Source organism: Mustela nigripes, chromosome 4, assembly GCF_022355385.1.
Source record: "Mustela nigripes isolate SB6536 chromosome 4, MUSNIG.SB6536, whole genome shotgun sequence".
In the NCBI taxonomy this organism is placed as follows: domain Eukaryota; kingdom Metazoa; phylum Chordata; class Mammalia; order Carnivora; family Mustelidae; genus Mustela; species Mustela nigripes.
Genome location: NC_081560.1, coordinates 100,383,557 through 100,455,645, shown reverse-complemented (window position 1 = coordinate 100,455,645; position 72,089 = coordinate 100,383,557). Strand labels below are relative to the sequence as shown.

General features: G+C 37.5%; 1 protein-coding gene across 2 annotated transcripts; it reads right to left on the bottom strand.

Annotated features, from left to right (window-relative positions):
- Positions 1-36,147: 36,147 nt before the first annotated feature.
- Positions 36,148-62,660, bottom strand: VSTM2A (V-set and transmembrane domain containing 2A). Of its 2 annotated transcripts, none has more exons than XM_059395783.1 (5): positions 62,104-62,660; positions 60,120-60,286; positions 58,884-58,934; positions 55,487-55,823; positions 36,148-36,663 (listed from the first exon to the last, which is right to left on the bottom strand). In XM_059395783.1, the coding sequence occupies exons 1-5, from the start codon at positions 62,180-62,182 to the stop codon at positions 36,575-36,577; spliced, it is 723 nt and encodes a 240-aa protein (XP_059251766.1). In that variant the 5' UTR covers positions 62,183-62,660; the 3' UTR covers positions 36,148-36,574. The 2 variants fall into 2 exon arrangements, with proteins under 2 accessions (XP_059251766.1, XP_059251767.1); XM_059395784.1 differs by having other exon boundaries at positions 36,570-36,785.
- Between the last annotated feature and the right edge of the window lie 9,429 nt (positions 62,661-72,089).

The window sequence follows — 72,089 nt, the reverse complement described above, 5'->3', positions numbered from 1 at the left end:
ATAAATAGTGGCATTGGCAGAAGTGGGGGCAGGGGAAACTAATTTCTACCAAGAAACTGTTCCTGTTCCTGTGAAGACAAGTCACTCTTCCCTCCATGTTGAAAGGGGTCCAAGATAACAACTTGCTACCAGGGAGCAGGCTGGTCACCATGGAGAGTAAGGTTGTCCTGGGGGCTCAGTACCCACTTTTAATGAAGGGACGTCCATGGCCCATCTCCTTCTGTACCAACCAAACAGGGAAGGTGAAAGGGTATATAATCTGTGACCCAAGCATCTTTCAAGTATTCAGTGGAGGCGTTTGTTTCTTAAATTCCCTAGAGAAGTGGTGTCTGATTTTGGTTCACTCTCAGGGACATTCGTGGAAAAAGGAACATTTCCCGGGGATTCCTTCTGGACTTTTCTACTAGAATAGTGGCTTTTTTTGGCCAGGAAATAAGGAAATTTTCAGTGATTAAATATATTTATCCTTACTGTATTTTCTGGGACCAGAAAAGTATCACAGGATGAATCCATAGTCCCACTAGCCCCACGGTGGGAAAAACTCAGGCCATCTGTGACCTGGCCAAACTGGCCAGTGGGCCATAAGACCAGAGCCAATGTCCAAATACCTTGGAATACCTTCATTCTTACTGCATGATAATACTGAATCAAGTCAATAGATTCTTCGGAAAAGGTTGAGGAAGACCAATGATATCCTCCTGGAGCCACATTGTAGGCTCCTTTCTCAAACGGTCCCAGCTTTCTCCTCTGGACCTTCAGATGTATTCATCTGCTGTCAAACTTGCCTGCATATTAGAATCACCTGGAAAGCTTTAAGTAACACTGATGCCTGAATCCCACCCCCAGAGATTTCGATTTCCTTTGTCTGGGGTGTGACCTAGACTTTGTGAATTTTGAAAACTCCCCACATGCTTCTGACGTGACTGTGGATTGAGAACCAGTGGTCCAGAGTAGTGGAGTTGTACTAGACTGGGTTTTTATATTTTTACCAAGTCTCCGCAGGGGATTCTGATAGAACAAGAAAATCCGTACTAGATCACGCCAGAGAGGTTTCAGCATTTGTACTGCACAGACTGTAAACCACTGTTAAGTCCTGTTTCAGTTAGCCAACCCAGGGCAAGATTTACACCACCCCCAGGTCCTTGAGGCAACCCATTAAACTCCAATCTTGCAGTGAGTACAGACATTTTATTGAATATGGCCAGTTCAGACTCGATGTTTAATCCTTCTTGGTCTGACACACTTAGAATCTACCCTTTCACACACTCCCCAGGGTCCTGCCAGTACGCCTGGGCTTAATCATATATATTATGATATATATTTGCTTGGAGAGCAGATCTGGAACTTGTTTGTCTTGTGCTGGAGTCTAATTAGGAGCTCGTAGAGTTGGATAGAGAATGTGTTATGCCGAGACAAGCATCAGCTGGGGGCCCTTGGCTTAGGTTGTTCATAAGCTTTTAAACAAGGAGATGCTGGTTCCCTCTTCTGGGGAAGTCAAGTGGCTCCCCTCATTTGTAAGAGTTTCAGAAAGATTTGAAGTTCCATGTTTCCTGCCTATCTCTTTTAGCACAAATATTCCTGTTCTGTGTCTCACGGCCCCCGGTCTTTTCAATAGGACACCTATCTTGATTTGTATGAGACTGGGTAGGGTGAATATTTCTCCACAGTCTTTTTTTTTTTTTTTTTTTTTAAGATTTGCTTATTTGAGAGAGAAAGAGAGCACTCACGAGCAAGCAGGGGGAGGGGCAGAGAGATGGGTTGAGAATCCGAAGAAGACTTCAAGCCCAGCACAGAGCCTGACACGGGGCTTGATCTCACCACCCTGATATCATGACCTGAGATGAAATCCAGAATTTGAGGCTTAACAGACTAAGCCAGCCAAGCACCCCCTTCCAAGTCTTGGTCCTCAGCTCTACCTGCCCTAAAAGTCCAGGAGATGAGGATATCTTATTAACTGTTTCTAAGACTGTCCACTTTCTACTTGTATTCTCAATTCTATATTCACTGCTTTCCATTTCTCTCTAGGGCAGGGTTTCTCAGCCTCATCGCTGTTAACATCTGGGGCCAGATGTTTACTGTCGTCCCTGGCTTCTACCCTCTAGAAACCAATATTAACCCTTACCTCCAAGCTGTGACAAGCAAAATGGTCTCCAAACATTGCCAGAGGTTCCCCGGGGGGCATAATTGCCACTAACTGAGAACCTGTGCTCTAGAGCTATCAGGAATAAAGCTACCCAATGCCACACTTTTAAAATTTATATTATCACTGTGGAGACTAATTACTGGGTTGAATGGATTTTCCAACTCGCCCTCCACTTGCCCTTCATTGTATTCTTTTTTAATTTAAATAATCATGATTCCCCAGATGCACTTAGTTGGGACTCACGTCCCTTTCCCTGATGGCAAGGAGAGTAACCCAATCCCAGATTCCCATGTTGAAGGTCTATTTCCCAGAGCTACTTCCAGTACCAATTTCTTTATCAGTTAACATCCCAGCAGGAAACAGATGTTACACTCAATTTGAGCAATTTGACAACAGTTTAATCAAGACACTATTTACATAGATCTGGGCAGAACATAGGGAAATCGAAAAGAAGAGTATGGGACCCTGAGCTGGAAATGGGTAATAGAATCTCCATTCCCACCTTTAGGTCTGAAGATGCAAAGGAGTTCCCAGAATTTCAGAACCAACCTGGAGAGAGGGGAGCTGGGGAAGGGGGGAGAGGGAGAAACAGAGACAGAGAGAGCAAGAGCAAGAGAAAATGGTGGAGTGTCTGGGATCTCCTAGTAGCTCTCTTCAGTGAGGGAGAGAGCCTGGAATATTGAACCATCCCTCAACCCCGATCCTCACTGCTCTTTCTCCCTTTCACTGTTGGTCTCTGTTGGCAGATCCTACCTCTGGGAAAAGTAAGACAGAGCACAGGAAGCCCTGGGATGAAGCCCCTTTATGAAGGTGCTACTGATCATATCATATTGATTGATATATACTTCTAAAACCCATAACTAGGTAGAGAAAGATGAAGATGATGATGTAGAGGGGCAAAAGGAAGATATAAAGTATAGGAGATATGTTTGTAACACTGGAAAAAAAAACTATTTTGGGTAAAGAAAGAAAATTTCAGAGCATTGTCTGAAAATATTGTCAGAGTTACCACAGATTGCCAGAAAGAATGAGAAGGACACACCTGAAAAATTGGGCAAAAATCCTTAAAATAAAGGATTATTTTAAATTATCAGATCAGTAAATAAATAAATGAGAGAGAGAGTGTGTGTGTATACACATACATGTGTGTTTCTCTTCCCTTCCTCATAGTCTCTAAATCATTAGGGAAAAATTTCCATTTTGTTTGACCAAGTAAAAACTTTAGTGCTACACGTTCACTTAGCACTGAAGTCTAATTACTCACCCTTGTTCCCATTCCCTTTATTCTCTACAACCACTGGCTTTGTTCAACCTAGGATTCTTTCTCCTAGATGATTTCCAAAGCCTGGTACTTCATGTCTAGGCTTTCTCCTTCCAAACTATCCTTTTCTCTATCATCAGTTATTATTCTAACACAAAATCTGGTAACACAAATAAATCAATTAGATAATTTTCAATGTTCTCTATTCCTATAAACAAAGTTTATAACACTTAGAATAGTTTAAGAGCCTACCCTCAATTTTTTCAGTCTTTCTTGTATCTTAAAATTTTACACACATTTTTTTAGAGTTATATTAAATCTATCCCCATTTCTGGAATCCTCATCATTTAACACCTCTGTACTTGAATGGACCTAGAATGGACCTCCCCCACTCCAAGCTAACCACCTACGTGCTTCCCCTGAAAAAAATGATAGTTTACTTTCAGAAGTCAACTCAATTATCAGTCTTCACTGAAAATGTAACCAAATGGGCAGATTTAGTGTTAAGGAATAGAATTATTCCTAAAAATACCTACACCATTGGGGTGCCTGGGTGGCTCAGTCATTTGGCTTCTCCCTTGGCTCAGATCATGATGCCAGCTTCCTGAGATCAGGCTCCCTGCTCAGTGGGAATCCTGCTTCTCCCTCTCCCACTCCTCCTGCTGTGTTCCCTCTCTCACTCTATCTGTCAAATAAATAAATAAATAAAATCTTTAAACCATTAACCAAAAAAATAAAATTAAAACAATGTGGTGTCTCTTGCCTAATAAATGATCATGGTAGATGTACCAATGTCGGAAGGGATGTGATAGAATGGTCAGTCTCTTAAATTAATGGTTATATATTAAATCAGTAAAACTTTTTTTTTTTTTGGAAGGGAAAACAAAAGACCTAACTAATCCAGTGTTTACTCCAAATGTTTGGTTTTAGGAATTTATATGACCCTATAAAAAAAAACCCACATGATTGTTACGCCTGCTAGTATTACTGTTGGTACTGTTACAAATTCATTTTCTTTTAGTATCAATGTTTTTTTCTAATATATAGAGCATTTTTTTACATTTTTCTTCAGTTTCTAATACTCATCCATGTCATTATGTTTAGTTATAGTTTATTCCTTTTTACTATTGCCTTATATTTTCTTATGCAAAAATACCACAATGTATCTGTTCTCCAGCTGATGAACATTTGGATTGTTCCTAGGTTTTGTGTTCTTATAAAGAATGCTGCAGTGGCACCTGAGTGGCCCAGTCAGTTAAGAGTCCTCCTTTGGCTCAGGTCATGATCTCTGGGACTGAGTCCTGAGCTGGGCTCTCTGCTCAGCAGGGAGTCTGCTTCTCTCTTTCCCTCTCTCTCAAATAAATAAAGTCTTTAAAAAAAAAAGAATACTGCTATGAATATCCTTGCATACGTCTCATTGTGAACATGTGGAAGAATTTGGAGCTATACCTAGAAGTGGAATTGTTGGCTTCTAGACCATGCACATGTTCAGTTTTGCAAGTAGTGCCACATCGCTTTCCAAAGTGGCTGTAACAATCTACTCTTTCTACCAGCAGTGATTAAGAGTTAGCATTAACATTAGTTTTAGATGGGAACTATAGTAAGTGCTTAACACATATTATCCTCCTCAATCTTCACCATGAAGAGTATTAGTATCCCCATTTATAGATGGGAGACAGAAACCCTAAGAGATAAATTAAACATGCAGAAGGTCACACCACCAGCAAATGGCACACCTAGGAGTAACATCACCATCTCTGACTGCAGGTAACTGTGCTTGTAACCAGACACAAAACTATAAAAGAGAACTAGGATGAAATTCATTACAACATTATTATATTTTTCAAAGAATTAGAGAAGACTCTCATTGATAGAAACACATTTTTTAAGAAAAGCTTCCCACCCCTCCCTCCCCTAGTAGAAACACATTTTTTAAACATCATATTACCACCATATTATGAAATATATAGCTAGTAAAATGAAGTTGTAGAAGATATTTCAATGACATAGGAAATATTCAATATATAATATTAAATAAAAATAATATATAAAATGCACATACTGTATAATCCAAATATACATATATATGTGTATGTATATAACATAATGTAAATTTACTACTTTTTTCTGAGTCATGGAATTATAGATAACTTTTCTTTCTCAATTATCCTTTTCTATCTTTTCCAAGATGTCAACACAGACCATGTGTTATTTTCAAAATAAGCATAAAACATCAAAAAATAAAGATTCATGTTTGATGCCTATAGCAGAACTTAGGGAAATTCTTATGACCTGAAAGTTGAGTTTTAGGGCACACTGGGTCAAGGGTTCTCACACTTGGGTTGCTCCAGAAGCACTTACAGGGTTTGATAAAATATGGGTTGTCAAGAACCCTGTCTCAGAGATTTTGGTCCAGTAGGTCTGGGAAGAACTCTGAGAACTTACCTTTTTAGCAAAGTCTCAAGTGGACTGGGGCTACTCTGAGAACCATTGATTTAGGTAAAATGGTTATGAGGCTCTTTCTTGGCAGCAAAATGTATGGCAAATCTGATAACTCTCTCTCTGAGATTTTCCTTCCTCTCTCCCCACAAATCCCATGTCTTCTTCTTTGTTGTCTGTTTTCCACTCTTCACCAGTGAAGTGTATTTTCTACTAACGTTCTGAGAAGGTTGTGGGTAAGAGATCTCCAACCTCCTCCTCCTCCTCCCCTTCTTTTTCTTCTTCTTTTACTTCTTTTTTGAGATTTTTAATCTTTGAACTCAATGCTATATTACTTTCTAGCTTCTGGCACACTCCTGGAAAGTCAAACACCCTACTGATTGCCAGTCTTTTGTCAAGTGACCTGTTTTCCTTTCTGGGGGCTTTTAAGATTTGTTCATCATCCTTGATGCTCTGAATTTACACAATCATGATCCTTCATGTGGATCTGTTTTCATTCATTTCCAATATGCCCAAGTTCTCTGAAAAACTCTGTTAAGATTTTTCATGCTAATTGCATTGAATTTAAAGATTAATTGGGATGCACCGACATCTTTACAATATTTAGTTTTACATCTATGAACACAGAACCAATTTCTCTTCATTTTTAAGATCTTGTCTTATGTTTTGCAATAAAATGTTTGATAATTTCCTGTTAAATAACTTTCAGTTCTTTTGGGTATTTTAGTATCCCTTTATACTTCTTTTTTTCCTACTGGGACTGAACTGTAATAAGAGGATATCTTATAATTGATTATTGCTGATTCATAGAAATGCTATTGAATTTTGTATATTGGTTACTAGTAAGTTCTAATAATTTTTCTTTGGAGTACCTTTTATTTTCTTTGTAATTAATCAAATTATTGTTAATAATGTGCAAATCGTGATATTGTTTCTTCCTTTATAATTATAAACCTCTTACTCATTTTCATACCATGTTGTTAATGTTTAAGCAGTGTTAGCAGAAACCCTTGAATTGTTCCTGACTTTAAAGAGAATGCTTCAATTACTCTAATATTACGCTAGCTAATTGCTTGGGGTCTTTGGTAGACACACTATCAAGTTCAAATTTCACTTCGATTCCTAGTTTGCTAAGTGTATTCTTTTTGTCATAAATTAGTGTCATATTATCCAGTGCTTTTCCAGCATGTGTTAATGTGAAAGTATAATTTTCCCTCATAGTATCTCTTAATAAGGTAGATTATATTGTTTTTCTAATGCAAGGCATTTTGGCTATATTGGGATCAATTTTTCTAGGTCATGGTGTGCCTTGAATACTCTTGGTTCCTGGCATCCCTCTGCCAGACTTAAAACCGCCCTTGCATGGATTGGATCAGCCACCAGGGCTTCAAGTGCCCCTAACAAGAACAACACCTCTCCCTTCCTGAGGATTAATCCCATTCTGCCCTACACCTCTGTTTACCTCCATTACCGAAACAAGCCAAAATCTTCAGGAGTTTATCACTCAGACTCTTAACTCTTTATGGCTTTGACTAGACATATCCTGACGTGGTTCAGATTCTCACCTTGCTCAACTTCACAAATTCTTCCACAGTGTAGAGTTGGCAAAATGCTCCACATATCCCACAACTACCTCTTTTACTCCTTTGTTAATTTCTTACTGTAACTACATTTGCTGTTTTCCTGGAAGCCCTCTTAAATGGTACTTGCGTTCTTTCTACATGTCTGCAGTTGATCCTAGAGTTCAGTTATGCGGCTGTGGCAGATTACATTTCCCAAAGACGGCCATATCGTTATATATCCCACCCCATGTGCTCTTTGTACAATAAGGACATTGACACCCTTTCACTGGGGGGGGTGTGGGGGAGGGGTCTATGTTCTCTTTTCTTGAACTTGTACCTTTGCAGTTACTTTAGTCTCTAGAATGTAGCAGAAGTGTTGCTTTAACTTTAAGGCTAAGCAGTAAAAGACCATGTAGCTTCTGCCTAGCTTTCTCTCCCTTTGGGAGCACTTGTCCTTATAACCCAACCAGTGTGCTAGGCCACCTGGAGAGCCATGTGTGGGTCCTACAGCTCACATTTTTCCATTTCACATTCTCTCATTCTCTTTTATATTATTTATTTTATTTTTTAAAATTTATTTACAGTGTTCCAGAATTCATTGTATATGCACCACACCCAGTACTCCATGCAACACGTGCCTTCCATAATACCCACCACCAGGCTTGCCCAAATCCCACCTCCTCCCCTCCCAAACCCTCAGTTTGTTTCTCAAAGTCATGGTTCAGCTAGGCTCATGACTTTTATGGCTAGGAAGTGAATGAAACTTCACGTGATTCCAACCCCAGGCTTTATGTTTTCTGAATGGGGCTCCAGACTTACTGGAGTAGAGATTAATTGTTTCTGTTGTGGCTTATCTAAATTCATAGAAACTATGAGGGATAATAAATGATTATTGTTACTTTAAGTTTTGAGTTCATTTGTTATGCAACAACAAATAACTAATAGAAGCCTGTAATGTTTTTTTTATTACCGTTTCCAGACCATTATCCCAGCTTCCTCCTCATAAAACCCAAGACTTTTTGAAGCTAGCTCATGCTTTTTCAGTGTATCCTGTATTACTCTTATTTCTTGTCATCCCTCTTCCCTGGGATATTTTAGCTGCTAATTTGTCACCTCCTTTTCTAATTCATGATTCATACTTTTTGTTATGTCAGTACATTCATAGAAAATATTTCCAATCCCCTGCAGACTTGAGATTTCCTTTTCAAATGAACCTGTCCACTATTACTGTCAACCCAACCATGTTTTTACCCCGATTGTTTCAGCATCAGTAATTGTAACTCCTTCATAAGCTCAGTTTTAAGTGTCCCACTTTCTAACTACAACCTTAATTTATTTTAACACACTACCTCTACATTCTAATTTCAACAACGTTCATCTCAATGAGCCCTCCAAAAATTGACCCATGACCTTGTCACTGTCCTTCAAATTCCACTCTTGCCTTACTTCCTTTCTTTTCTAGCTTAGAGTTACTGGTCAAACATTGTAGTCACTTCCATAAATATCACACTAGCTCATTCCAATTCTCAATGAACTTTACACTTGCAACCAAGGAACTGAAAGTAACCAGAGAAAAACATACAATGATAATAATGCATTTACATTAAACATGCATGACCAGTATGCTTAAAAGAGATTTTGGTGCTTCCTGCCAATCAGGTCCCATTTCCTGTATCTTTTCATTCTTCCACTCACTCAGAAGTCTCCCCAAATTTCTAAAACCCTTTTCCTCTATTCATTTTCAAGTGATGACTTTCTTTCTTATTTCTGTTTCTATGAGGAAATACAAACTTTAAATGAGAATTTTCACATTCCCCACCCTAATCTACCTGCATTTGTATGTAAATGTTCTGTCTTACCTTTTATTACACTGCATGAACTCTCTGTGCTCCTAAAACCAGCTCCTCCATTTCCATAGTTAATTTGGTTCCCTCTTTCCAATTCAAGGATGCACTTGAATCATCTTTGATATAAATATTATTAAATTTCCCTTCTACTGAACCATTTCCATCATCATACATGTATGCCTAAGAAACTCGTAAAAGAAATAGCTCCCTTGAACCCAGCAATGTCCCACTTATCTGTCATTAATTTAAAAGAAATTTTTGAAAACATCTCTTGTACTTCCTTTTTCCATTTCACATTCTCTCATTCTCTTTTATATTATTTATTTTATTTTTTAAAATTTATTTACAGTGTTCCAGAATTCTTTGTATATGCACCACACCCAGTACTCCATGCAACACGTGCCTTCCATAATACCCACCACCAGGCTCGCCCAAACCCCACCTCCTCCCCTCCCAAACCCTCAGTTTGTTTCTCAGAGTCCACAGTTTGTCTCCCCCTCCAATTTCCCCCAAGTCATTCTCTTTTAAACCCATACTGATAAGCTTTGATTATTCTACCAAAGAATTTGGTAGATTATTTGATTATTCTTTGATATACCACCAAAACCTCACTTGACAAGGTCATCCTCGATCCAAGTTGCCTGTTCCAATGACACTCTCACTGTTCCCCTTTCTACATAACAGCAATACGTAACACAATTTGCTGTTCTTTGCTGGTTTAAATGGCACAAACTTCCAGTTATAAAAAGACCAGTTATAAAAAGAACAAGGTCCAGGGATCTAATATACAACATGGTGATTATAGTTAATAATACTGTATTTTGTACTTGAAAGTGGTTTAGAGAGTAGACCTTAGATGTTCACACACACACACACACACACACACACACACACGGTAACTAAGTAAAGTGATGAATGTGTTAACTTACCTTGTTATGGTAATCACTTTGAAACATATGTGTATATCAAATCATCACATTGTATGCCTTAAAATTAACACAATTTTACATGCCAGTTATATCTCATTAAAGCTCAGGGAGAAAAAGTTTCTTCACTTGGCATTCTAGGAACGATTTAAATTTATACCCCATCTGAAAAAGTGTTTCTGTTAATGCAAAATCTCTTGAAGAAAATTCCCTAGTAGTCATGTACCTCTAGGGCATTATTAAAGAGAGGACATTTTTCATAAATAGAAATTATTTTATTCATTTAAATGGAGAAGGTAAATATACATCAGTCATTTTTCTCTCTTTATACCTCTTTGTCTTCCATTTGCCCATTTTTAGCTCAGGAATAAAGCATTTTGTGGCCAGCAAAGTTTTCTCTTGTTTGATCAATACAATGTCTTTTTCTTGTTTTAATAATAGTTTAAAGCACTCAATATAATGTAGATGGTGGTTGCTAATTAGATTGTTGAGAAGGAACTATCATAAGGTATAAATAGCTTCAGGTGGCCAGAGTGGTCTCCCTGAGGGCAGTCATTCGTCCCTAATATTCAGACACATGCTGCATCTTTTTCCATAAAAGATTTATGGCACCTTCAAAGAAAACAAAAGCCTAGAAAATAATAAATGTTAAAAGTGGAGGTGACAAACAGAAAACAAACTAAAATGGGAATATAAAGTGGTGCCAAGAGTTAGGAAAATTGAATGAACTGGATCAACCATAGCATGTTTTGTTTTGTTTTTTTTTAAGATTTTATTTATTTATTTGACAGACAGATCACAAGTAGGCAGAGAGGCAGGCAGGGAGATGGGGGGAAGCAGGCTCCCTGCTGAGCAGAAAGCCTGATGAGGGGCTCAATCCCAGGATCCAGAGACCATAATCTGAGCCAAAAGCAGAGACCCAACATACTGAGCCACCCAGGCACCCCTGCCATAGCATGTTTTCAACATGTCATGCTTTCAGCAGACAAATCAAAAGGAAAATGCATTAATCATACGATGCAGTTTCCTGAAGGTAAACTCAATTTTCAGAAGATGTACAACTAGTCTGCTATAAATACCAACCAGGACATTCTTTGTACATAAAATCATCCTGACAGCCATCATTTACATAAGCTCTATTAATGTCTTTATAGCTTCTTTATTTTTATACTAATGCTCATTAGATATATATACTTTTGTGTTACAGTGAACTAAAATAACAACAAGAATTCTCATGGACAGTGTGGTCCAAGCAACCAGCTCTCAGATTTCCTTTGACTTAGAGATGAAGGGCAAATACCTTCAGAGGAAGATGGCAATCCTTCCTCTGAAGTGTGGATTATCATAGTGAAGCTTTTGATAAATACTGGGCAGTAACAACCTCAAGGTTGTGTGCCCCCAACAGAAAGCGTGGGTTACATAATTGATGTTTCCTCATGAGGACCAATCCTCATGACTTCACAGACAATAACTTGTGGACAGGGTTGATTTTCTCTTTTGAAAGTTTGAGCTTAACAAGGCATCTGCCTAAATAGATATAGGCTTTCATCCATTTCAATGAGATTGTCTCTTAGCAGTGAAGAAAGTAATCAAGGAAAACAGAATCACACCAAAGAGGCTGGCTCATTGAGTAAGAGCATAAAATCACAGTTGTGTTAGGACACAGGACATCAGCCAAGGAGTTCAACACCTGCTCATGTCAACACAGAACAATCAACCCTTAGGCAAATTAAATATTTGCTAGAAAAGGTCAAGATTTTTACATTACTTTGGAAATGGAAGATGTTTTAGGGAGTTCTAGATGGCTCCAGATTAAAATCGGGTGCCTTTTTTGCTCATGAGTTTAAAAGTGCCTCCTTGTTTCCGTTATCTCAGGTTCCATTTCTGTTTTCAGATACGTGTTCAGCAGTTGTTGCTGATGTGTATTTGTAATACTGGAGTCTTCTAGATTGTGTTCAATTAAACAAATCACCAGTGCATAACAAACAGCCTCCAATCACATAAAATCACTCCTGCCTTGTTAAAATCTCATTTGTTATAGGAACTCTTAAAAACATAAGGTGCCTCCAAGGAAAAATTATTACTACTCATATTGCAACAGGAAATAATGCTCCCTATAAATCAATACCAGCAGGAATGTTCTTATTAAAAAGGGATCCACAGGTCAATTGCTAATTTCCAGTTGACAGCATAATTCAGTAAGGCATACTGTGCCCTTATGGTGGCCAGTGATCATTTTCAGAAAGAGCAGGGTTTATTTTACTCAGGTTCTGATAGAAGCAATTTGCAAGAGAAATAAAATAGAATCAAAGTTTCATATATCATCTTGTTCTGGATATTCCCTTTTTAAAAAAAGACAGCGTTAGTGAGGTATAATTGATATACAAAGAACACCACATATGTAATATTTTTAATTTGTTGTTTGGACGTAGGCAAACAGCCATGATACCATCATTACAATCAAGGTAATAAACATATCCAACACTTTCCATAGTTTTCTTGTGTCCCTTTGTGTTTTTGTTTGTTTGTTTTTTGGATGTGCTAAGAATACTTAACATGAGATCTACCTTGTTAACAAACTTTGAAGTTAATAATACTGTGTTAGCTATGGGCATTGTGTTGGACAGGAGATCTCCAGAACTTATTCATCTTGTATAACCATAACTTTATACCCATTAAACAACAACTCCTAGTTTCCCCCAGTTCTGAACCTCTGGAAACCACCACTGTATCCTCTGCTTCTATGAATTTGATGATTTTAGATTCTCACATTAGTGGAATCATGTAGGTCCTTCCATACCTGGCTTATTTCACTTAGCATAATGTCCTCTACCGTCATCCATGTTGTTGCAAATGGCAGGAATTCCTTCCATTTTAAGGCAAAATAATATTCCATTGTGTGTGTGTGTGTGTGTGTGTGTGTGTCTGTGTGTGTGTGTGTGTGTGTGAGAGAGAGAGAGAGAGAGAGAGAGAGAGATTTTCTTTATCCAGTCATCTATTGATGGCAATTCAAGCTATTGTGAATAATGCTACAATGAACATGGGAGCACAGATGTCTCCTTAAGATCCTGATTTCAAATTCTTTTTGGATATATATATATGAAAAAGTGGGATTGCTGAATTATGTGGTAGTTCTATTTTCAATTTTTTGAGGAATCTCCATACTGTTTTCTCATACCTGCTAACACCATTTCACATTTCCACTAACAGTGAGTTCCAATTTTTCCACAACTTGTATATATGTATGTATGTATGTATCTATCTATCTATCTATCTAATAGCCATTCTAATAGCTGTGAGGTAATATTTCACTGTAGTTTTGATTTATATTTTCCAGGTGATTAGTTTGTTATGTTGAGCATCTTTTCATGTTTGAAAAGATGGCCATTTGTATGTCTTCCTTTGAGAAATGTCTATTCAAGTCCTTTGTCCATTATTTAATTGGGTGATTTATTTACTACTGAAACATTTAAGTTTCATATACATTTTAGATATTAAACTCTTATCAGATAATGGTTTGCAAATATTTTCTCCCATTTTGTAGGATGTTATTTCATTCTGTTGATTTTTGTTGTTGTTGTTTTATTTTGTTTTGGTTTTGGTTTTATGCAGAAGCTTTTTAGTTTGATGTACCACTTGCCTATCTTTGCTTTTATTGTCTGTGCTTTTGATGTCATCTCCAAGAAACCATTGCCAAGACCAATGTCAAAAAGATTTTTCCATACGTTTCCTTGTAGGAGTTTTACAGTTTTAGGTCTTACATCCATTTTAAGTGAACAGTGTGTATAGATTAATGTGGGAGTCTAATTTAATTTCTTTTGCATGTGGATTTTAGTTTTCCAACACCATTTGCTGAAAACACTGTTTTTCTCCGTGATGCGTTCTTGGCATTTTTGTCCAAGATCAGTTGACCATATGTGTACGGGTTTATTTCTGGGCTTTCTCTTCTGTTACATTGGTCTACATGTTTGTCTGGCAGATATTTTGTTTAGCATTTGAATTGAAATTTAACAGTGAAAGAAGTTGTGAGAGGTGATTGTCTTAGGCAGGCATGTATTATCAAAGGAAGCTGGGATTCCTATAGTCAGAGGTCTAGGGGAGAACACATGGAAGGAGGAGAGGCATGTGATCCGATTCTCTGATCTCAGGTATTTAGGACAAGGTACATGAAAAGAAAGCCACCTCTTCTGTAAACAGCATTACTAACATGCATTCAAATCTCCTGAGAGGTCTTGTTAAAATGCAGATTTTGATTCAGATGTTGGGGGGGAGAAGAGAACTTAGTGAAATTCTGCATTTCTAACAGATTCCTAAGTGATGAAGATGTTGCTTATCTAAATAATACAGTTTGAGTAGCAAAGTTCTAGTCTTTTCATTTTCATCTGTGACACCCTTATCCTCCCCACAAAAGTCAGTGTTTTGTAAGAGAATATTGTTAAGAAAATATGATGCTGCCTATTTTTATTGTCTGTTAATTTATTTTCTAAATAAGAAAAATAGCTAACAGATTTTGAACACTTACTGAACACAAGTGCTTTCTAATTATGAACTTTACATGAACATCACATTTATTAAGTCTCAACAGGTCTATGAGGTAAGTGTTATCATTATTACCAGTTTGTGTGTGAGGAAATTGAGACACTGGGGTTTAAGAAACATCACTAAGCCAAGTGACTTTGGACTGACATCAATACATGGATGCTTGAACCTATGCTCTTAAAATTCATTCTTTGTTAAAACTACCTAAGAGAGAAAACCCAGAAATGAACCCACAACTCTACGGTCAATTAATCTTCAATAAAGCAGGAAAGAATATCTGATGGAAAAAAGTCTCTCCAACAAATGGTTTTGGGAAAACTGGATAGCAACATACAGAAGAATTAAACTGGACCACTTTCTTACACCAAACATAAAAATAAATTCAAAATGGATGAAAGACTTAAATATGAGACAGGAAACCATCAAAATCCTAGAGGAGAACACAGGCAGTAACTTCTTTGACACTGGCCATAACAACTTCTTACTAGATGTCTCCTGAGGTAAAGGAAACAAAAAGCAAAAAATAAACTATTGATGTTTCATCAAAATAAAAAGTTTATTCATAGTGAAGAAAGCAACCAACAAAACTAAAAGACAAACTATGGAATGGGAGAAGATATTTACAAATGACATATATTTAGTATCCTAAATCTATAAAGAACTTAGAAAATTCAACTCCCCCCAAATGAATAATCAATTACAAAATGGGCAGAAGACACGAATACATATTTTTCCAAAGAAGACATCCAGATGGCCAACAAACATGTGCAAAGATGCTCAACATCACTCCTCATCAAAGAAATACAAACCAAAACTACAATGACATAGCATGTCACACCAATCAAAATGTCTGAAATGACAAGAAGTGACAGATATTGGCAAGGATGCAGAGAAAGAGGAAACCTTCCTACACCATTCGTGGGAATGCAAGCTGGACCAGCCACTCTGGAAAACAGTATGGAGGTTCCCAAAGTGTTAAAAAAAGAACTACCTTCTGATTCAGCAATTGTACCAACAGGCATTTAAGTAAAGGACACAGAAATACCAATTCAATGGGGTACATGCAACCTGACATTTATAGCAACATTATCACCAACAGGCAAATTATGGAAACAGCCCAAGTGACCATTGACTGATAAATAGATAAAGAAGATGTGGTATATACCTGGACAATGATATATTACTCAGGCATCAAAGAATGAAATCTTTCCATTTGCAATGATGTGGCCAGAGCTAGAGACTATTAAGCTAAGCAAAGTAAGTCTGTCAGAGAAAGACAAAAACCATATGATTCTCATAAGTGGAATTTAAGAAACAAAATAAACAAACATGGAGCAAGAGGAAAGAGATACAAACCAACTTTGTTTTTCTTTTTCAACATTCTCTTGGCGATTCAGGGTCTTTTCTGGTTCCATAGAAATTATAGAATTGTTTGTTCCAACTCCTTGAAAAATGCCAATGGTATTTTAGTAGGGATGGCATTGGGTGTTATATGCAACTAACGAATCATTGAATACTACATCAAAAACTAATGATGTACTATACAATGGCTAACTGAACATAATTTTAGAAAAAGAGAGAGAGACAAACCAAGAAACAACTCTTAACTGTAGAGAACAAACTGAGGGTTAGCAGCGGGGAGGTGGGTGTGGGGGATGGGTGAAATAGGTGAGAGGAATTAAGGAAGGCATTTGTTGTGATGAGCACACGGTGTTGCCTGTAAGTATTGAATCACTAAATTGTACACCTGAAACTAATTTTACACTGTATGTTAGCTGGAACTTAAATAAATATTTTAAATAAATACCTAAGAGGTGAGAAGTTCAAATTCACATTAATTGTATATTCATGAGTAAATCTTGCATCATTTACTTCTAGGGTTCACTGGTCTCATTTCTTCTGAATATTATTACCTTTTCACCCTATCTGGTTTAAAAGCATTGTCTACTATTATTTCCTTGATATTTAAGGAATATATAAATACATATTGATTTTAGATCATTTTAAAAATACAAGTAAAAGAATAAAGAAACACTAAGTATAAAGAACAGGAAGGTGAATTCCTTAAATTGAGTCAACTTGGTGACAGCTCAGTGCTGAACCAACACAGTCCCTCAACATACAAAAAATCCATTTTGATTTGACTACACAAGTGTACAGATAGTGTCTTTCATATTGTATATGTTAATTCTTCCACCCACGTGGGTGTGGGTGTATGGTAACAATTTTATTTTTTTAACAAAGTGACTTCACTTTTACATTTTAGAAGTAGTAGGTTATTTCTTTTTATAATTAAAAATTACTAAGTTGAAAAGAAGGTCTATTAATATCCTTGATTATTATACTTCACAATATTTTGCTTTATGTCATGTCAGCATTAATTATGCCATATATGTATATTCATATATATGTTATGGCTGTTAATATAGCATAGTCATTATAAGAATTTGAAACCAGAATAATTTGCTTTAAATCCTGATTCTGCCATATCATCTTTCTATGACACTAATTTATAAGTTATTTAACCTTTTTGAAGCTAAGTTTCCTCATTCAAGAAAGGGGAAAGAAACAGTGCCTGCACCATATGTTTATGAGAATGAAAGAAGTTGGTAATATGTAAATATCTTAAAATGTGCCTACCACATTGTGAATACCTAATAATAGTAGCCATTAACATCATCACATTTTTCATAAAATTTCATGTTTTTATATTTTTCAATAATTTTCCATGATGTTTCAAACTCTTAAGTCTTTTACATTAAAATTATAGTTCAATTATAAAGCAATTGAACTGATACACAGATTATTTTTCACACGTTTGAGGTCACTTGCTCAAGAGCACTTTTAGAATTGGTTCCCAATAGTTGGGCTTTATGTTACAACTTTTATTTTTAAAATACTGGTAATGTATTTAATTGATTTTTATAATCAACATGAACCTTCTTCTTTTTTTTTTTTTTAGAATTTATTTATTTATTTGAGAAAGAGAGAGAGAGATTGAGCATGAGAGGGGAGAGGTCAGAGGGAGAAGCAGACTCCCCGCTGAGCAGGGAGCCTGATGTGGGACTCGATCCTGGGACTCCAGAATCATGACCTGAGCCAAAGGCAGTTGCTTAACCAACTGAGCCACCCAAGTTCCCCATAAGATGAACCCCCTTTAATAAATTCCACTATTGTTGGTTCATTTGTTTTTTTTTTTTAATTTATTTATACTTGAGTTTTCTATTTGCAAAATTTGAACTAATAAAGCTCTGTCAAGGGCTGCTGTTTGCTCTCAGGGTACTTGGATTAGTCTCAGCCCTTCTGACTCTGACCCTGGTCCTTTATGAATTCTCATCTCCATTCTGCAGCTGCTGGACAAGCAAAGCCCCTACCTAAACGTCCAGGCATTGATGTAGTGTGGTTCTGCTGGTTTGAAATGAGATCATCCTTTACTGATACCTGGCTTATTGATTGACACTGAAAAGAAAGTGACAAAGTTTGAAAACCCACAGTTTCCAGGTTGCTGGGACATCAGGACTCTGCCCATCTTCTCCTTGGTCAAGTCCTCCCGTGTGGAGAGTGGAGTTCTCCACCTACCCAACAAGCAGCTGGCTCTTAGCAGAGGACCCACTGCTCTTTTCCTTACAACCCTTGTTCTATCTGTGAGCTGTGGCAGGGAGCATGGAGGGCTGGAGGGTGCTTTGTGAGTGTGGCAGACTCTGAGGGCCAATACGTTGTTTTTACAGTTAAAGGAAATGGTTGCAAATCCTGGCAATATAGTGTCAATCTTGGTATTTAGAAATAGAACTTGTTTTCATCACTGTTCATAGATGTTGTTTTGGAACTTTCTAACAAGACTTCAGTTTAATCTAGGCACAACTGGTTTTCTGACTCAAATTGTAAGCTATTGGAGTCTTAGGAGAAATGTTTCTAAGAATTCCTAAACACTCTTAATCTTTTGCAAATTTGATACTTCTTTTGATAACTTAAAGACCATTTTCTTTTTTATTTTATTTTTTGTACCTTAAAGGTCATTTTAATTGGGAATTGGGAAATCACAGATCTGACATCCAACATCCGTTGAATCCAAACCTAGATTCAGTTTCTGGTAAGGAACTATATAGAAAGAGATTAAATCTGGTGGTTTTAATCCCAGTGCTCTTCAGCTGTCTTCCATGTCAAGATAATAAAGTGACACTTTTAATTTTTTATTAGCACTTCAGAAACTCCCTCACGTGCATTATCTCTTTTGTTCCTTGCAGCTGCCACGTAAGATGTGCAGGGCAGGACACATAATTCCCACTGACAGATGAGGAAATTGGAGATCAGGGAGGTTAAGTGTCTCATCACCAGCATGTTACTTCTCTGGGGGAAGGCATCATTTTTATAGAAGAGAGCACAGTAAGGGGGAAAAGACACCAGCTTAGGAAACAGGTGTCTCAGCGTCCTGTCTTTCCCCATCTTCTGTACTGTCTTGGCCATGTCGTTTAAATTCCCTGAAGCCTGTGTCTTGAAATGAGGCACCTAAAACGAAACACACCCAATAACAATAACGCCTTACATGCAAACCCAGAGGAAAAATTTGAAGTTTAAGATAATGCATATGATGAGCAGAGAGCTGGGAAGACAGGCCAGGGTTGTAGCAGGCCAACACACAGGGAAAAGTGACAAGATAAGGGAGAAAGAAGCTGAAGATTGAGTGGATAGGCAACTTGTAGTATTATTATTTGTATTTATTTCAGTAGTGAGGACGTTCAGTAGTGCAGACGTTGTTGTCCTGGACGTTAGAGTATAACTCTAGAGCACCTGCTGCTTCTTCAAAATAACAGGATTGACAGGTGTTATTTGGAGAGAAGATATGCTTCAGAAATAGCCCGAGGTGTGTAGCCCCAGGCTGGAGAGATGTGTTTGTGGATTGTAATGTGTGAGGGTGTGATGAATAAGGCTTTGGCTGGACCACAGGGTATCAAGGAAGAATCATTGTGGGATAAAGAGTGAGGCAGGAGGGTGAATGCAGACCTCAGAGAGTTCTGACTGCCACTTCATGTAATTTATGCTCTACTGGCAAATCAGAGACATTGACAAGTTTTAAGGAAAGTCATGCTGTCCATTAATTGGATGCATTTACTGGTGTCTAACTGGACTTAAGAAATTAAATGACTTTTTGAAACTCTAAATTGTTTACAATAGATGGTTCATATATAATAATTGTGTAAACATTCCTTATTTTATTAGATATTTACAATAAACATGTAGGCATTATAAAATGTATAGATATATTAATGCCTTATAGCTATAGTTCATGAAGGTATTCAATCTTTACATCCTCTACTGTGTATTATGGAGAAAACAGCAATGGACCTGGAATGAGTAGTAGTGCATCAGTATGTATTTCAAATTCTAATTTTGCTGGTAATTTAGTTCTGGGATCAGTCATGTTATCTCTTCCACTTTCCTACTATCAGTACAATTAGTAATTAGTTTGCAGAGATTTCTGATTGAATTTCTTCCTATAATGCTTTAAGATAGGTCGCCCAGGGCTATCTTTATTGTTGTCCAATGCGAAGAGCAACTTGCAAACTTATTTCCCAATGCCCAAACACACATTCTTTTCAAATTTATGAGTTCCTTTTTTCCATCCCTTACTCCCTGAAAGAGTAAGAAAAAGAAGGATGATCAAATTAATATATAACAGAAAGATGTGTCACTTTTGGCTGAGAACATATTTAATGTCTTCACAGTTAGCTGTAATTTTAGAAGCTTATGTAAATCACTTTCATTCACTACTCTCAAATCACAGATGATAAAATGCAAGGAAGCGTTACAACAAACATTTAAATGATGCGCCAATGCTGACCATTCCAACCATGCTAGAAATAGGTATACATCTGTGCTGAGGAATATGAGAAAATACATTGTGACTGCCAATTTAAAAATGAAACAAGGCTGTCATGAAAAAACAAAAACAAAAGCAAAAACAAGGCATTCCTGTCTTAGTATACAAACTATTTTAAACACCTCTGCCTCATCCATAACAGTACTTTTACAAAATAGATGCTTTAAGAAAAATCTTCATAAGGTAGAGGTGGAAATGAGCTCAATTTCAAGGCAATGAATGATGCATCTAACACTTTCTATCTATTCTCAAAAATCTGAAATAGAGGTCAAACCCAGAGGAGTTTGACTGTCTTTTTGATTCCCTAAAGTTTGGGGCTGTGAAAAGGCTGGTTAAAAGTTAGAATACTCAGAGCTCCATCAGGTTTAGACAATGAACTCAGACATTTGCTTAAAGAACCTAATCAATGCATCTTCATCCTTTTGTTTTTTGGTTATCTTTCCTCCTTATTTACTTGCAAGCATTGCATTTCTATTCCAGGCAAGGGTCTAAACTACATTAGGAATACAGAGATACAATTCATGGGGGCTTATGAAATGTACCACTAGCATCTACCCAAAGATCTATGATAAGGAATGCCTAGAAGGCTCAGTCAGTTAAGCGTCTGCCTTCAGCTCAGGTCAGGATCCTGATATCCCAAGAAGGAGTCCCTCATCAGGCTCCCTGCTCAGCCTTGGAGCCTGCCTCTCCCTTTGCCCCGCCCCCTGCTCATCTCTCTCTCTCTTGCACTCTCTCTCAAATAAATAAAAAAAATCTTTAAAAAAGTCATTAGAGATCTATGATTCACATTTTCAAACCTTTGAGATGCAGACAGAATGAAATGTTACTGCAAAAGAATTTCTAACTATGCATGGTGTAGGCATGCATATAATGTTATGCTCTGAGGGCTCACTGTTTTTAGTAGTTTAAAATTTTAATGTATATTTTGCATCTTGGTCTGTGAAGATTTGTTTTTTGACTTGAGTTTTAATTGGAGATACTGACCTCATGACTTAATTAGTAACAGTGGCCTGTGATTTTTAAAGACCTACAAATAATGGAAGAGTGATTGTTACAAAACCCTTGACCTTAACCGAGCCAAGTCAGTTTGTAGTTAAGTATCTTGATTTTTTTGAAAGACAATAAACTATGTTGACAGATTTTAAAACACTTCAGTCATTCTTATTTTTTAGATTAATAGATTTTATTTTTAGAAAAATTCTAGGTTTTCAGGAAATTGTGCGCACAGTACAGAGAGCTAACGTGTAGTTTCTCTTGCCCCCACTCAGTTTTCCCTATTATTTAAATCTTTCATTAGTGTAATATTTGTAACAATTGGTGAATTCATGTTGATACATTATTATTAACTAAAGTCCATAAATTACATTAGCAACCATTCTTCGTGTTGTACAATTTTATAGGTTTTGACAAATGGACAATGTCATTTTACCACCATTACAGTATTATACACAATAGTTTCCCTGCACTGAAATTCCCCTGCACTCCACCCTTCCATCTTTCCATCCTCCCCATATTTAATTTCTCCATTGTTCTGCTAGAATGTCCTATAGTCGGAATCGTATAGCATGTAGCTTTTTCTTTCCCTTAGCAATACATACATTTAAAGGTCCTCTATGCCTTTCATGGTTTGATTGCTAATTTCTTTTCATCATTGAATTATATTCCATTGCACAGATGTACCACAGTTATTTACCCTGTACTTTTTGAAGAACATCTCAGGCACCTCCAGTTTTTGTTGATTATGCATAAAACTGCTGTGAACATTCATGTGCAGGTTTTGGTGTGGACAGTTTTCAACTCATTTGGCTAATACTTAGTTTAATGGCTGAATCATAGGGTAACAGTATATGTAGCTATGTTAGAAGCTGTCAAACTGTTTTCCAAAATGGCCGTAAGTTTTGAATTCCCACCAGCTGTGAATGAGAGAATGTGTTGCTCCATATCTTACTAGTATTCAGCGGTGTCTGTGTTTTGAATTTTAGGTGTTCTAATGGGTGTGTAGCAGTATTTCATTATCTCAGAATTCCCCAAAGACTTTTGATTTTGCACATCTTCTCATATACTTAGTTGCCATTAGGATATATATATATCTTTATCTATATCTATACTTATAGATAAAGATATATAACACCTCACTATATATATATAGTGAGGTGTTCACTCAGATCCTTTGCACATATTTAAATTTTTTCTATTAAATTTCAATAATTATTTTCATATTTTGCATATAAGATCTTTGTCAGATATGCATTTTACAAATATTTTCTTCTGTTCTGTGGCTATTTATATTTTTTTGTAACTACCTTTCACAAAACAGAATTTTTAATTTTAGCAAACTTTATCAATTTTTTCTTTCAGTATATAGCTCGTGTTGTATCTAAAACTCATCACCAAATCTATGGTCTTCTAGATTTTCTTTTATTTTTTTCTTCTAGGAGTTTTATAGTTTTGAGTTTTACATTTAGGCTTTATATTTAGATGCATTTTGAGTTAATTTGGAGGGAAGATATAAGATCAGCACCTATATCCCTTGTTTTTTAGGTGGATACACAGTTGTTCCAATACCATTTATTTGAGAAAAATCTCTCTTCTTCGTTGATAGCCTTCACTCCCCTGTGAAAAATCACTGACTTCAATTGTGTGGGTCTATTCCTGGGCTCTCAGTTCGGCTCCGTTGATCTATTTATCTATTTTGCCAATACCACAGTGTTTTGATTATTGTAGCTTTGTAATAAGTGTTGAAGTTAGACAGTGTCAGTCCTACAACTTTGTTCTTCTTCAGTATTGTGTTGACTTGAGTCATCCTTCTTACCACTGTGTTGTGCTTCCCTATTTGTCAATTAACGACTGTATCAGAAAATGAGCCTCATGTTGAGGACACAGAGTTGGAGATCTGGGCTAGTCTATAGTGCCCTTGTCATCGAAAGTAACAATAGAAGGAAATATTTACTTTTCACTTGCTATGTGCCAGGACCTGGACAGCTAGCTTTAGAGCTCTGTGTAAGAACAGGTGGAAGGGGACTGTCTAAATTGTTCATTGTCAGGTGCTTAATAGTCTGGCAGTGTGGATGTGTATAGGTTCTTGCACACTTCGGGATCTGTCATGAGCTCAGACTTTAAGCTAAAAGCAGTTATTCTGAACAAATGGATTCAAAATTTCTATTATATATTCCAACAACAAAAATGACAGAGAGTAGCAATATTTAAACTAAGGTTGAACAGATAATTTGGGTGAGAAAAATAATTATCTTCACAGCAAATTTAACAGTAAGACTTTTACAAAAAAAAAGTCTTAAAAATTTCTGGGGAAAAAGCAGCTGACCAACCCAGAAATAAAATTCAGTCTGGCTTTAGACACTTCTCTATAATACTAAATGCCATGGATCACCCAGGAAATATATGTCTACAGGTTTTGAGTTAACAGCAACAGTATCTAGTATCTATATTCCTTCCATGTTTCTATTTCTAAATATATTATCATAGTAGTTTTATAAAAAATGTTCTATTATAATCAGTTTCCTCTATATTCTTTTGTCCAAGTCTAATAACTGATTATGTCTGTAGCCAACTTTCTAACTGAAGAGTTAATGTCTTTTTTTCGTGTTTGTGATGTTCTTAATATTAAGGATACTGACTGTTTCTTCTTTGCCTGTCCAAGATATTACCTTTCAAAAATTGTCTTTCTTACAGAAATTTTACAAATTTTTTCATTTGTCTTTTTTTTCCATTTATTTGTCAAATCCACCTAGAATACTCATGAATTCATGGTGAATAGTGACTATGCAATCCCCTCTTCATTAAATCATAATTACTGATTCAATAATCCACTTTTCCAGTTGTTTGTTCATATCACCTTTATTATGTATTATTTTTATATACACTTGAATATTTCATTGTATTCCATTTATCTTCCTGTCAATATTTGAGCTCAAATCACATTATTTCAATTATTATACTTTCATTATGTGGGAGGGTCACTTTGCATTCTTTACTTTAAAAAATTTTTCCCTGGGTATTTTCCCTCAGTTCTTTTTTAAGAACAAATTTTAAGTAATTTGGCAAAATTCCAAAAAAAAAAAACAAACCCAAAAATCCTAGCTAGAATGCTTGGAAATGTGTGGCTTTGGGAAGGAGTGCCCTCTTTATAAATACTTTTTCTGGAATACGATATGTTTTCCAGTTTTCTTTTGTGTCCTCAGTATTTTTTGTTTGTTTTCTTCATTTAGGTCTGATATCTGTCTTCATATCCTTATTTAATCTCTGTGTGTATTGTCAGTGTGAATGCATTTATTTTTTCATTATGCTTTCCTAACTGACATGAGGAAAATGTTTTTATGTATTAGTATTTATCTTTTGTCATATTATAGTCAATTACTAACCTTAATATATGCCGTTCACCCTTTTGTGCTTTTCAGTAGATAATTATTTAACCTCAAATTATGATGGTTATTTCTTTTCAGTTTTTGTTTGTTATTTTTGCATTTTACAATGGCTCAGCTAGATTATCAAATCACTGTTATCAAACAACAAATATCAAACAACAATAACAGGCATCCTAGTTATGTTTCTTAGCTGGATGAAAGTGTTTACAGTGTTTAAATTCTGATAGTTTGTTTATTGTTGGTTTAAGATAAATTTTATTCATTTTATTGAGAAAATTTCAAAATTCAAATTCAAGTTTACAAAGAGTTGTTTTTTTTTAAGATTTTTATTTATTTATTTGAAAGAGAGAGCAAGTGAGAGAGAGAGAGAGAAGAGCAGGGGATCAGGGCAGAGGGAGAGACAGACTCCCCAATGAGCAGGGAGCCCGATATGGGGCTCGATTCCAGGATCCTGGGATCATGACCTGGCTGAAGGCATATGCTTAACCAACTGAGCTACCCAGGCACCCCTACAAAGAGTTTTTTAAAAGAATTTTGAACTTCATCAAGTATCATTTATCATCTATAGAGGTAATCATTACTTTCTTAGCCATATCACAATATTATATTATCCTATGTCATCTTACTTAATACATTTGCCTGGGCTCCGGGACTGGGGCTTCCTCACACAAAGGCTGCTTGGTGCTGCCACACTGATGAATATCCGTCTTGCTTGAAAACCAGTGCTGAGCCCCTGACAAGGCATCACTCCCAGGAAGACCTGGTAGGTAGTAGGTTGATTATACTGGATTCTCTCCATCCCGAAAGGGATGACCATTTGTTATGTCAGGAACATACAAGAATTCTGTATATGAATTTCCTTCCCTTAGGTAATACTTTTGCCTGCGCTATCATCCCAGTATCATGTCTCTGACCAACGAATCATTCCACAGCAGAAGTGTGCCAAAGGATGCATATCCATAGAATCCAATGGTGTTACCACATACCCCATAACCCAGAAGCTTTTATATGATAAAACAAAGACATGGGCCACTGAGACTCAGTTATGCCCTAGCTGGTATCAACACGCAGAAAGATAATACATGATTTGAATCAGTATCCGAGATGTGGTGCTGGTTTTTCCAAAGTCAGCATACAAGGGTCCAGAAAACAAGAATGGAAAGGGGAGTGGTTCCTCATATTATTATACATAATTACCCACTCACATAAGTTTTTATTTATGTCCCTTTCAGATCTTGGTCTTTTAGAGATTTTCATTCTCAAGGGAGGTGTGCCTCCGTCAGCACTGCTGTAGTTCCATTGATGTGGATGCTGCCATTCTGGGATTTTCATGCCACTGAACTTATTATAGATTATCACACATGTATTTTATATTCTGTTGTGTGTTTTTTAAAAAGATTTTGTTTAATTTTTGTGAGAGAGGGAGGGAGAGAAGGAGCAAGTGGGAGGTGCAGAAGAAAACTCCCCCCTGAGCAGGGAGCCCAATGAGGGGCTCCATACTAGAACTTTGAGATCATGACTTGAGCCAAAGGCAGAATGCTTCGCCAACTAAGCCACCCAGGCAAACTTTTTTTTTTTTTTTAAACTCTTAGTGTCCTGTCTTTTGTTTTGTCTTAATATCTTTACTTTCTTCCACTGTTTTCTGAGTCCATCATTCAGAATTTTTCACCTATTTTGTCATTTGTTTAACTTTCCCTAACATCTGCTTTTTAAGGTTTTTCTTTTATATCACTCATTATTTTTATGTTTGTCTTTATTATTTCTGCTTATCCTGTGGTTTATTTATTTTTTAAAGATTTTATCATTTATTTGACAGTGTGGGAGGGACAGCAGTAGAGAGAAAAGCAAGGCTCCTTGCTGAGCAAGGAGCCCTATGTTGGGCTCCATACAGGACCCTGAGGTCATGACCTGAGCCAAAGGCAGACACTTAACCACTTAAATGACTGAGCCACCCAGGAGCCCTCCTGTGGTTCATTTAAATGATAATGTTTACCTTCTTGGGCTGAGAATACAATTTGTACAGTTTTCTCTTATTTTATAATAAAACATTTAAGAACATCCACTTTACTCAAATTCAGATTTATGCTTACAAAACATTGATCTTATTGTTATTGCTTTATTTTATTTTAGTAAGATTGAGTATTTTCATATATATTAGCTATTTATATTTCTTTTCTTAAAAAATGTTGCCTATTTGTTTCCTATTTTGAAAAACTGAGATGCTTTCCTCTCACCTACTGATTTAAGTTTTTAAAAATATGGAAGGATATTGATTCAGGTTTGTCATATGTGTTGAAGTCTTTTTCCCTTAGTTCTTTTGATTTGAATTTTTGCCTAAAGTTTAAGTTTTATATAATCATTTAATTTACTTTTTCCTAATCTATTTTGCTTTATTTTTTCCCCAAATAGTTAATCAATTATTCCACAACTGCTGATAGTATCATTCTTTTACCAGTGATTTGGAATGCTGTCTTTATCACTTCTAATACACATATCAAATATGTACCAGCATGTGTATGTACTATTTTGATTGTCAAAGATCTGCTGTTAAATATTTTATGTCAAGTTTTGTATGGCCTCTAGATATCTCTTGAAAAGGGAATTTCTGGTTGCAAAATCATCCATAAGTTGAATTTAAACTTTTTCCTTTATGGAGAACTAATTCTTCATGACACTATAATGTGGGTTGATTAAGGATTGATGTTTATGGCAGGGATATGGAACTGAGAGTGTGACATTTTTGTACCTTTTAGGAGGTTCTCTGACAAGTTCTTATGGCTACATAATGGTGGACTGTTGTGGAATGCTGGACTTTATAGGTAACACTAACTTCTGACAGGTGGCATAATAGCCTAATATCCCATCTTTATTTAATCTGTACCAGGGGACAATGGTAAATGGTTTCTTAAAAGTCAATGGAGAAATTGTCACAGTAGGCATGGCTTTCCTACAAAAATCAAACAATGTTCATAGTGATTCTCCTAGCAATATTTTTATCAGATCCTATATATATTAACAGAATACCTGGAACACAACTGAACCTGTAGAGCTATAAGTGTGAATGGGCAGAGCTATTTTCATCATGACTTGGACCAGGTGAAAAACCTTCTTTTCCTCTATGGGCACTCAAATCTGGCAAACTTTCAGGTGACTCAATAAATCAGAGCAGCACAATGGACTGTAGTGTGTGTGTGTGTGTGTGTGTGTGTGTTTCCAAAATCCAAACAGGACCATGAAACATTGGACTTTTTTAGTATTAGGAAGGAAAAGGTGTGACATATTTCTCCATTTTAGAAGAAATTTTCTGGAATGCTTCAGACACTGATTCAATTTTACTTCTTCTTGAATTTTGTATAAACAGAATCTTACATAAATATCCCTTGTCTTTAATTGATCAATGATAGCTTTAAAATTCATCCATAATGTTATAAATAGCCCTAGTTGGATTATTTTCTTTGCTACCCAGTATATTATTTCATGAACATAGTATATCTTTATATATTTTCCTATTAATGACTACTGGTGTTCTTTCCAATTCTGGATCATTGGAATACTTCTAAGAACATACTTATATAATACATAAATGTGGGATAATGGGCTTCATTGTCTTTCTCCTCATTTCTGAATATAAAGGAAAAATATTCAGTGTGTCATAATTGAGTATGGTATTTGCTACAACAGTTTAAAAAAAATAGACATTAGGGGAGCAAAGACTTTTCAAGTTTTCGAGAGTTCTTAATCATGAATGGATGTTGAGTTTCATCGAATGCCATTCTTTCATCTACTGAGATCTATGCATACTTTCTTCCTCTGTTAATGTTGTAGCAGGCTCTGTTATGATCCACATCCGTTGTGTCTCAGCACTTCCAAATGCTCAAGAAAATTTCCCGTTGCAGACAGCTGCAGTTGTTTTCCTAAAGATTGTCTTTGAAGCTGCAAAAAGTCTGTTCTTTTTGCACAAGGCAAGCTTGAAATGCCTGGAAACAAATCCTCTTACCTTCCTCCCCACAGGGCTGCCATTTTCAGTCAATGACTGGCATGAATTGATATTTAAATACTTCAGCTTCTCCTTGGGATGGAGAGAACTCAGGTGTGTGTTTTATACTAGGTGCTTAGTTTCCTCATGGGACTGAACTCCAGTTACCTGCAATGGTAGTTGACTTGACAACACATTCATCTTCTGTCTCCTTTCCTTCTCTTTGATTCATGGTTCTCGAACCTCACAAATAAATAAGTTATACTCAGATCCTGTCTCAGTGTCTGCTTCTGGAAACTATATGACCATTGAGAATCTCATCTTCGTTTTTTTCCAACTTTGCATTCTGAAAATAAACCATGTTTATTCTATGTGGTGTATTCTATGTTGATGGATTTGTTTGGCAATTTTGTGTCTGATTTTTGCATTTATATTCATGATTTAGATTAATCTGTAACTGCCCTTTCTCCCACTGTTACTAGGAAGCTTTCTAGTAAGGCAATGCTAATCCCGTAGAAGGAGGTGGAGAACATGCTATATTTTTCTATTCACTAGAACATTTTGTGAAAAACTGGAATTATGTTTCCCTGAATGTTTAAAGGTATACTTGAAGCCACTGTAGTCCTATATTTTTTAGAATTTATCTTTCATCCTATATAGTGCACACATATTAGTAAGGGCACCATAGCCCTATTTTTTTCAGATCTACAGATCTTATTAATATGATGCCATCAATGTGAAAGATCAATAGGATGTCTGAGGGGCTGGTGAAGAAAACAAAATCGTGGCTCAGGCCTGGAGAGTCAATGTAATTTTGAGGCAAGAAGGTATAAGGGTACTTTTATCTCGGCTAGGTAAAACAAAACTATCCTTTTATTTATTTAGATACTTTTTTTTCTAAAACAAAACAGAGAATCACCAAATTACTAGCTATAAGACATGTGCTACGAGGTCTGCTAATTTGCTCCAGAAAGTACCCATATTTGAATCAGCAGCTACAATTGCACTCAGCACCTCATTAAGCCTGTGCTAAACCTAGACTCAGGACTCAGCTGTCTTTTGTATTACCAAAGAAAGAGGTACATGTTTTATCCGTGACTTTAATAGTGACTCTTATTTCTGCCACTGAAGTTTCTTATGGACTATTTTAGTAAAGAAGAGAAATTCCAGGGTCCTTCAGAAACATGGCCATTAGCTAATTGGACAGAAAAACAATGCAGAGTCTTTCTTCTGCCGCTCAAATTGGACACTTCAACTGTGTGTTTAGGAACTGGGGAAATAACTCCTGATGGGTAGAGTGGTCTCTATGGCCAACAAGAGATTAGGGGAAATATTGCTGCCCTTTACATCTTTCACTAGATACGCCCGGGTCCCCAGCATATAGTATTAATTCTGAGTCACTGCCCAGTAACACACCAGGTCTGAATGTATCTCTTTCTTCCATGCACACTTACTCTTTAAATGCCTCAGTTCCTTTGGGAGATGCTGACAGTAATATTCCCAGGATTCATGTGAAGTATTATTGTTGGGGCCAGTGATCCATTAATAGAAATCTGACTCTGATGATGGGTTTGGGTAAGGAGTGCAACTTTAGTACGGTGGTTTAAAACTGTTTCAAAGAAAAGGTGGATCCCACAAATCAAGTGTGTCTTCAAGAAGGTTGCTCTTCTCTTTCCTCTGATTCCACAATCAACTATTCAAAACTTAGGTCAGACATTCTGATTACCTTTCCGAGATTGTGTTGCCTCTTTCTTTTCTTTTCATTTTTTTTTTCTTTTCCTTCCTTCCTTCCTTCCTCTTTCTTTCTTTCTTTCTTTCTTTCTTTCTTTCTTTCTTTCTTTCTTTCTTTCCTTCTTTCTTTCTTCCCTCCTTCCCTTCTTCCCTCCCTCTTTCTTCCTTTCATTTTGTTTCTTTCTGAGAAAAAGCGGGAGATGGGCAGAGAGAGAGAACCTTAAGCAGGCTCCATGCCCAGTGCAGACCCTGGGCAGGGCTCAATCTCATGACCCTAAGATCATGACCTGAGTCAAAATCAAGAGTTGGACACTTAACTTACTGAGCTACTCAGGCATTCCCTGGGGTTGCTTCTTATTACTATCACCATACATGACTTTCCTCTAGTAATGAAATACTACTACCCTAATGTCTTCTACCACTTCTCTGGTGTCTGGGGACAGCCATGGAAGTAGACTTCAAATATGCTGGCATGCTATCTCTCCAATGTAGTTCTTAAAGGACTGAAGAAGGAAATGTTTTCCAAAGGACCTCATCAGTTTAACTGGGGGTTAAAGATATGTCAAAAACAGGAAGAGGTTCAGATGATAATAAGCCAGAAAAAGAAAATGATACAAACTTAAAATAGAACACAAAGACCACAGACATGTACAATAAACCTATTACTCCCTAACCCCCAATATGTGTCATGTCACCTTAATGCAGGAGAAAGCAGGCATCTTTGTCCCCCTGGAAAATATAGGTCATCTCTGACTTCCTAGATTTTAAAAATAGAATAAGAGTTCAGAACTCAATTAAATCACCATTTTATATTATATACTGCCATTTAGATGTGCTTGCCATTTGTTCTAAATTTTGGAATAAAATGTACCTGTGATTTATTTTTTTCCAGATTTTGGGTTATAAAATCAATTTAATGTTCTGTGACGAGTGTTAAAAAATAGAAACAGAACAAAATAGAACATATTAGAGTGCATTTCATTGTATGCACACAATAAGCATAAATGCTATTTTGGAAACTTGTTTCTTTTCATATACATGCAATAAAATATAATAAAATATTCAATGACTCTTTGGATTTCAGAGCTCATATGTTAGTCTATATCATGCCTATTTATTATTTATTTATTTATTTTAAAGATTTTATTTATTTGACAGAGACAGAGATCACAAGTAGGCAGAGGGTCAGGCAGAGAGAGAGAGAGGCGGAAGCAGGTACCCCACTGAGCAGAGAGCCTGATGCATGGCTCCATCCCAGGATCATGAGATCATGACCTGAGCAGAAGGCAGAGGCTTAACCCACTGAGCCACCCAGGCACCCCCATGCCTATTTATTTTTAAAATTATATTTGATTGGAACATATAGTTGGTAAGCATAGCCTCAAGAGTAGACATGTACAATTTTTCTATGAACCTTGCCTATATCAGAATGATTTTGTTTATTTCCCTAACACTGAAAATATAACTTAACTAAGTATAAAATTATTTTGTCACAGTATTTTTCCCACTGTACTCTTTAATCCATTGTCTTCTGGGACTTATATTGTGGAGGATTCTATGATCCTATTCTTTTCATCACTTTTTTTCCCTCTGTACATGTAGAGATCTTCCCCTCCCTTTATCTTTTTAATGACAACGTTCTACCAAGTGTCTAGGAGTCTCTTTTATTTCAACCTGTCTGCACTTCCATTTCATATACATGTTTTTATTTCAAATTACATTTGTAATTATAACTATTTCAGTTCTATACTAAAAGCAGTCCCGATTACCTCTCTATTTTTTCTTTTCCTCCTCAAAACTATCAACTGTAAATTAGCATTAAAATGCTGTTAAATTCCTTCATACCTAATAGATCCCTGAGCTCCAACACAAAAGCATTACTGACTATTTGAGAGATTCAATTTTGTTTCCGAAAGACTCTTGCTTACAAGCAAAACTATACACAATAAGAAGTCAGGTCTGGAGATAGCCTGTGTCTGGATCTCAGAAAAATAGCTCACCTTGGAGTTTTCACAAACTGGTTCCTCTGCCCTTGCTTCATTTCTCTGGCTCTCCGTTACCTGATCTCATCTCCTGCCATACTCCCCTCACTATACCCTTGTCTCCTTCTAATGCATGAGCCAGCTTAGATGGACTTCCCTTTGGAGTTTTATGCAAGTTGTTGTTTCTTCTCCCTGGAAGCTTTTCCCAGATCCTCTCCGCTACAAGCTTCTTGTTCTTCAAGATTAAATGTTGCCTCCTCTGAGCAGCCTTCCCTGGTCACTTCCAGTCATGGTCCTTTCTATTGTCCTAACAGGTTTTTCCCTTAGAATTTATCAATATCTTATATTCCCTTGGTTTTGGATGTTCCTGTCTGTCTTTCCCCCAGTACAGGAAAGGACTTTATCTAGGCCATCACTGGGGCAAAGAAATTTAAAGCACTTTCTGAATGACAGACTGCTTCCCTTATTAATGAGCAGTTCTCCAATTAAAATTATTTCGGGATACCTAGCTGGCTCAGTCAGAAGACCCTGTGACTCAAGGTCATTAGTTCTACAAGGGGTGTAGAGATTACTTAAATAAATAAATAAATAAATAAACTTTAAAATTAAAATTATTTGGGCTTCATATTTGAAATTATGTGCATTGTATTTTGTAGCTTGTAGTTTTAACTCTAAGACACCATTACAGTTTATGTATTATCTCAAATTCCATTTACTTCTTAAATTATATTTACTATTTCCCTAAACATGTCTTGTTTCTAAGAACTTTAAGGTAAATTAGTTAAAATAATAATCAGATCCTTTTAGGTGCTCAAAAACATCTAAGCATTCTTCTTTTCAGTCAACAAATCATAATCAAATCAGTTTCAGCATTAATGAATGGAAGGTACCATCTCCATGGAACAAATACACATGTACCACCTCACACCTGTCAGAATGGCTAAAACCAACAACACAAGAAACACCAGGTGTTGGCCAGCATGTGGAGAAAAAGGAGCCCTCTTGCACTGCTGGTGGGAGTGCAAATTGGTACAACTACTCTGGAGAACCGCATGGAGGTTCCTCAAAAAGTTTAAAACAGAAATACCCACTGACTCAATTGCACTAGCAGGTATTTATTCAAAGAATACAAAAACACTAATTCAAAGGGATCCATACATCCCTATGTTTATAGCAGCATTATCTACAATAGCCAAATTATGGAAACAGCCCAATGTTCATCAATTGATGAATGGATAAAGAAGATGCATATAATTTTTGTGGGTTCATAGACTTCCCTAAACTTGTTTACAACTCAGATTAAGAGCTCCTGCTTTAGATGATTTTTATTATTTTATTTTATCCTCAAGGGTTTTCATTTGCATTGTTTCATTTGTAAGCAAATATGTAAGTCTTTAAGAAAGAACTAAAGAATTTGTTTGAATTCAGGTAAGTAATTTCAACTTTTTATGACTTCCTCTTCCGAAAAACATTTCATAACCTAGAAATCAAGGTTGAGAAAATCATATAATTTATTTTTCAATCTTTGCTCCTAGTCATGGTTACCTATGAGTAGTAGTCCCAGAGGTACACGATACAAGATGAAAAACGCTAGACAGGTTCTTTAATTTTTTTAAAGCTTTGATCCAATATTTAAGTTTACACATTAACTTTTCAAGTTTGGAGATAGAAAGAGTGTGCCATGTTCTTTCTCACAGTGGTCAGTGAGCCAGACTCTCGGAATCCCACTGACAAAGGACACTTCATTATTTTGGACACTGACACAATGAATCTAGCGAGAATTCTTCCCAAGCCAGCATATATCCTTTATTACGAGCGAGCATGGTAAACATCATTGATACAGATACACGTCTGTCTTGCTTTAGAGTTGACCAATCTCATGACCTGAACTTTGGGTAAAAGTAAATTCCATGGTGGATTTTCCCAGCCTGACTGAATTTGAATCAGTAAGCTAATTTACGCTTGAATATATGTGATCTTTGGAGGCCAGATAGACTTAATAAATATTTATCTAACATTAATTTATGCATTTTAAGTATTAAATTTTGAAAGAAAATAAATTTCTAGGTTAATAAAATAGCGTAATTAAATCCTTTATTTATTTTTCTCGTTAGACTGAAATAATAAACCAAATGGACAAAAAGAAGTCAATAAAGGTTTTAGCCTGAAACATTATTTCTCAAAGATAATGTTAAGATATTATGAAAATATGCACACTGCTTGTAATTGAACAGCAGAAAATCAATGCATTTACCTTTGAAAAGCAGAGGTATTCATTGCCTTCAAGCTTCAGTTTAGGACCTTTGCCTATAAGCTGCTGGTCCTACAAAGATCATCTTCTGGTTTTGTTATGAAAGAAAATGGAAGAGTCTCTCTGTAAGGAAAACTTAAGTCATTTCTGTCTCAATCTGTATCTATTCTAGTGTATCTGGAACACATTAATTTCTGCCTATCATTCTTTGCCAGAGTAGAAAACAGTTTCCAAATAAAATAATCTGAATTATCATTAAGCCAAAAATAAGAATGCAGTATTTGAAATTATAATCCACTTAACCAGTGAAAACTTGAACACATTGTCTTCTTTAGTTGGGGATTTGCAGTCATCTTTTGCATATTATATTTAGCCAACAACCAAATTTTAATATTTAATTAGGAGACATTAAAATATAATTAGCAGCAAATAACAAGTGTGACAAGGCTACAAAAATCCATAAAGGTCAAAGAAAGCAGCATTTTAAGCCACAGCAAGAAGTGTTCTTCCATGACTTTGGGTAATCATGGTGACCACTTCACCTTCTCCACATTCACCTCCAAGGCAAATTTTCTAGAAGCAACCTTGCTTTTTGAAAATAATAATGATGATAATAATAGAGGGATAGCTGTCAAAACCAGAGAGTGTACATTCTTCAGAGTCAAGAGACTCTCAAACCTTAATAAACACCGTATATAAAGGAACATAGCAAATTTCAACACAGCATACACACAACAAAATTAATTCATTTATCAGAGACCAATACAATTTTGAATATGCATTTTCCAGAAGGAAGCAGAGGGCAACAGAGACCATCTGCAGCTGTCAAACCTGTGGAAGTGAAACATTACAAAATTCACACAATATATGAATTATAAATGAAAAACAAATGCTTTATCTAAAAAAAGTTGGTTGGTGGCCCAACATATAGATCTCTATATGTATATATTTATATATTTAATGATAAAAATCAGCTTGCATGAGGGTCATAGTCTATCTACTTTGAAGTTATATCACACGTACTATAAGCAATTTACAGAACTTGTCAAGTTTGCATATACAGGAATTGCAAAATGAATTAAAATACATCGAAATATAGAACACTCAAAATGTATTTATAGAAACCTCCCAGGATTGACAGGGATTGGCCGTAATCAGCACTTGCCACCATTGAAAAAGAACTGTAATCAAGAAAAAGGAAAAAAAAAATCCAAGAAAAAAGAAAAAATTTTAAAAAAAAAAACCTCTTTTATTACGTCTTATTTAAAATAACGTTCTCCTTGTTGACTCGCAGTGTTGACGATTTTGTTGTTGCCCCAAACTGGGGATTTTGTTTGATGATAGTTTGTGTTCTGTAGCTTTTTGATTTCTGTTTGTTTCCTGAAGATAATGTGTCTTTTAGTAGGAAATCCATAGTAAATATTTGCTATACCGATGATGTTCAGGCCAACCCCTGAGCAGTCATTGAGATGATGCTTTAAGTAGCCGAAGGAAAAGGAAAAAAAAATAGATCTTGCTATTAGAAAAAGTCCTATCACGTCACACTAATTTTCTTGAAATAAAAGATCAGTGATTTGCCCAAGAAAATGTTATGAACAAAGCGTGTGATAGCCTCTTCGTTTATGCTTCCGGAAGCAGGCGCTCCTTGGGTAGGTAATTAGAGAACAGTGGGTGCAGAGTGGTGCTTGGAGTTTAGGGTCAACTTTGCTGTCCGCTCCGTAGATTTTACAGGCGATTTGCTCTTTGCTTTAAGAAGAGAAAGTGATATTGGAAAAAAGTCAGCACTTTAGATTAAAGCAAAGCACCCTTCACAAAGCCACAAACAAGAAGCAGGACAGAAAGTCCATGGCTTGTAGCTATCCTCGCACCTGCGGAAGAAGTTATAAGATATTCGCTCATCTTGAAGATTTCCAATGCTCCTTATTAGGTTGTTTTAAACACATACATATATATATTTAATTAGCTGCCAGCTTGGCTCTGGTGCTCACATGAATGTCTTGGCATGCACTGCAAATAACAACACATACAAAGAATTTCAGTCCCAGAAGTTGGTCTTGTTTTGTTTTGTCTGTTTTCAAACAATGCCATCCCAGGGTTGGGAACACTGAGAGGAAGAAATCCAAATGCTCTTCCTTTAAGTAATTCTTTAAGGATCATTCACTATAGTCATTTGGCTATTCCTCTATTGGTACAGAGAAAACGCATCCCCTGTTTGACTACTGCATAAGCATAAAACCAAGGAGTATAACCAAAACTGAGAGCAGCAGGCTTCTCAAGGGCAGGGAGAATGTGTTCTGGGATGGGTGCATTAGGGCATTTTGTTTTAGAGAAAGATATTTCTCAATTGTTTACTCTTATTTATTTATTTTAAAAAATTTTATTTATTTATTTGACAGAGATCACGAGCAGACAGGGAGGGGGGGAAGCAGGCTCGCTACTGAGCAGAGAGCCCGATGTGGGGCTCAATCACAGGACCCAGAGATCATGACCTGAGCCGAAGTCAGAGGTTCAACCCACTGAGCCACCCAGGCATCCCTCAAGTGTTTATCTTAAAATCTAAGGAAAACTGAGTGCTATCAAGAGTTGGAAATTTTTGAGAGAGCTTGAGGACACTGTAAGGGAGAGAACTAAATTGTGTTCTTGCATTTTCTTCATCATACATTTTATTCAGTAAGCTTCTAGCTATTACTTATATATTAAATACCTTTATTTGTAAGAAAACAAAAATGTGATGAAGCTCAAAGAATTTCTTTTTTGGGAGGGGTCTTTTTTTTTCCTTTCTTCTTTTCCTCTTCTTCTTCTTCTTTTTTTTTTAAATTGGAGATAGATTGAAACAAGTTGAAGGGGTTAAAGGTATGGAAATTCAATCTTCTGAATATTTCCCCTAAGTCATATTCAGGTCCACATTGCCAAATGATAAAAATAGAGGCAAAAACACAAGCTCTCAAAACATCACTGCAGAATAAACATTTGGGGGTTCTAAGATGGCCATTTAATAGACTAGCATTAACTTTGTTGTTGTTATTGGTTGTTGGGTGTTTTTTGTTTTTGTTTTTGGTTAGGTTACTCTGATTGTCAGAGTTTGGTAGTGAACAAACTGATTGTCTTTGTTTGGTAGGGAACCATATATTTAACACAATATCTCCTCACAGATACCTAATGGCTGAAGACCCTGCAGTTAATGACCAGTCTCTACAGGGCACCTTCATTCACGTCGGGTAAGAATGTTCAACAATACAAAGGTGATAGTAGTGGTCATGTGCAGCTCTCAGCACAAAGTTCATGCCAGGGAAATATACACAATCTATGTAGAACCACTACCATCAGAACTTTCCAAAATTAAATATATAATCTCATTATCTTTTGAAGAGAAATTCTTTGACAGAATTCATTTAATCAAAAACAAAGGAAAGGAAAAGAGAAAGGAAGGAAGGAAGGAAGGAAGAAAAGAAAAGGAAAGAAAAAAGAAAAAAGAAAGAAAAGGGAGGCAGGGAGGAAGGAAAAGAGAAGAAAATGATTGCATGGCTCTTAGAACAGCCAACCGCACTTGACACAAAATATGTCTGATATTGAGTAAAGGTTTAAAAAATGCTGAGAGCAATCAAAGCAAGCAAAATGATTCACTCTTCAAAAAAGATACTTTGTGAAATAATCGTTTCCTTTTCAGTGTGGGCATTGGGGATTAGCTCGCACTTGCCCCCGTCATAGACCACCTGCCCCTTCCTCATATAATCAACCCTTCATAGGAATTGCCTGAACCCCTCATTCCCAAGAGATATGAAGGGAACAGCTACTTCATTTGGACCCAACATTTCCAGCCATACTATGTCCAGCATGTGCAAGTTAAAACAAAGTTGACATAAGCAGTATAATCGGAAAGAAACCCAATTCTATACGGTGGAGAATATTTTAAGGCTCCTAAAATTTTGAGCTGCCATCAGATACACAATACGCCATTGTGATATAGCACTTTTTTTTTTTTTTTTCTGGTAATCATTCATCCACTCTAGGTCCATGCATTTCCTGGCATATTCTATTAAATGAAATGTATTTCTGTCAGGACCATTATAAAGCTTCCCCCCACCCCAATACATTAGATTCTAAGGCAATTTTATCATCAAATCACTGATTGTTTTTCTCTACTTTCTGTTTTAGGTCTTGAATGAAGAAACAGGGACTCCTGTATCTTTGCAAACCCAAAGGCTTAGTTAAATCTAAGACTCTGAAATGCTGTCATTTGCCCTGTGTTCTTTTAACAAATATTCATCATAGGCCTTTCCATTCAGATATACACCATTCTGAATATTACATTATTATCAAACATGTTATTATACTCTATAGAAAGTTGTTTTTTTTTTTCTTTTTTTAGTCAAACTTTGGTCACTCATCATACTTCATTCTTATCTTTACTGATAGAAACATGTTACTTTTGTGAAATAATGAGAACCAGGACTGAAGCTGGGAGCTCTGAGTTCCAATTTCTTCTGCTGCCTCTCATTTCTAAGATCTCAAATAAGAAACACTTTGTTCTACATTTCCTAAATTGAGCATAAACTGTTTGTGTAATTTTTTTCATATTAGTATGGCAGACATTGTGTTAGCTTGCCTATTTTGCTTTATTTGGTTTCTTTTGTCTTATGCCCAGGCCAGGCAGGGTGACCTGTTGTTCCCTAATAGGACCACGAATTTAAGCAACTCTTCCCCTCCAATAACCTGCATCCGTTTTGTGTGTTCACCCCAGCCAGTCTCCAATGGCCTTAACACAGCCTACATTGACTTGTAATTCATTACATCCATAGCTTATCTCACTGATTACACTGTATGCTCCCTTAAAGGCAAAGGACAAAACTCGAGCAATTTTTTAATGGCTCTCAATGTCTTTGACAATGCCTTGAGAGTTTTACAACTTTTGCCCCTTACAGAAAATCTCCTATGAAGAAGATGGATACTATTATCTAAATTATGTGAAGAAAATGTACAGATAGCGTGCCCAGATGAAGAGCAGCCTAACAGAACCTAGACATTTCTCTCGGACTCAGAACGCCATTTCAGGATGTCCTTTGACTTCTGTTTAATAATGATGACTTTCATTTGTTTTTATGCTTACAGATTTCCACAGTGCTCTCCCAGGTGTAATTCTCCAAGCCTTTGTAACACAGGAAAGGTATTTTCTCCATTTTGCAAATGGAGAAGTCTAATAATCTTCTTAGAAGTCTAAGGACTGCAGAAACTTAGCTTCCAGCTTTCCGCTCTTCTTATACCTGATGCAACAGCCAGTGTCACAGCCCCTTCACGGAGATGTGGAAACGCAAGCGTTTCTCAAGAGGCTGACTGTGATAAAATAGAGTTTGGCTAAGGAGAAATATGAAAGAAGAAAAAGGAAAAGGAAAAAGCCTCAAACATTTTTATCTTTGCTATCACTATTACTTCAAAGAAGAACAAAAAACTCCATCTGTTGCTTTAAACAAACCAACATGCAAACGAACAAACAAAAAGCAATCAGAGAACAGGAGTGAGACCGTGGCATCCTGCGCAGCCCAGGGGAGATGGGCCATAGTTATCCCACATCGCTAGAGCCACTGTCTCGGACAGATCAGTCCTGCATCTCCCTGCCTCATTTCACTCAACACCACTTCCCAGACTGCGAAGTCCGCCTTGCCCCTCTCATCTGTCTGCAGGTTAGAAGAACTTAGTTCCCTTTTACGACCTTCCTTTTGAAACGGTTCCATCTGCACTGCCATTGCTTCCCAGCGCCCACGGTCACGAGGCTGGAAGACACTGGGCTTGTTTAACAACGTAGCAACCCTCTCGTTCACATCAATTTCCAAAATGACTAAGACACACCGGGCATCTCCTGTGTGGCAGGAAGATGTACTCGGTAATTTGCATACATTGTCTTAGTTCATCCGCTCCACAGTTCTGTTCAGTAGATGCATAGATCAGGAAAATGTAACTCAGTGACATGGAGTAACTCACCCTAAGTTACCTGGGAACAGGTAGTAAAGTGAAGAAATGCAAGTCAGATCAACTTAGAATAAGGACAGGCTTTTTAAAATAAAATTCCCTGAGGCAAACGACCATGCTCCATTGTCTCCGCATCTGTTAAATCAAGACATGAAGCTATTATTTGAACGTACACTAATGTTTTCAGAGAAAACGCACTGGCTATAACATGCTTCAGAGAAAAAAGAAAAAAAAAAGATCTAAAATTTCTTTTCCCCAACTCTGAGTTGATAAATATGCGATACAAAATCATCAGACTTTTTTTTCCTAAACATTTATAAGATGTAAAGTTTGTTCTGCTCTAGATGGTGTACCAAATGTTGTATGACATCATAATATTTTGAAATTTTCATACCATAGACTTTTCATATCATAGACGAACATAAGTTCATCCAAATTCATTTAAATATTTGAGTAGAAGGTCGCTCCACCATCCTTCCTATATGTCCTCTTCTAAGAACTTTTTTTCCAAGCTTTCTATTCAGTTTGATAGCCTAGGACTAAGAAAGTGGATTGTTTTATAGCACGACCTCAATGTAGTGATGGAGTGAGACCACCGGAGCTCTGGTCTACCCGGAAAAAGCATCAAAAGAGGATATGGGTATCGAATTCAAAGAACTAAGTGGAGCATTTAGACGACTATCTGGAAAATTTATCCTACCTACACTATACCAGCTCTTCCAGTATCTGCTTTCTCGTGGCTGTGAATATTTTCTGATAGGTAAATCTCCTGTGTGAGTACAACTTTTCACTGGCTTAGATACGAGAAACAATTAACGCAGGGTCTATAAATTTGGGTATAATTCGCTTCTTTTTTCCTGTTTGAGGAACTAGTGGAGTCAAAAGGAACAAAAAAAGAGAAAGAAAACAATTTCTCTCCTGCTGGGTCTCCACAGTCTCACTCCAGTGTCTCTATTTTATAAAAGTATTAGTGAGGCTTATCATCTGAACAAACCCAAAACTGGAAACGCTCTGATAATAAAAGAAGCAACAGTCAAATAATTTTGTCTGTATCGAGGCCACGTATATAAAGAATGGCATGTCCATTACATCTCTAGGAACAGACAGACCTTTTGACATACTTCTCTTTTATTAAGGATGTCAGCTTTAAGAAATGAGAATGGCTATGTGGGAAAACTTGAGCTAGCTTTTAATGTAATTTTTATTCAGGTGTGCACATACTAAATCACTACTGAAGGGGAAAGGTCAAATAATAGGATGATTTTATCTTATAATTTTTTGAAAAGAATATCTTTTTATTAGAATTCCTAGGGATCCAGTGCCAATTTCTTCCAGAAATCCATTTTTTAAAAGAAGGGTGCTTCATTTTGACCTAATACATAAATTGCCTATTTTATTGTGCCCTGGCATGCTGGCAGCAGCTATATAAATTTCCTTTTCTCTTTGCTTTCCATCAGCAAATTTACACCTCTGTTCAAGTCATGAGGCCTCTTATTGTAGCTGAGGGAAGAAAAAAAAAGTGCAGTTGTCCATGTGCACAAAGTCTAATTGCCAAGGTGCATGGCTGATACACCATTCACCACAGAATTTTCCAGACTCGGGCTGTGGCAGGATATCAGGGTTTCTACCTTCTACAGTGACCTGAGAAGGAACAGGAAAATTGATGGCCCCTCCCACCTAAGGCCATCGTGTGTCTCAAAATAATGCTCATTGTGACAGTCATCCAAGTAAGACCGATCTTGGTGCACACAGCTTGAGCAAATATTTCATGAACACTTATTATTTCTTTACCTCTGATTGTGGTCTCATGAAGTTACTAGACTCGTTTTCCAAATTAAGGAGCCGAAGCTGTTAAACCTGCGATATGTTCAAGTTTACCCAGCTAGTAGGAGGTGCTGCTGAAATTCAAAACCAGTCCGGTTTCAGTTTACAAGCTAACAACATGCTTCACAATTTCCTCTGGAGATTCTTCATGCCTGCAAACCCTAGACTCTCAATTCTGCCTGTTGGAAATCTTCGATAATATGAGCTGCTTTGACAAAATGGAATGGAGACCAATATAAATTAGTGGAAAACAGAATGTTTCCAGAGAGTGAAGTTTTTAATACCGCAAACATTTAATAACTTCTTTAATGCATGGGTAAGAATGATTTATTATTAGCACCACATGCAGCAGCACATAAATAAATGCTGCTCGGGTCTTTGCAACTATTTACTCGTGGATTTTAACGATGCCTTCTGCATGTGTGTTTACATTATTAATTGGCATTGTCTTTATTCATAATGCAAAGGTAGATATTAATCCACATCTTGTTGGAACGGTCACAAATTCCCTGTTAGGGACTACACATGCCCTGATGGTATTGTCCAGCAATGCCAAATTTCTCAAAGGGCTTAAATAAGCACATTCAGTGTGGGGAGTGGAGGGAATAAGGAGGACAACTGGGGTCAATGTAGGATGCCTGTGTCCCCATAGCAGGCTGGACCAGTGAGCCCTGAGTGGGGACACTCACCAGTGAGAACGTTCATGGGAACTGCACCAGGGTGAGAATTACTGGTTGCTGAGCGGAGAGGGAAGCGAGCTGTATTTTCCTATTTGAGCCGTCACTCACTAGTTGGAGAAGCAGAGGATCTCTTTCCATCTACAGTCTTGCTGCACTGTGTCATAGATGTCCCTCTTCAACATCAACAGAGAAGAATCCCTCATCAAAGAAAGAAACACATCTCCCATTTTTAGAGACATGGCAAACTGAGACACTCAGCATAAAGACACAGAAGTAAAGGAAAGAGAAGGAAAAAAAGTTGCAAATCAGTGATTTCAATTTTCACTGGTCTTCATATGTAAGTTGAAAAGGAAAGACAGCAACAGAATTCATATAGTAATGTGCCTACATTTAAAAAAATTAATTTTAATTGTTCAGCAGTGTTTGTTTTTGAGGAAAAAATGAGTTGAGGACCTAATTCCAACAGGATATAGAAAAACACCAACTGTATAGCTTCAGAAAACACAGTTATTTTAACATAAGAAAAATGTTTTAAGGCTTTACCCATACATTTTCCAAATTTGCGCCAATACTTGTACCTTTTCCCTTAATCCTGCTATCTCAAAATTATCTAAATTAGAATGTTTTATACATGAACTTCATAACAGAAATGACCTTAGCCAGCAGAATTAAGTAATTAACAGTGCTGACACAATACATATATATATATTTTTAATCCATATCTTTTCATCCAGACATGCAGATACAATAAAAGTACATAGTTGCCCCAGACTGCTCATCAAACTTCCTAAACATAATGTGATATTAAATATGATTTTAAATAAATGAATATTATTATTGTTGTCATGGTATGCAATGAAGGGTGACCCAAGTGTATTCTCCATTAATACTCAGCTGTCTGGGGTTGTTTTGTTAGAGACTGACTGAATTACATTAGAATTCATGTATCTTCTGAGCAGTGGTATTTTCCTAAGTGGTTTGTACCATACATAAACCAAAACATCATCACCAATCCTTAAGCATCTATTTAACCCTAATTATATGCTGAACACAACATTAGATACCACAAGAACACCAAAAATATCAAGACATAGCTCGTATCTTCAAAATACTTATATTTTCAGGTTGTTTGAAATCAAGTTTTTACATTCTCAAGGTTTTTTTCCTATTTAGTAGTTGTGTTTCTATGCCTTGCTCCCTAAATGTTGTATTTTCAAATTAACCATTTACAATGCTAAGAGAAATGAGAAAATTAATAAATTTATTTAATCAGAAAAATTAAAACTCAAACGTGTTCCAGATGGCTGAAGGAGATGCTGCTAAAAATGTGTCTGTAGGGCGCCTGGGTGGCTCAGTGGGTTAAGCCGCTGCCTTCGGCTCAGGTCATGATCTCAGGGTCCTGGGATCGAGTCCCGCATCGGGCTCTCTGCTCAGCAGGGAGTCCGCTTCCTCCTCTCTCTCTCTCTGCCTGCCTCTCTGCCTACTTGTGATCTCTGTCTGTCAAATAAATAAAATCTTTAAAAAAAAAATAAAATAAAAAAAATAAAAATGTGTCTGTAAAATAAAACATATAAATAACACAAGAAAGAAATCAGTCCCATACTAGGCTCCCCTCATTTCACAATGTTTCAGACCCTTCTACTTTAACATGAAGCGTGATGGCATTACTTCATCTTTATTAAAATGCTCGTGTCTGTGAAGGTGGTAAAAGTGCTTCACATAATTTCTTACTTTTTATCTTTCCAATGGTCCCACAGTTATCAGCTTTGTGGAATGAGGAATCCTAACTCTTAGTTTTACAACTTGCTTTAATTCCAGCACTAAGAGTTTAACCTATATTGTTTTTTTTTTTTAAATGCATATAGGGTTCTAAGTTCATGCAAAAATGCTCTCTCAGACTTTTTAAAAGACATATTAAATAAAACATAACTATCTTTTATAAATATTCCAGGGTACTAATTTTCCTTGACAGTACCAATGACTGCGCCATTGCTCACAGCTTTGCACTCCCTCTGAATCCGGGGCTGAATGAGTCATACTAGTAAAAGGAAAAACGATTGCATGATATTTAATTTATGGACTTTACATGTGCTCGATTAGTTTAATCAGAATAAGGTTGTCAAGATCACACTTATTATATTTAGAAAAACAAAAAGAATAATTTGATGGTCAGATTCTCCATCCAGCTTCCAGTAAATAACATAGTGTTCTTAATTTCAATGCCATTAGCAATTTCTGAGTACACCACTTTCATAGCAGTACATTTACTGTATATATATGCACACACGCATACATGTATATGTAAATGTGCACATGTGTACATACATGTGCACGTGCATATATTTTTAATTTGTCACGATCTCCACAATCACACCCATTATTTTACTTTGTCTTTTTAAATTTGTTGAACATATTTTATTTTTCATTAGTTTGTTTTCTCTCTCATGAGCTGTCATTGGTCTTTTTTTTTTTTTTTTTTTAAGATTTACTTATTTTTAGAGAAAGAGAGAGTATGTGGTGGGGGAGGGCAGAGTGAAATAGAGAGAGAGAAACCCAAGCAGACTTCCCACTGACCGTGGAGCCTGACACCAAGGTGGGGCTTGGTCTGACAACCCCGAGATCATGACCTGAGTCACAATCAAGAGTCAGATGCTTAACTGACTGAGCTACTCAGGCAGCCTTCTTATTAACCTATCTTTAAATCTGGGAAATTTTAAATAATGGTTTTTTTCCATATAACAAAAGCAATGAATTATTATTGTATAAATGTTAATTATAGACCCCAAATAAGCAAATAATGAAAAATGAAAATCATAACATCTTGATGTTTGATGTACATTTTCATATCTTTATCAGTTTTCAACACAAGTATCTCAGGTTGATTTAACCTGAGATATTGTATACTATATTTTTTACTTTAATGTTTTGTATCCTCTATTTTTCACGTCTTCTGTATTGAATCTTACCTAATTTCATTAAAACTTGATTTTAGAACCTGCATAATATTCGCTGCATGATTTTAATATTTTAACATACTGGGGCACCTGGGTGGCTCTGTCCTTAAGCATCTACCTTTGGTTCTGGGTTCTGGGATTGAGCCCCACATGGGGCTCCCTGCTGAGTGGGGAGCCTACTTCTCTCTCTTCCACTCCCCCTGGTTGTGTTCTTGCTTTTGCTGTTTCTCTGTCAGAAAAAACAAACAAACAAACAAACAAAAAAGCAAAAAAAAACACTTAAAAATTTTTTTTTAACATATTCGTTAGGTAGGTCCCTTACGTTTGTCTATTTGCTGTTTCGGGAAGGCCTCTGTGGAAGAGCATCTCCCTCATGCGCCGGGGCTTGTTTCACTACTGATCTTTCTGGGATTTCCTCCCAGGAACATCACCTCAGGTATGTGTGGGTCACACACAGTCTAAAGCCCTGTGACCGATCTTTCCAGATAAATGTTCCTCCAGAAGGAAAGTACCAATTCACCGTGCAAGTAAGCATATAGCAAAATGCCCGAGTCTCTAACCTTGATGATACACGTTGATTCTATAAACCTTCGCCAAGATTATATGTGTCAAGTTTTAACAAAAAGACTAGGGGTTTGACTGTGACTGTATCAAATCTATAAATATTTTTGAAAAACCTGACACATTTAAAATTGGAATTGTCCATCCCAAAACATCCATATTCATTCATTTATTCAAACCTAAACCCTCTGAACAAAGTGTTCTAATGGTCTTCATATTTATTTAGACTGCTTGCGATTATTTTTTAAAAACCTAGATATTTTATACTTTTTGATCTTGTTACTATTGAAAGTTATATATTAAGCCCCAAATATTTTCTACTTCAGTTTTGCTATCAAATAGAGAATTGATTTAAGTTTATTATGGCATCTCTAAGTCATTGGAATGGATTACATAATCATAGCATATGTAAAACTAAGGTTATTTTCTTCTTTTCCCACGTATTAGACACACATATTTCCTTGTCTGCTGTATCACTTTTCACTTAAATATGATTTAGGTAAACAAAGGTTTTAAATTACTTATAGTAAAATGTTCTTTTCACTTGTATATTTTGTAACTCTAAATCTTCAAAGCCTCAGGGCCCCTGATTTTATGCTAATCTTTCTCTGATTTTTCTTTTCTGCCTACCTCTTTAATTAATTTGAGTTCATTTGTATACATATCATAAATTAGAATATTTCTTCTTGTCATTTATTAATTAAATCCTTCCTTAATTCTTATTTTTTTTAGCTTATCAGATATCATATTATTTTACATAATTTGAGAGATTTCCAGGTTTATTTTCTTTCACCTCTATCCATATTTGTGTTCCTTTATTACCCTTTTAAATCATAGCTAATTAATAATATACTTTAAAATCCTGTAGGTAAAGAGGAAGGAACCAACCATTGCTGAGCTAACTCTTTGCCAGGTTACCTCTGTTAGATATTTAAAATATATCATGTCTCTTAATGCTGGAAATGGCCCTTATGTGTTAAGATGTTTTATAAATTAGGCTCTTAAGGTTCAGAGATATTTTGTACACAGCTCACTTGGCAAACAAGCTGGGGCTTATTGGGTTTTAAATCCATTTTGTTTTTTTCTTTTTAAGGCTTTTAACTGTTTTCACTTGCTTATGTTTTCAGATGTATCTATGGTCATTTTATGACTATAAAAGTTCTGAGGGTCTTTTTGGAAAGCTTGAATTTAATTAAGTTTAGCCAGCGAGCACAATTGTGATTTCCAAATATGGGGTGTTTATTCAGGCCAAACAGTTCAAATTCTTAACAGTCCTTTGGAATTTTATTACACTTTACAGTAAGAATCTAGTTACAACCTTGGGCAAGACAGCTGGTGGCTAATATATTCAGTACGGTTATATGGGGGAGAATTTATCATCAATTAATGGCACTGTGACAGAAGTAAAAAAGAAAGTTCTGAAATTATACATGATAAAACATAAGCCAGGAATGAAGAAGACTCAGTCTACCTTCTTCAACCCCTCACCTACACACACCCAGTGAGGAAAATACTCACCACCGAGGAGCTAGGTGGTATAGACCACTTACTCTCAGCACCTCATTGCTCCTAATAATAATCAGAATAATAAAAAAGCATATACAACAATATTAATATAGCAGCCAGTTATCATTTATTAAGGGCTTGATCAATGTCGAGCTCTCTGTACATGGTTTCATTTAATTCTCAAACTTGATGAGGTTTATACCATAGTTCCCACTTAACACATGAGGAAAGGGAGACATGGCCCGCCGCGCGTGATGGAGATAACTTGGGAGGGGCCTTCCTCCTCAGTTGCTGTGTCTAGGGTCCTCCAAGGCTGAAATGAATGCACCTGTGGTAGGCTATAGGGGCAGTGGTGTTCCTTAGGAGAAGGGACTCTCCTCTCTTCTAGGATATGTGTTATTTTGACCAACAGAAGCTAGTCTTCCAGCAACTTCTCAAACCTTTGGTTGTCTATGCAGATAGCTGCTCCCCTAGCAGCTTTCTGAAATCTCAAGGAATCATCAGAGACAAGAGCTTACAACTCTGGCAATGCTTTATGTCTCTTCAACTACAAAGCTCCTGAGAACCACAAATGCACCCTAATGTGGCCAGGGGTGCACCGAAAAGCCCTTTCAACATATAGCTGGGCCTAGGTTTTATGGATTCAGCTAGTTACTCAATTTCAGCGAGTTAAATATGGTTTGTGAGCGAATTTAGCCAGTGTGGACTTTTAATCTACTTAATTCTGGTTCAAACACAGCTCTAGCAGATCCCGTGGACTGTATTATCTAAAGCACTGCCTCAAATCTATTTTTCATCTTATTCATAGATGCTTGATTTACATAGCAGCCATTTAACTGATAGAATTACAGTGATCAAATTAATTTAACCTGTGTAAGCAGCCAAGTTGGATCATTTAAACCAAAATCAACATTGAGGTCTAAATTATATTATTGGCTCTCTACCTAAATGTAACTCACCCTTTCCTCATATTTTAAATGAGGAAAACAGCCTCCTGCAAGACCCTCGGCCCTTCATCGGACTCCCCACCCCGCGCCTGCCAGCTTTGAATTCTGTTTCAAGACCATGCTGGCTAAATCTGGTCACTTTTGGAAAGCAGCCATGTTGATCAACCGCAGAGGGACTTGGGGAGTGCCTCCTTTCTAGTGGCTGTGGCAATAGCTGCCTCTCAATGTTCAGGTTCACCTCATGGTGAAAACACAATAATCATATTTTGGAGTTCAGTGAACCAGCATCCCTGCTGAGTGACTAGAGACTCTACACATAGAAACATAACTACCCCTTAGCCACAGCCGATTTTCTTACAAGGGCCGGCTGTTGATCACAGGAGGGAAGAGAACAAATTCACAAAAGTCCACCTCAATACCAGAAAATAAATAATGGCAAAAGACCAGTTTCTATAAAAAAGTGTTTTGTAGCATCACACGCATGCCTGCGTATCTCATAATAAATGACACACATTTTTTCCTTCTCCATAAGAACTTTTTAGAGCTAATGATTTTCATAAATTGCTGCACATAAAAATGCCATTTCCGGTTCTAGATTCAGGGGCTTTCATTTAAGAGGTGCTAGGTGGAGTCTTAGAATATGAATTTTTAACAAGCTTCCTGGTGAGTCTGGCTTAAGTTGTCTGCAGGACACTTTGAGAAACAGTGTTCAGAGTCTCCGTGAGTTTTGAAATAGTGGTAGTATTTATGCAAATATAATTATAAGGATAAAAAGATAAAAACAAAGATTTATTGTCCCTGTCGTTTTCCTTTTCTCCTGCAAACATGAACTCCACTTGAGGAAACTTGGTGGCCCTGGGTGGCTCAATGGGTTAATCATCTGCCTTTGGCTCAGGTCATGATCCCAGAGTCTTGGGATTGAGCCCCCCCATAGGTCTCTCTGCCCAGCAGGAGCCTGCTACTCCCTCTCCCTGCACTACCTTCTGCTTATATACTCTCTGTCACATAAATAAATAAAATCTTAAAAAACAAAACAAAACAAAAAACATGAACCTTAGTTGTTCTAGGAACCTGGAGGAATACAAATGCAAATTGTAGTGTTTGTAGCCTTGAAGTCATCCTTGGGTGACCAACTACCCCAAGAGCCAGAGAGGGGGGGCTTCCGGGGGGATTTAGGGTGAAATCCTAAGGAGGAAAGCCCTCAGGAAAACTTCCTACACTACAAGGCACACCAATGGCTTCAAAGGAAAAGTAAACAAGTTGCTGCCAAGCCCTAGAGGAAGAAACAACCAATTCTAAAAGGATTCGAGGAAGGTCTATAAAATCATTTGCATTTGAGGGGAGCTCAACTAAGAGGGAAAGACCCAGGCAGAGAAAACACGTTTGCTAAGTCTTAGAGGTAAAACAGTATCCTGAAAACTTGAGGAAATACGAATTAAGAAGATTATGGGCGTGAGGATTGGGAACTCCGGAGAAATGAGGCTGGAAATTAGACCAGGAAAGTTTGTGCGGTTTGGGAAGAGTAATTATTTCATGCTTGCTCTGTTGTGGTCTGTTTGGTGCATTAGAACTTAAACGAGCAGTATCAGGAGCTGTTGCAAGAGATGAGGAAAGTGGGACAGAAGGTCTAATTCATTGTGGTCACCACAGGAAGAGGAAACAAGAATGTTTTCAAGGTTTTCACGAGATCTGTGTTTGCATGTGATGATTAAGAGAATTGGGGAGCACCAGAGGAAGAACGTTTCTTTTTGGTGAGGAAGCTAAGAAACACTCAGTTTTGTGTATTTGTGTTCAGGGGACTAACCTAGACCCCCTTAAAACCTTGTACCCTCAAACTATATATATATAATATGTATATACATATATTTTTAATCTCTCAGGAGTCAGTATCAGCTGGGCTCAGCTGAGCAGTGCTGGTTGACAGAGCAGCAGAGCTGAAGTTCAAGGCTGGGCAGCTCGGGCTTTTCTCTGTAAGGGGTCTTAGGGTGCCTGCACCTGGTGCCTGGCTTCCAAGAGGTCACAGCAGATGCTGCCCGCTTTGGAAAGGCTAAGTGCGGACTTGGCATTGCGTTACTTGCACAACATTACTTCATACCCCATCGTCAAATTGGCCAGTGAGCGGCCCAGGGTGGGGGGACAGGGGGACACCCAATGGGTGCAGCCATCCCTGCCCTGCCCCAGCGCCTGTATAGAGGGCATGTGCGGAGCTGTCCTGGGGGACCGTAGGGAACCCTGGCCTGGCTCTCCGGAGAGAAATCAGAATTGGAAACGTGAGTGGAGGGACTTCGTGGGGGAAGTTAGCAGTGGAAATCTTCAAAAATGGATGATTGGAGCAGGGAGTTAAGATTGCAACAGGACTCCATTTAAGAGAGGCTTGGGCCCATTTAAGAGAGGCTTGGGCGGGGACGCAGTCCACAGAGAGGTTGAGCTCTAACAGCCCGTCAGGAGGACGCAGGAGGACGGACGCTCCCAGCAACCGCGCGGAGGAGACGCGAGGGAAGGAGGTGCTGGGAGTGGGAGTGGGAGGTGGCGCCCCCTGCCGGACAGGAGGTGCGGCTGGGGGAAGCACGTGGGCGCGGGACGCAGTCTGGTTTGCAGGTTTTCCAGGGCTTGGGGAGGAGTCAGGGGCAGGGAAACAGGAACACGGGGAAGACGGGAGAGGTGGCTTATCGAGGGCACCTCCGGCTTCTGAAAGGGGGATGAAACAGGAAGACACAAGGAGAGGATGCTCTAGTATGGGGAGGGGAGAGGCTCAAGTACATGTGCGTGTTCCCTGTGAAGGAGGAACGGAACCGCTCCCGCTAGGATCAGGGCGTCCTCCTCCTCTGAACATCTACAGGACTTTCTTCTCCTGTTAGTAACGCGTGCACGAAACTGGAGACCGTTCAAAAGCACTGGAGATGAGAAATCAAGGGGTGCAAAAGCCAAGTTTTGTTTATCATTTTTCCTCATTGTTTTGGTTTTAACTGTGGAGTATCAAATGAATTTAAAAAGAGATGTCACAAATGTTAACAGTTTAAAGCAGGAGGGTACAGTCACATGCTCACTAACTTTTGCAAAAATACTGGAAAATATATGGGACTAGCTATATTAAATGATAGTTAAATCTTTTCTTTATCTCGTGGTATATAGATGGAAATATTCTTTTCCCATCTCTCTTTTTTTTTTGGGGGGGGGTGTAAATTTCTGCTTTAGGAAAACCGATTAATTATATGACCATTTGGACGTTATATATATATGTATATATACCAAATTACTTTCAGCTAATACTTTTCCTACATAGAGACAGAAATTCTTGGACAGAAAAATACTGTGAATTAGGAATTGAGCAATTCAGCCTAAAGAATTTAATGGACTAAGTCTAAGATTATCACGAAGATAAAAGGACAGATAAACCAGACTTTTGTAACACATGTACCAGGAATGAAGCATTCCTCCTTGCAACAAGTGAAAACAGACAGAAGGCTACTATCAGGGGTGCCTGGATGGCTCAGTGGGTTAAGCCTCTGCCTTGGGCTCAGGTCATGATCCTGGGGTCCTGGGATCGAGTCCCGCATGGGGCTTTCTGCTCAGTGGGGAGCCTGCTTCCCCTCTCTCTCTGCCTGCCTGTGCCTACTTTTGATCTCTGTCTGTTAAATAAATATCTTTAAAAAAAAAAAAAAAGACTACTACCACTCTTGGCCTGTAAAAGCAAGATTTTAATTTTTATGTCTTCATCCTGTCTTCCCTTTACTAGAATATGAGGGAAAAAAAGATGCACGACCAATGAAATTTACAAATATTTTGTTTGCTCACAAATAAAAATATACACTCTTGGAAGAGCGGAAGTATGTCTCCCATTTTTGCATCATTGTGCCTGGCATAGAAGCTCTCAGAAGGATGGAGAGTGACTAAATGAAGCATGAGTATTGAAATCAGCTTTATTTGGGTATAACCTGAAATATCATAAAGCAAAATTATAAACCAGGATGCAGGTATTACACTGAATCTACCCTATACATATCCACCCCAGAGACTGTATTTTATACAATAATTGTGCAAGCACAGAAACTTACACATGGATAGGATGGGTGGCTGAGGAACCTCAGCTTCTGAACTAAAAGTCAAAAAGCATTACTAAATGTATTGAAAATATCTTTCAGTATTCATTGGTAGAAAAAAATAGAGGTTAAAGATTTTGATTTATTCCATATTGATCTTTGCTGTAAGCAGATAGCTTTGGATGCATATACATTTTCATGAAGTCAGCACCCCTTCTTCCATCTTGCTTTAGAGAAACCAACAGGGAAGGCTTATGGCATATTGGAAGAAAAGCAGTGATTTCTATTTGAAGATTGCTAGAGGGTATCAAGAGCTGTACCATTTAGCTCCTATCACAACACCAAGAAAAATATGTTAAAATAGCTATTTTTAGCATACATTATTTCATCCAAAAGTAAATAATGTAGAAATAGGACATTTCATTCTATGCTTAGAAACCTCTACTGGAATGGGTAATCCACTTGATTTTATTCAATGAAACAGATTTTTGATATCTGGTTTGGATATTCTTGGTATGCTAATAATTTAACTTTCATGATTAGGAGTTCTCACCAAGAAGATCCTAAACTGTCTGCTGAAGCTAATCTGTAATTTTGCATATAGTATCTGGCTTCTTTTTCTTTGTTGTTTTTGCATGAGGAAGAGGGGGACAATGTCTCCAAAAACACTGAATCTTTATCAAACATGACTACAAAAATTCTAATCATTAGGTGCATATATAAATATAGTTCTGTGTGCTGTATATGTCTAGGTGGACATACATGCATATAGTATCTATGTACATATACATTCTAGCTATGGTTTTGTTTTTTAGCTTGAAAAACAAAAATGATGATAAAGAGGAAAATGAAACAAAGCCACACAAATTGAGCCTTAGGGAGGCTAAGAGACTAAGCTACTTATTTATCAGATTGGCAGAAACTGCCATGACCAAGGGATGCTGGGATGCCTGCTCACCTAAATTTAAAGGCAATGCAAACTTCCAGGGACCCTTAGTCAATCTGTCTCCAAATCATATCCATTAGCACGTGATGCACGAGTAGGAAACCTAGGTTGGCACATATTATTTTAAAAGTGCTGTTCATAAACAAATATCTTATATATATTATATATGTATTTGAGATCATCCTAATGAAATGACCAGGTTTTTGTATTTAATGGCTAAAGTGACATTGAACATTAGCAATATAATTTTCTGTTACCAACAGTAGTATCAATAATTCTTCGATGATAAATTGTAAGGGTGAAAACTGAAAGAAAGATAAATTAAATATTTTTATGCTCCCTTCATCCTGTAATATTACGTCAAGTGTTTGAACAAAATACAGAACAGTCACAGGGTCGGGCAGGGTACTGCTCATTCCAAGAAGACTTTATCCCACATCAAGGTTAGACCTTCAATGAGTTTCCATTGGCTGAGTGATTGCATAAATTAATGCCATTCAGAACAGCTTTAACTTGCACAGCTGACTTTGGAAATGTGTGACTAAGCTTCTAAATTGGCATCGAAGGCACATTTACGGGAGCTGCCTTATCTCCGCACCACTTACTGCCTTTCATCCCCCCTCACTTCCTCCCATTATCATCATCACTTTCATCACAGGCAGCTGAAGTTTCCCCTTCAAAATCAAAAGCCCTTGGAGAACAATCCTGCCTTAAAGCCATGGGCTGCTGAAAATGTGTTGTCTTTTTTATTTACATTTTGATTAAGTGAAAGTCTCTTAATTTGGGCCATTATCAATACATAAATCTGTAGAGAAAATGAACCAGCATTTATAATGCAACCAACATTACATGATTTACTGACCTTATAATGAGTAAATACAGAAGGGAAAAAAAAAAAAAAAAAGAAAGTCCAGCTCTCAGGTCCCCTGGACATGAAGCACTGTCAGCAACTAACAGGGCAACTCACATCCTCTGTGAAGGCAAGCCTTAAGCTTCCTGTGTCTCATCCCCTCGTTATTTCAACTGACCTAGGTCTCCAATTTTTAAAACCATCGCACATAATACATTTGTCTACTCTACTTGACCAATCTTCCTGTGGGAAGGCTTGTGAGTGGTAAAATGAAAGGCTCAAAATGGGTTTCCATACCTGATTGTGGACTTTGTTTGGGGATTTTGGCTACCGCTTGAGGGCTGGAGGTGGAGTGCATTCGCTGGTTGGCCGAGCTGTGGATGCTGCTGGGAATGGCCGCGGAGACGTTCTTGCGAGGCTTCATGTCTTGTAGCCACATGGGCGAGGCTTCGAAGGCCTGCATCCTCCTGGCGTGGCTGTTGGCATTGACTTTCAGGTAGGCCTGGGCTTTGTGTTCCTGTAGCTCTCCGTAATTGGCATCTGTCACCCTGCATTCATATAAACCTTCATCCTTTTTCCTCACTTTGGAAATCTGAAGCTTGTGAGAGATGTCATTGCCTTGGACTTTCACTGTCTGAAAAATTGCAGGTGGGGAAAAAAAATAAAGCGCTACATCAAACGATTTTGTTCCCATACTCGCTCCCCAGCTTGCTAATGTTGGAAAATTAAAGGGTCTTAACAGCCTCAAAGCCACAGTCAGAGAGCTATTTATTTTCTCAACAGTCAAATCCGAAAGTCATATTTATCCCATTGCACTAACAACCGGCTTCACAAAATCACGGAATAATTAGTTCAATCCAGTCAGCGCCAGATTCTATTGACCACGTGGTCCCCGTTTCCCAGGTTCCAGAGGCGGTCCTGCCATTTTCCAACCACGAGATTGACCTCTGCCTGGAGAGCTCCGTCACATGAAGCACAAACAGAATATGGTAAATGATTTCGTTTATAAAGCCTCTTTCCTTCACTGCAGGCAACAACGAACTCTGAGAGATCACACAATTATTTGGTTGGTCACAACAGAGTTCAAGAATGTGTTTTGATCCCCACACGGGATGCCTTACTAAAGGTACTGACAAAGTACCTTTGAATATTAAATATTCTACTCAAATGTTTGGTGCAGTCTTACCAACAATCATGGGGTGGCATGGCTTAAGGTACAGATTAAGATAACCTGGAGTCCTATGGTCAGAGTACGTACCCTCTGCCATGGCAGGGTCTTTATGCCACTGGACCTGGAGGTGCCATCAATCAGACACTGGTCTGATTTTCGAAATTATAGTTGGCTCTCTTATTTCGTTTAATAATTTTGATGCTAGATTAATAGCAAAATTATATATAAATATTAAAATATTATATATGTTTGTATTATGTGTAATATACATATACACATATATATCCATAAGCATCTTTACCAGAACAGTTAAATTTGACATATATCATATATTATCCATGATTGACAGGATGATGGATTTCAAAAGACTCTTAGGATTCAAGGATGTGCATGATTTTGAAAGACAGAGAAATGAAGTGAAGAAGACATACACTTTCAAATGGCTGTAAGTAATTAAGAAAACTTGGGAATTGGTCATCTGTTTTTTACATACAGAATTGTATATACAAATATTTATCAATATTTGAACCATAACCATAGCCTATATTTATTTGTATGTGAAATTACATATTAATATACCCATACTCTGAAAATAATGGGGATTAATAGTTTCAAATAGTCTCAGTTGAGTTTTCTAATAAGGTCTGAGATAGTTGGAGTAGTTGTATGATCATGATTTTACAGTAGAGTAAACTGAGGCTTGGGGATTTGGGTCCTGGATTCTCAGCCTTAACTGTACATTAGAATCATCTAGGGAGCTGTTAGAAAATGGTTTCATTTAGGAGTGTCTGGGTGGCTCAGTCACGTAAGCTCCGACTCTTGATTTCAGCTCAGGTCATGATCTTGTGTGTCATGAAATCGAGTTCTACAACGGGCTCTGCAATGGGCCATTAGGGCCTGCTTAATATTCTCTCCCCCTCTGCCCCCCTCCCTCCCTCTCTCTCCCCCTCTCTAAACTACTACTACTAATAACAGAAAATGACTTCATTTGGATTAATGTGGAAACATTAAGTTTGCCTCTTAAGGAGGCAAAGCTCATATCAATATTTGATCAAAGCATTCCTGAGAATTCTAAGTCAACAACTGTTGGTTTAAGACACATGACCCCAAGGTCACCCTATTAAACTTCTTTCTGTCTCCGTCTGTAACTAGAACTTTTGCTGATTCACTAGACTTTATGATCTTTTATAAAGAGAATACTGTTAGTAGCTATGTACATGATCACGTTATCTTAACCGTATGGCTTCCTAGTTCAGGATGTGTGAGGCTCTTCCTTATTGGTCTTTGGAGGATACAGTCATGGCTGAAGGGTGAAGCATGAGTAGTAAGTAGAAAACCTCGTCCCTATATATCTATAAAAATGAAATATTTAAGATCAGTATTGTCAATAATTGATTTTACCAGTAAAGCCTTTCTAGCACTGTATGAAAACAATAATTTCTGTAATATCATAATAATTGAATTGAAATAGTCTAAAAAGTCAGTGAGTTTATAAATATAAATTGTAGTTTTTGTTTTATGTCTTACTTTTGTTTGATATTTATACATTTATATCAGAATTTGGTTCTGTTAATACAATATATATTATACTTTTAGTTGTTATGTAACTCCAATCATATACCACTTTTTCACTGTTGTAACAGCTCCAGAATAAATTTTCTTTTTTAATGAAGGTCATTAGATTTTTAGATTCCTAAAATGAATAAATAATAGGAATATATATTTATGCATATATTTATAACATATGTACTAGGCAAATGCACATTCTGAATTAATATGACTATTTCATTCCTAATGAAAACTTGCTTACTATTTATGAATTAGTTAACCAGTTCTATCAGTATAAAGGGATTCTAGGAAGTTTCACTGGTGGTATAGTAAAAAAATACAATTTTCTTTTTATTTCTAATTTCACATAGAATTATTAAAAGTCAAAATACATCTCTATATTTTCAATAGGCCAACCTCCTCCAATTATGTTTTATATTTATATTGCCTTATGGTTTTATATTTATATGATTTTTGAGCATTGTCAATAGGAATGAATCACATATGAATCACATTGAAAATTCAGTTGTTTTCAATACAATTTCAACATAATTTTTTCCTGCCTAGAAAGATTTTCATAAGTTAGTGTTTTACTTCTTAAAGGATAATTATTCTTATGGCTTTGAATGAATATTAATATTGCAGTCCTATACTCCTACAGTTATGTAAGTGCTAAGAAGAGTAAGAAAAAAATGTCACACTCTTGGCTGGCAAATAATTCTCTAGTAATTGTTTAAATATTTACAATATTGAAATAATTTTATTGTATCGACTCTGAATCTGCTTCAATTTTTGTGTGCCCAGTGAAGTAAGAAAGAGAAAACTGGACCTTATCCTGCGTTTGTGAAATTGCCTTTTCCCGGGACAGTAGTTAAAAAGCTCTTAAAAACCTCAAATTCCCCAATTTTCAGCTTGGGCCTGCCTGGCAGCTGACAAAGGCGCGCGTCCCCTGTCGCCTGTCGCTGTGATACTCACACTGATCTTGGTCCCGTCGTTGTCCGGGTCTCGGTCGGGCACCAGCTCCACCTGCGGGAGAAGGAGACGATGCTCAGACTCGGGACCCCGACGGTCCCCATCCTGATCCGGAACGCAGCCGCACCGAGCCAGCTCGGTGAGCCTCGGTGAGGCTCGGAGAGGCTCGGCGGGACCCAGTCCGGGGCAGTAGGGTGTCTCAGTCGGGGTGATTTAGGAAGGAGACCGACCAGGACGCGCGCAGCCCCGGCCCGCGGGTCCACAGGTCCCCGGCTGAGGCCCGCGCAGCGCGGGGCGGCAGGGCCGCGCGGGGGCGCTGCCGAGTCGCGCGCGCTGGATCCGGACGCCGGACACGCCGGGCCCGGGAGAGCTGGACCGACTCCCGGAGGGGCGCGGGCGCGAGTGGAAGTTTGCGCGGACAGGAGTCTGCGTCTTTGCCCGGCCGGCCTCCCCTCCCTGGGGTCTCTTCTCTCCAGATTTCTTTGTTTCGCTTGGACAAGTCCGCAGGGCCTTTTGCCGAACTGTCCGATCTCGGCTCCGACCCGCTCCCTCCTCCTCTCCCCGCTGCTGCCCTTTCCCAGCCCCTACTCCTTTTCTCCACACCTCCCCTTCCTCTTTCTCCCCTCCCCTCCGCCCCCCTTTCTAGTGTGTTCGAGAGTAGCCCCCGGTACCCTCCTTAGCTCACTCCCCATTGCCTCTACCTTCGCACCTCCCCGCCTCTCTCCGCCGCCCCTCCTCTCCCTTTCTTACCCCCTTTCCCTCCCTCCAACGCCCACCTCCCCTTACCCCTCCTTTTCCCTCTTCTCTCTCCCCCTACCCCCAATCTCTTTTCTTCCAACCTCAGTGGTGAGAACTGACGTGTGTGTGTGTGTGTGTGTGTGTGTGTGTGTGAGATGGAGACACAGAAAAATCCCTCCCGACCCCGTCCTGGAAGGAGGACAGAGGGTGTCTTGGGATGTAACAACACAGTAGTCGCCTACTGACAGCTGGACAACAGCTTGTACTAAAAGGAGGAGGTTATTCCCAGTTTTAATCGGGAAACACTCCACACCCTGACTTCCTCCATGGTTTTAACGTAATGCCACCAGGACACATTCCGGCTCACTCCCTGGCATCAGTCACGGCTAAGAGAGCCAGGCGGGTCCCCAGGGATGTCCACTACCCCTGGGTGCACCTAGAAGACTAAGGGAGTGAGTGGGACAGACGCACGGTGCGTTGTGGACGACGCGACTCCACTACCTGCGCACCAGCCACCTCGGCCCCGGGCTCCAGGTCCTCGGGCCCCCGCAGGAACCACCACTGGATCTCCAGATACACCGAGGCAGAGCCACTTTGGAAAGCACAAGACATCTCCACATTCTGCCCCTCGGTCGCCGTCACGTTCCGCGGAAACTCGGTAAATTTTGCTGCAAAACAGAAATGCATTCTTTTGGAATACCACACCACTCTTGTCAGCGTCTCCTTCCTTGAGAGCTCGCTATTTTTCTTGGACTTAAAAAAAAAAAAAAAAAGGCGACAAAACCCCTCTGTGACTTCTCGGACGTTGCCTGGTTCCCCAACCCTCTTTCCTTTGCCTCATTCCTGTTCATTTTTGGTATCATGCATAATAACTTTATTGTTGATGAAGTCCAGAATAATGGAAAGGTTAACAAGCTTGCCAAATAACTCATCTCTGTTAGCCAAGATGCCCATGGTTAGATCCATATACCTTTTGTCAGATTGCAGCATTACCCAAAACTTACAGAGGGATTCAATGAGCTACATCTTTGGTAAATCCGCCAAGCTGATATATAGGGAGAGCTTCTTGCTCTAAGTTTCTAGACAATCTATGACTAACTCATTGTTTCAAGTCATAGAGAATGGATCAGGATTACCTGTCAAAATGCACATGCATGATCTATCAAAACAATCATTAGCCATTGTGATTTTAAGGCCACAGCAGTGAAACAATTTGCACACTTTCTAAGCTGTGAACATTTCTTTCTTTCTAGATTAACCTTCATAAGTGTTCTCGTCAAGCTGAATGGTAAATTGGCATACATCATGGCATACAAGGATCACACACCTGGTTTTAGTTCAGAGTAAAGACTGTATTGTAGTCACCAGAGATTTTTTTTTTTCTTCAGTCTTTTCACTATCAGTCTTGACACTGCCTGTCTGCAAATTCAGAGTTAAGGTGAAACTCACAAAAATGAAATGTTCCCTTACTCTCAAAGGCATTTCTTTAACATGGAATGCTCTGGGTGGTTGTTCTTCTCTTGTCCAAGGGATTCTTTGTGAAGAGCTGATGTTTCCCTAAAAGTAATCTTGGAAAGATTTGTGGCTGATGGAAGTGCACAGTTACAACGCACACTCGTGGACAGGAGGACTGAGGGTCTGCAGGACTGATTCAGGGTGGATGCACTTCAACCCCACTTTTTAAAGAGAGGCATCAGCAGTGTGTCTTTTCAAAATTTTAGGAAATATCAAAATGATCTCAACTGGCGTGGAACTGTTTTTGTACTTAAAGGAAGTAGCAGATGTTAAAGAAGGCATTCTGATGTGAAAAGGACTTTTCTGTTTAAGCTGGAAGGAGGACTATGGCATTTCGGCTTGCAGAAGTGATGCAGTCTTTTGGCAGTAGAGATGTGATCTGTTCATGGTGCTGAAACGATCACTGCAGCCTGCGAAGTCCGGAACAACTGGATTCAGCAGGCTGCCGCCGCCGCTGCTGCTTGGAATGCAAGTCGTGCCTTTTTATGGGTCCTCAGAGGAGTCTGTCCTTTGATAAACACACATGCAAACGAAGTCGCAAGGACCCAGAAAAAGGAAACTAAACCAATTCTGCCTACACTGAGGAGGACTGGCGATGGAGAGCCCCCCGTCCCCAGCTCTGTTTGTTTGCCATGATTATGTATGCATGAGTGGTTACCCAGTGTATGCACACATACAGAAGGCACACACACACACACACACACACACACACACACACACACCTGTGTTTGCGCTTACCCAGGAACCCACTTCATTGTCAGGAACCAAGTAGATTTGCTCTCAAATCTAGCCTGCCTACTATTTAATAAACTTTAAGGAAAAACGCCAAACAGAACACTATTCCACTGTTACTTGCTAGGACTCTCACTACATCTGCTTGGCCGTTCTTTGAATATACAGAACGCGCGCGCACACACACACACACACACACTGCAAGCAGATGTATATTTGCCAAGGAGCACAGACTTACCTTGAGAAGACAGCCCTTGTTGTACATATAAAACGGAAAAGAAAACAAATCCAACATATGCCAAAAAGATCCCCATCATTCCAAAAAGGGGAGGGGGGTCACATCAGTGAAGCCAACAGCCAAAAAGCCCCAAAAGAAAGGAATGCAAACGTCTCAGAGGCTCCGTCTCAGAGCCCTGCGCGCGACACTGCAAACATCCTGCTGCTCGCTCCGCGAGGACTGGCTCTGGCGAGAGGGGAGTGCAATTCGCGAAGGTTAAAACCAGCTGGCTCGGATTCGGAGAGGCTTCGAGTCCACACTCGGGCTTGCAACGCGGGGAAGTGGCTCCGCGGCTTCGCTGCCTGCTTTCAGCTACCTCGCAGCTCGTCCAACGTCAGCCCGCTGCTCCGGCTTGCGTGATCACTGCCCTCCCTAAACGCCGAGCCAGCTCGGGAAGTGGGGAGTGGGCAAGAGGGGCGGGCTGGAGGACTTCACCGGGCTCGCCGCGCCGCAACTTTTCCCTCTAATGGCTGCGATGATGCCTTTAACTCTCTGCGCGCCGGACGGCTCCCCACCTGCCAGGAACTCGGGCCGGGCGGCCCGCCGCAGGCTCCGGGCTTGGCGACTCCGTCTACGTTTTCCTTCTGGAGAGCAGGAGCATTTATTTTTTTCCAATTTGCCTTTTTTCCCCATCGATTGAATCTTTCTTGCCTCGGCAGACGGGATCGCTCGGTGCTTAAGAGGACAATACAGTTGTAGGGTTGCGGTGTAGGGTGGCAGGGGGCTGGGAGCTGCAGATTTGGGGAGGAAGTTGGGGCATTGTTGAAGAGGAGGGGAGGAATGGGATGGGGTGAAGGAGACTGCTTTGGGGCGATGAAAACAGTCATTTGAGGGAAATGTCGCTTAACCAGTTATTAACTGCTTTAACTAGAATGATCACATGCTATTATTCCTCACGAATTTATTGCCGAACAGCCTCCAATAGAGAAACAGCTCATGCAGGCACCATACCACTCTAGCTGGCAAATGGAAAAGACAAAAAGTATAAAAAGTCACGTACTGAGAGAATTTTCCAGAAAGAAAAGCCCACCATACTATGATTACTTTTATTTTATTTTATTATTCTTTTAAAAATTCATACACCCCCCTGACTTCTCTGCTCCCATCTGTATTGTGGGATGGGGGAGGGGTTTTAAATACCAGGAAGGTCTTCATTGCACGATTTTTCTGTTTATTTGCTTTTCTTTTGCATGACAATAACTATTTAATGTTCTTTAGGATATATGAATAAAGAATATTATTTTAGGAAGAAAAGTACAATAAGTTTTAAAATTTGGAACAAATCTACTTATTTGCCCTGGAGAAGGTTCGAGATAGAGATATTCTATTCTTAAAAATCTACAAACACTATGTTAAGGACTCTATTTGTCCTTATGAAGTCCAACCATAAGCTAGTGAATTTAAATCTTTTTAACAAAATTAGAATCATTTGCTATCTGAGCAGAATACCAGATATTTTATTCCTATTATTTCTATGTAACTATACCACAAATCTTCAAAATTATTTCGAAATATGACTCAGCCTTAACAATGCTGTCAGGAAACCAATGCAGTATATGTATGTTCATTTTACTGGTAAAGAATTTGTAGTTGGCTAATTCCTTCACTGACCAGAAAGGAATTAACCTTAAGAGAGCTGTTGGATTTTTAAACTATTTAGCCTTCTACTACTGAATGCAGCAGTAACGGAAATGATCAGAAAATGTTATAAAATACAATATTATTTATTTTTCCGAAGATATATTTACCTTTCACTGCGAGTAGAGACACAATATAAGATTGATAAGATCTGGAGAAAGTCCTGGGGAATATTTTACATCTGTTTATGTTTAGGCCAAGACTTCATATTCTTCTTGTATTGAGCAAAAGATTCTGAAGTATGTCATTTCAAGGAAATAAGTCTCTTTATCTGCAAATACTCTCTCATGGAGAATGCGTTCAGAATATAGAAACAATCCAAGTTAATATACTTATGCCATACTTAACATTGTTTGGAAAATAAACAAAACTTTGCAGGTATTAAATCCCCAGAGGTTAATTCTCTCCAGATATAAATTTTATCCCTAACAAGATATACTCAGTGTTTATTTCATGATTTTAGCTTTAGCTGAAGCATTTAACATAAACATGAGATTACTATGTCATGAAAATGTCCTGATTTCAAGGTTATCTGCTGTTAGAACAGTTTCCAATATAAAGAAAAGGGCATCCATTTTAAGCAAGGGAAGTTCTGAATTACTTTAGAAAAGCACCCCAAATTCTCTTAAGGGGAACTTGATCTCTGTACTATAAAAGTACAATAAAAACAAGTTGAAAAAATGTAAAAGTGTGAGGAAATCTTTTATAAGACAGATAAACTCTCAAACTACTTTCTAAGCTTTTAAGTGACAAAAGAAAGAAGAGAAGAGGAAGAAATAAAGTAACAAGGAAGACAAAAATTGGAAAAGGATTTTTCTTATGAAAAATGCCTGATAGGTATTTTATTTTCAATTTTGCCATGATAAACTAATAATTTTATATTAGATATCATTTATATTGTATGTATTATATTATATGAAATGATACTGTTGTCACATCTCTGGCAAGAGGGTTTAATTGAACTGCTCATAATTTTCATCCATGCACCAAGAAGTTCATTCTACTGTGTTCTCAAATATGATCTTTGGAGAAGCTCAAAACTGTAAATAGTGTTGGTAAACACACTTGCATTATTTCTTTTAGAACATTTGCCTTATTAAAGACAAAAATGTTTCTATAATAACAGTTTGAAATGATAAGAAAGTTTAATTACAGAGTAAATATATCTAATATATCAAGATGTCACAGTTCTGAGACAAAGTCCCACTATCTTTATAAGTCCTTATAAAACACCACATTCTCCTACAAAATTGGTGGTAACTTACCAGGACAGATTACTTGTTTGCATCCAGAAATGGGAGAGACCATTTCTTTCCATTTCTCCTTTTCCAAAATGATCATCGCTGGTACCTTACTCTATAAAAATGACTGCAAATCTCTTCAACAAACAAACAAACAAATAAGCAAAGAAAAACCTATCTGTGAACTAATGCTCCAAAAATAAAATCTTAAATCTTATTTTTTAAAATTGTTTTCTTGCCTTCTAAATTAACTTTTGTTTTTATATTAAAATTTAAATATTTGTATCACCACACTATTTTCCCTCTAAAATAATATGTAATAGGAATTCTTACTTCAATATGGTCCTTCCAAAGGTGTAAGTCAATCTGTTTGAGTTCATTTCATTGCTTTCCTTTGGCACCTTATTTAGATTGCATTGCACTCTTTTCTTGTATATAAAAACTTATTTAACTTTATCTTTCAAACACTGTTGACTTATGATGTTCACAATCTTTCCCAATCACTTTCAGAGTGTTTCACTTTGATCCACCCAAGAGCTAAGCAGGAGAGGGGTTCTTCAAGATCTCTCATTATCAATTGCATTGTCTCTTTCTCCTAAGACAGCTTTGGGGCATTTGTTCACTTTGAACTTGATGGGAAGCCATATTTCACTCACAAAGTCTCATGATAAAATTATTTTCCATATTCTACTTGCATAATCTGTCCTAAATTGGGACTTAAGTGCTCAATGTAAACTTTTAAAATTATCTCAATAATTGGAAAACACCAAATTAAGTTATTTTATTTAGAAATAACCTCTAAAATAAAACCATCTAAGAAATTAGATGATCATCCTTGTGGATCCAGAAGCATAAGCTTAATTTTGTCACATCTCTGGCAAGAGGGTTTAATTGAACTGCTCATAATTTCCATCCATGCACCAAGAAGTTCATTCTACTGTGTTCTCAAATATGATCTTTGGAGAAGCTCAAAACTGCATAGAGGAGAGTATTTCAGGGCTTTGAGAAATATTTTCACCTGTAATCTTATGCCTAGAGTACTTTTTTTTCCTCACTTGGGGAAATAAAAAGAAATAGTCCTCTTTAGATATGGAAGCAGTATAAAAAACCCACAGAGAAATTCTTTCAACAGAAGAGAACAAGAGTCAGGAGAAAGTCATTAACTTGTATCAACTGAAGATGAGCTTTTGAAATTTGTTTTCCATTGAATTATAGAAGTTGATACCCTGGTAGTGCTGGGGTATGGGCTCCTCCACATGTCACAGTTTCAAAGATATGAGAGAGTCAAGGACAAGATAATAACAACAGAAACAACACAAATGACATCTTTTTCTGTACATGTATATAGCATGTCTTCCAAAAATGAATGGATTTCAGAAATGGAATCAAGCTTAGTAAGCAATCAGTTCATACTGCTCATTCTACATATGACAGGCCAGGGACTACAAGTGATGGCTGCTCACTTGTGTCCCAAAACCAAATCAAGACTTTCTTTCGTCAAGATCCTAAGATCAAAAATGCTTAAAATGAAAGATTGAGGATTAAATCTCTTAGGGCAAGCAAACAAAACTTGTTCGTGCTCTTGACTTATAGGTTATTTTGAAAAAATGACCACTAAAAAGAAAGTCAATTGCACCCAATCTCTCTCCCAGATGCCAGAACACAAGTTACCTGAAATTCTGGATGCTGGGAATAGTCTGTGTCTCCTCCACATAATTTCTGGTTGTCTCATATCTTGCATCTTATAAAATAAACAGTCCAGAGAGGAAGAATAACCAGTGGTCACTGAAAGTGATCAGGTCTGTAAACAACCAGGTGGCCTATATTGACTAACTGCCCATTTTATGGCCACTGGTCATTTTGGTCTTCACACGGCATTTCTCCCTTTATCTTTTCCCTTAACACATGACCAAAATATAAATTACCCAGATCTAGCTTCTATTCTGTGAGTCTCTATGTAACTTTGTAGTTGTAGTTCACGAAGTCAAACCTCAAATTATTCATGAGGTCATGTTATGTCACTATCAGACTGTAATATTGGGTCCTGATGAGACCTCTGGAAACGGCAAAGGGAAGTGTCATATTTTCTCTAAAAGTTGATATAACGATCTGCTTAGATGTCCTCCACAAAACTCGTGGACCCTTACCTTTCTCTTTTTTTTTTTCTTTTGGGAGAGATTAAAATGGGCTCATGATCAAACATAAGTTGTGTCTGCTAATTTCTTCATTAGCAAAATAGTTAACATGAACCTAGGTGCTTACCCTTAGTAAAAAATCTCAAAAATCAATAGCTAGAAGCCATCAAGTAAGAGGAACTAAATCTGCTGTCGCTGCATTTACCATTTTTGGAACGTTTGTTCTTGCTTCAAAATTATGTTGCAATTGAAACTCGAGGTTTGTGATATTTTTTAATTTCAATATAGGCTTTCTTTCATTTAAAAATCCCATGGGCTTGATTAGACATGAATGTAGACATTCTAAATCTATTTTTGTGCAACATCTATTTTGTGCAATTTTAGGGGGAAAGAAAACTAAAATACAAGTAAAGCAGCAATTTTTGGTAGAGTCTACAGTTCTTGGCTTGCCCATAATTCTTTGCTTATATGTACAATATGCATGAAAGTAAATAATAATTTATAATAATGCTATTGAACATCTTTCAAAAAACAAAGAAATTTATAAATGTTTAACTAGCTTTACATTTTTAAGTATACATATTTCCTAACTTAAAACATTTTTAAGTATACATGTTTTCCAATTATTGAAAATTACAGACTAGGTTCAAGCTTCCCTGTAGCATTTTTTATCTCTATGCCCTTAAGCAAGTGTTCTATCCTCCCCAAATGTCACCCAGTTGCCCTGTGGGTAACATTTCCTGTTGCATACTTTGTGAGGACAATGTCAGGTACATGGAAAGTGTTCAGGAAACACTAACTATTATTTTTATTTTCATTTATTTCTATTTTCCACTCATGAGCCTGAGATCTTATCCTATTTATTTATGAATAAAAAGGAAAATCTTATTACCCTTATAATGATCTTTCAGGAGAAATGTATGGGTTTCCCCACAGGCAAATGGTGGTAAATTATAATCATTTGTACCGGTGGAATAAAGAACTGATATCTGAGAAAAAAACTGATGTTAGTTCAAAATAATAAGACTAAATTTAAAAAGAAAAAAAATAGGACCTCGAAACTTGATTTATGAGATGTTATAAGAAGGGGGCCAAGGCAACAGTCAGATTTAGCTGTGTTCTAGCACAGTTAGTTATATTTGGAAAAGGGCTTTGGTCTGACTCCACTATGTATGGAAGTCACACTCATCACTAAGTAAACTAAGCAAGGTATGTTAATAAATGGGTATAAGTGATTTTATATGGTAATAAATTTAACTGGAGTTAGTCCGACTGTAGGAGGAAGGGCTGAATAACTTAAATAATCGATCCCTGTCATCATAAGAACTTGGTACCTTTCCCAAAGGAACATCACACAAGTCCTAGGTTGGTTAAAAATATAGAATGGTCTTGGTTCATGTCAACTGTCTCCCATAATTGTTAATAGCACATACTTTGGCTTTTGAAAGCAAACCTTTCTGGATGATAAATGAGATGACCAGCCTAGTTTAAGAGGAATATAGAGCCCTTGGTTCAGTATCAAGTTGAGAATCAGGACTGTGTAACTTGCGAGGTATAAGACGAAAGACTATTTAAGACTCCTATAAATGGCCAGGATTTCATTGTGAAGGTATTTGCCATTCGATGAAAGAAAATTTTGATCCCAAGTCAGAATGTTCAGAGAGTAGGAGTCTGCTCACATTCTCTTTGGAGAGACCCAGAGGCCCTGTGGGAGTAGCCCCTGATGGCTGGGCTGAATCATCAATTAGTCCTGGTAATTGCTAAGAGAAAGCAAAAAGTCTTTACATTTAAAGAAACATAAGTACAGGAAACTATACTTTGGGAAAAATGCTTTACAGTTCAAAAAAGAGGGACAGAAAGATAAAGGTGGTCTTTAGACTTTCCTGGGATTTGTTTTATATTTGGAGGGCTTGATTATTAATTACAAAAACTGTGTTCACTTATTCCATTTTAAAAGGAGAAGGGTGTGTGTGTGTGTGTGTGTGCGCACGCACAAAGTGCTGTGACAATAAAGTTTGGGGCTGGGGTGGGACAGGCAAACGGGGAGTAAATTCCAGGATTAAAGGGGAAAATGTAGCTGGCCTTCATTCTCTTGCACTGTTTCAGCCAGGTGACTCTACTCGACCACACGTGTATCCAGCAAGCTGTACCCACTTGCTCTCCCCAGAAGATGTATGCCAGCCGTCTCCACTCTATTGTGGCCCTTATACCTGTGCTCTAGTCAACACTCTCCTCTGGTTCTCTCTACTGTGCCTTAGAGTTCTATCTTCTAATATTAGGAAACTTCCTACATCTTCACCATCTTCACCATTTTTGTCTTTTGCACCCATTCAGTGCTTAACAAAAGCCTGGTTTTGATCAACTGATACCATACCACAAGAAACTTCTTCACTTGTGTAGACCACTTTTGCTCTAACACTTCAAATAACTGAAGATCAGAACTTCCCAACCTAATTTCTCCAGTTGAATTTAATTGTGTCCTTTTGGAGCTCATGTTATTAAACTTAGAACATCTTTTCTTTTTAGTTTATAGAGATTTCAACACTTTATCTTTTAATCCCTAAAGTGTCCCCTGCCCTTAACCATTAGTTACTTCAACATTCAGTTGGAAGATGATGTTTTCAAAATATTAATTTCTCAGTCTTTAATTTCTTAACAAATAAAATATTGTTCACCCTACTTCAATCACACACCTTCTTTGTCTCATTGTGGACTCGGCCAATTCCTAGATCTGTTGTGTCTTAGAAATAGTAAATATACACACCCCCCATCACTTAAAAACCTTGTATCCATTCAGTAATTTGCTCCACAACTCCCACATTAGTTGGTCAAGTATTTCACAAAATTCATCCCAGTTTCTCTTCAGACATATCATTTCACTCCTGACTTCATTTCCTTCTCTCAGTTCAGTGTGCTATCATTTTAACTTTTAGCCTTGCTTGTTTTTGCCAAGGAGTCCTATAAGGATCATGAAAACTCCTCAATATATCTTCCTTAACACCATTCAGAAACAAGGGAGCTAACTACGAGGTTGGTATATAGGCTCATCAGATCCAAGATTCTGTGTATGGACTGATCTCCATAAGCCTCCAATATGATAAACTATGGTAGCATTTTAGGTCCTTAGGCACTGGTGTTATCAGGAGACTTATTCAGAGGACCTGGAGACTTCCATATTCAGGGCCCTTTTTTTTTAAATGGTGATTTATGACACAGAAGAATAAGGAACTGGTATTTGAAAGGAAAATTCATATTAGTTCAAAACAAAAAGACTAAAGAAAAAAATACACTTGGGCCATGAGACCATATTCATGAAATGTATATGGGAATGGCGCCAACATAACAGTCTAGAGTTCCGTATTTGATTTAGTCATGCTGTAAGTAGCATGGAGTTATAGAAAAAAGTTTGGTAGAATTCGTCATTTTTTATCTAAATTGTATCTGGGGACTTGGTGAGAAGACTTTTTAAATTTTTAATTAATTAATTAATTAATTTTTGGTATTGACTTGTTTCTGTTCAGACAAAAGTTCTCCCCCCTTCCACTTGTACAGATTGAATAATACTTAGAAACATAGCCATCTATTCAATTTTTAAGTCCGTCATGATTAACTGGCCCATCTCTGAAGGTCAAGGCCCTCTGATTGCCATGGCATTCCTTTGGCTTATTATTTTAACTTTGTGGTTATTTGCAGACCCAAAGAACTCATTACAATGATGCCCTACAGAAGACTGACCCCAAAAAGCCAGTTTCATGGAACTTGGTGATAGTTGACTGAGGTATTTGTCAATGTCTTGGTGAATGGGGTATCTTCTGAGCCCTCTCAGAGGACAGAGAGTGAGTAGGTTAATGTGTTTTAAATAATAAACACATACTACATTCCTCTGTTTAACTTTGAATATCTTCCTTCATATTATAGAAGTTCATTATTTTTTCCTCACTGAATGTAGGCCATCTTTAAATTCAAGTTTCAATCACCTAGACAAATAAACTCACTTTCAGTTTTGGATGCTGGCTTCTCAGAGTATGAATCTCATTTAGTGAACCATGATAAATTGATAAAAATGTGACAAAATTTAATATCCACTAATGATTACTGTAAAAAGTGTTCCTGTTACACAGGAAATAGAAGAGAACTTCCTTAACCTTATAAAATACTTTTATTAATTACTAACATTAAATATCATATTTAATAGCAAAACACTAAGGAGTGCCTCTGAGTTTGGGACTTAGGCAAGGATGCCCATAGTCTTCACTACCATCCAACATTGTACTGGAGATACTAGCTAATATATTAAGGCAAGAAAAAGAAATAAATATGTAAGGATAAGAAAAGATTAAGACAAGCTGTCAATATTTTCAGTTGATATGATTATATATGAAGAAAACACAAAATATAAGTTTTTAAGCTTTGAAAAAAAGTGTTGGGTATAAAGTCAATATATCAAATCAACTTTATTTCTGTATCCTAAAAACACAGGTTAGAATATCAAAATTATTTTTAAGTTATAGAATTTTCAATAGAATAAAATTATCAAATATTAAGGAGTAAATTAATGAAAAGTTCACACAATCTCTATATGGATTATAACACAAACATATTGGGAGAAGTAAAAGAAAATCTAAATAGAATGAGTATTCATATCTTTGTGGATTAGAAGACGAATGTATGTATCTATCTAATTTCAATCAAGTCAAGAGGTTATCTGTGGTAATTGGAAAGATAATTTGAAATTCCTTTTGGAAAGTTTTGAATGGAAAAATAACAAAGATTAAAGAAAAAAGAGAAATGAATACCTGATCGGGTAGACATATCGAGACAGTGTAAAGAATTTCCAAGACATTATCACATTGGCATGATTATAAATTAAAAAAAAATGAAATTAAAATAAAGAAGCTAGAAGTCTTCTGGTGTGTATAAGGACTTTTGTATG

Bases quoted from the DNA above. Each gene is read 5' to 3' on its own strand.
- VSTM2A (XM_059395783.1), bottom strand. From the start codon at position 62,182: ATGATGGGGATCTTTTTGGCATATGTTGGATTTGTTTTCTTTTCCGTT. The intron at 55,824-58,883 runs GTGAGTATCACA...GCAATTTTTCAG, and splicing joins ACGACGGGACCAAGATCAGT to ACAGTGAAAGTCCAAGGCAA. The intron at 36,664-55,486 runs GTATGGAAACCC...CTCTTCTTAAAG, and splicing joins CAAACAAAGTCCACAATCAG to CAAAGAGCAAATCGCCTGTA.